The sequence below is a fragment of the Ranitomeya imitator genome, chromosome 5 (genome assembly GCF_032444005.1).
Source record: "Ranitomeya imitator isolate aRanImi1 chromosome 5, aRanImi1.pri, whole genome shotgun sequence".
NCBI classification, from domain to species: Eukaryota; Metazoa; Chordata; class Amphibia; order Anura; family Dendrobatidae; genus Ranitomeya; species Ranitomeya imitator.
The window spans coordinates 526056932-526129020 of record NC_091286.1 but is presented as its reverse complement, the minus strand read 5'-3'; the positions used below and the strand labels follow the sequence as shown (position 1 = coordinate 526129020).

Here is a 72089-nt window from a genome sequence, read left to right as displayed (position 1 = left end):
GGTGTACGGCAGAGCAAGAAGGGACAACAGGCCAAGGGATGATTCCACAGATTTATTATCAAGAACGCTGGAACAACACATGCAGGTAGATCTACAGAGTCCACAATTAGTCCAACGGAAGAGGTTCGGGGGCACCTCCCGATAATCCTTGTGCCAGCTAACAAAGCAATAGTCCACACAAGTCCAAGGGATCCCAAAACAATCTCACGAACGACGAGATATGTCCTCAGCTCAAGTCTCGCCCGTTCGCTTCCGCAGTCACAGCTGGACGTGGGGTCTTGCCTCAGCTAAGAATCCTCACTCCTTCTCCTTTTAGGATCAACTCACATCTGATCTCAAAATAAGAATGAATTGTCTGAGCTCCTGGGATCCGCCCATGAAGGGGGGTAGGGGTCACACCTTCTATTCAATGGTTGGGTCCACCAGAAGATTCTAGACTGGTGGGCTCCAAGTAGTCTATATAGTATGTACATTTGACTAGCCACCTGCTGTGAGGAAGAATGGCAATTCTTTCACTAGTGATGTTGACAAAGCTTAATTAGATTAGAGCTTAGGGCTGCAAGTATTGGGGGAAGGAGACATATTGTTACAGGTGAACTCCCAGCACAAGAAAATACATAAATTACAGCTAATAGAAACCAGAGAACAGTTACATACATCAAGTGGCATATTATTCAAATACAGGACAGGGCAAAAGTACATATCATGACAATCCCTTCCCCTCCCAATTTGTGTAAGTACTAGGGACCTCTACAGGTCGCTGGTTAAGTACACACAGGCAGAGCGTAACTTACATGTGGCTTCATGCAGCCATGAATTGGCATCGTAGCTCTCCCACATCATTGCCCAGGAGAACATCTGCAGGCAGACCACCCATCACCCCAACCACACATCGCCTGACCCCAAAACCAAAGTTCAGATCCACAGTGGCTGTGGGAATAGTCCTCCATTGTCCACCAGCCAGTTCAATGACAATCCCAGGTCCTCGATGGATTGCCTCAGGCCGAACCACTCGGGGATCAGCCAGTGTGAGGAAAGCCCCTGAGTCACAAAATCCAATAAGTCTCTGTCCATCCAGTACAACCTCCTGCAAGTGCTAACCTCGATGAGCAGAAGCCGTCATAGCTGCAGGTCGCACACCATAAACTCCTAGTGGTGCAACATGGGTGGGTGAGGCACAAGGCCAGTCCGCACGTAGTGGTGACACGTCGTCCTCCATGGCACTTGGCTGTACATAATTAATAATATGACTGGGTACAGGATTAATCCTCATTTGAACAGCTGGGCAGGAGGCTTGCAGATGCCCCGGCTGTCCACATCGATAGCATCTGTTCTGGGTCTCACTCCATCCAAGGCGTCCTCTTGGGCGAGGGGTAAGGGAACCTGGAGGCCGGCCCCCACCTAAAGGTGCTGTAGGGTTTTGAGGACGACTCCTCCATGGGCTGGCTGGGCATGAGGCCTGCAGATGCCCCGGATGCCCACAACCATAACACCTGCGCTCTGCTACTTCCTCTCCTCGTTGTATTCCAGAAAACGCAGTAGAAGCAACTGGAGGCACATTTACACGGGTATCAGCATGAGGTGGTGGCTTAGAGGAACGGGGAACAATGGGGACAGAAGAACAGGGGGCCACCGGTGTTGTGGAGCTGGTAGGCCTTTCTCCATCCTCCAACAGAACCCTCCACTGAGGCTTGATGGTGAGAGCCTCATCAGCTAGAGCTGCAGCTTCCTCCACAGTGGCTGGTCTCCTTTCACGCACCCATTCCCGGATCTCAGCATGGCACTTGAAGTAAAACTGCTCTTTTAGGATAACCTGGAGGAAGGTCTCACAGGTTAAGACCCCCTCTGCCTCCAGCCAGCGATGACATATCTGTTTGAGTCTGTGGGCATACATCTTGAAAGACACTTCCTCATCACAGGCTAAAGTACGGAACTGAGTCCTGTAAGTGTCTGGGGTAACAGCATAATGTTCTAGAATAGTCTGTTTAATCTCCGCATACTCACAGTTCCCCTGAGGGTCCATAGCTCTATAGGCTGCGGCAGCTCCACCCTCTAAGAGCCCCACCAGATGTCGGACTCGGTCCCTTTCCGGGACTTCCATTAATCGACACTGATGCTCAAAGTCCTGGAAGAAGCCCTCAATGTCGCCTGCAGCCTCATTAAAGGGCTTGAAGTCTTTGCGGGACACTCTGGGGAGTTCCCTCATGGTGGGTGCTGGGGTTAGAGTCTGTCTGGAGCTTCTAGCTGCTTCCAAAGCGATCTGCCTCTCCAGCAATGCCATCTCCTGAGCTCTGTCCTCGGCTCTGTGAATGGCCTCCCTCTCCCTCTCCTCGGCTCTGTGAATGGCCTCCCTCTCCCTCTCCTGAGCTCTGTGAATGGCCTCCCTCTTATAGTCTATGGTGGCCTCTTCTCCCAGCAATGCCAACTCCTCATACCACACAACCCACTGACTTTTTTGGGTATTTACCTCCGGCTGCCTTCTTTCCTCCATTTGCTGTGAGGATCCTTCCTCAGCGTCCTCTTGCAGGCGAACTCCTTCCAAAGCCTCAATTAGATGCTCCTTGGAGATTCCTTTAAAACGGACTCCTACTTCACGGGCCTTTGATTGTAGGCTCACCAAAGTCCAGTTCTTGTACTCTGAGGTGTTGGTTCCCGATGTTGGGCCATTATCCTCCATTCCTTCTGCTCTGATCCCTCTGCTGCCAACCAGTTTGTGACGGGGTGTACGGCAGAGCAAGAAGGGACAACAGGCCAAGGGATGATTCCACAGATTTATTATCAAGAACGCTGGAACAACACATGCATGCAGAGTCCACAATTAGTCCAACGGAACAGGTTCGGGGGCACCTCCCAATAATCCTTGTGCCAGCTAACAAAGCAATAGTCCACACAAGTCCAAGGGATCCCAAAACAATCTCACGAACGACAAGATATGTCCTCAGCTCAAGTCTCGCCCCGTTCGCTTCCGCAGTCACAGCTGGACGTGGGGTCTTGCCTCAGCTAAGAATCCCCACTCCTTCTCCTTTTAGGATCAACTCACATCTGATCTCAAAATAAGAATGGATTGTCTGAGCTCCTGGGATCCGCCCATGAAGGGGGGTAGGGGTCACACCTTCTATTCAATGGTTGGGTCCACCACAAGATTCTAGGCTGGTGGGCTCCAAGTAGTCTATATAGTATGTACATTTGACTAGCCACCTGCTGTGAGGAAGAATGGCTATTCTTTCACTAGTGATGTTGACAAAGCTTAATTACATTAGAGCTTAGGGCTGCAAGTATTGGGGGAAGGAGACATATTGTTACAGGTGAACTCCCAGCACAAGAAAATACATAAATTACAGCTAATAGAAACCAGAGAACAGTTACATACATCTAATGGCATATTATTCAAATACAGGACAGGGCAAAAGTACATATCATGACAGCTGGGCTGTATGTAATCACCCTGTGTGGTTCCTTGCTCCAGCTCATCGTGCTCTGCCAGCAATGCATTTTCTTTGATTGTGAGCAGAGAGTGTTTCAGAACACAGAGAAGCGGGATGGTGACACTAATTATGGTGTCATCGCCGCTCACCATCTTGGTGGAGTCCTCAAGGTTTTGGAGGATAGTACATATGTCTGACATCCATGTCCACTCCTGAGGTCTTATGTGTGTAGTCTGCACCGAATACCGACAGCCTTGTTGATGCTGGTAGTCAACAAATGCCGTCTTCTGCTCACCAATCCTTTCCAACATTTGTTGCGTAGAGTTCCAACATGTGGAGACATCACACACAAGTTAGTGAGCCAGAAGCTGCAAATGCTGCTGAAACACAGCAATGGCGGCGGAAGCTGTAGCTGACTTTCTAAAATGGGTGTCACGCACGCGCCCAGACTGGTTGGCGCGGGCATACGGGGGTGTGGCCCCACTGGACCACAGACCAAACTTCCCTGGAAGGGGCGTAACTAAGTAGCTTCCTAGGTGTTCGCTGGAGCCTCTGATGGTGAGGTCAGACTTGTGCAATAGGAAGCTATCAGGTGCCACTCCAGGGTGATGTCTGGCTGTGGCTGCTGATCCCACTAAGGAAAGGAGCGGGCATGGCTGGCACTCTGGCTGACAGGCGGGCATGGCTGGGACACAGGCAGGCAGACGGGTACAACAGAGACACTGGCGGGCAGGCGGACACGGCTGGCTCTCTGGTAGGCAGGCGGGTACGGCTGGAACATAGGAAGAACCGGTAGGGACTGGTCTGCAGGCAGGTATGTGAAACAGGTTGGAACCTGTTCAGACAGGAGGACTAAGTAACAAGTAGAGAAAGACCGCAAGAGCGGATGCAAAGCGAAAGCACAAGAGCTAGAACCAAGAACAGAAACGCAGGAGGCTGAGTACGAGTAGAAGGTGGAGCAAAGAGAAGAGAAGGAGAAGGCAGAGCCAAGGACGGAGCCGCAAGAGGCGGAGCCAAGGGCGGAGACGCTGGAGGCGGAGCCAAGAGCGGAGACGCTGGAGGCGGAGCCAAGAGCGGAGACGCTGGAGGCGGAGCCAAGAGCGGAGACGCTGGAGGCGGAGCCAAAAGCGGAGATGCTGGAGGTAACGCTAAGAGCGGAGATGCTGGAGGCGGAGCCAAGAGCGGAGACGGAGCCAAGTGCAGAAACACAGGAGGCGGAGCCAGATAGAACCGCAAAGAGCGGAGCCAGATAGAACCGCAAAGAGCGGAGCCACAGAGCAAAGCCAGAGAGTGCGAAGCAAGGTCTGAGTGCAGAGCTGAGAGCAAAGCCACAGAGTGTAAAGCAAGGTCAGAGAGCAGAGCAAAGTTACAGAGAGCAGAGCTGAGGGAGAAGGTGAGAGACACAGAAGCACAGGTTGTGGTAGAACTGAGCAAAGAGAAGCAGAGCCACAGACAGTGGCGATCAGAGCAGAAAAGGCAAACCAAGACAGATAAAAACAGACAGTGGAATAGGACTAGACTAAGACAGAGTCAGGAACAAGACAAGACACAGAGACATAGACACAAGCCAGGGTATGATGCCCCTCTGGGTGGCAGACATAGGCCAGGGTACGAAGCCCCGCTGGGTGGCTACACAAGACAGAGACCAGGGTACTAAGCCCCACTGGGTGGCTACACAGGACTAAGACCAGGGTACAACGCCCCCCTGGGTGGCAGACAAGAGAGAGTAAATGAGACAGGACCTGGCACCTCAGCAGCTAAGAACTGACTGAGGGAGTAAGTTGCACAGGCCCAGACCACAGGGTGGAGCTGCACTATATACAGGAGGCCTCTAGGTAATTGGTCAGGAACTGATTAGACAGATGCACCTGATTCCTATAAGAACCAGAGAGTTCAGGCGCCGGCCCCCTATACACATAGCCATGAAGCATGCACAGAGCAGACACAGAACATGGAGCTGGCATGAAACAGAAACCACATCATGGTCTGGAGCAGTGGGTAAGATTGTGTGAGAGATGTGAGGCCATGCCGTGATGCCAGCAGAGTTGTTACAATGGGCACACAGGCGGTGTACTTTGACAAGCAGATCCGGCAGCTCTGGGTAGATTTTGAGAAACCGCTGAACCACGAGGTTAAGCACACGGGCCAGGCATGGTACGTGCTTGATCTTGCTTCGCCTCAGAGCCACCACCAGGTTCTGGCCATTTTCAAACACGACCATGCCTGGCTGTAGGTTCAGCGGTGTCAGCCACAGATCTGCCTGCTCTTTCAGAGCTGTCCACAACTCTTCAGCATTGTGCGGTTTGTCACCTTGGCATATTAGCTTCAGCACCTCCTGTTGCCCCTTGGCTGAGGCAGTGCTGCAGTGTTTCCAGCTTGTGACTGATGTTGTCATTTCAGAGATGGAGGCTGAAGAGGAGGAGGTGCAGGAGCTGTAGATTGTGGGGGCTACTCTGATTGATCTAGCACCCGCAATCCTCAGCGTAGGGAAGACGTGTTCCATCCTAAGGTCCAACTGGGTTTTGGCTTCCACTATGTTAACCCAGTGTGCCTTCAGCGAGATGTACCATCCCTGCTCACAAGCACTTGTCCGTGTGTCCGTGGTTAGGTGGCCTTTCCCAGTAACTGCATTGTTGAGGGCACGGCTAATGTTGTGGGACACGTGCTTGTGTAATGCAGGGATGGCACACAGGCCCACAAAGTCTGGTGCTTTGCTACCATGTGCCTGATCATGCGGGTGGTGGTCAGGCTGGTAGTTTTGCTACCCTTGCTGATGCTGACCTGGCAGGTGGTGCAAATGGCTTTTTTGGGGTTATTGGCAGACTCTATAAAAATCAATCAGACTCTGGAAGACCTAACAGTTGTACTGGCAACTTTCGTCGTGTTGGTGTTATGAGGAGCGGTTTCCCGCCTTCTGTCTGCAACCACCACACTGCTTCTTCCTGCCTGTTGGTGTGCTACTCCTCCCTCCCCCTGTGTGCTGCTGTCCTTACTCTGCATGTCCTCCTGCCAGGTTGGGTCAGTTACTATATCATCCACCACCTCATCTTCCACTTCCACACCCTGGTTCTCCTCCTGACCTTCTGGCAATTGTGTCTCATCATTGTCCTCCTCTTGTGACACTTTCCCATCGTCACCTTCCTGTGACTGTGGCTGCTGAAATATTTGGGCTTAGCTACATGCGATCTCCTCTTGCCCCGCTTCAAGTGGACCGGGCTAGAGGCCTGAATCTGTAAATGGAACAGTGAACAACTCTTTGGAGTGTCCACGTGTGGGATCAGTTATCTTCGGGCCCTCGGCATGGTGGGAGGAAGGAGGATTAGGGTGAGTAATATGCGGTCCAGACTCACGGTTACTGAGACTTAACCATGTGGAAGACAGGGTGGTGGTGGCAAAGTGAGTGGAAGCATTATCCGCTATCCAACCAGCAACCATTTGACACTGCTCTGGGTTCAATAGTAGTGTGCTGTGGTCCCTTAGTAATTGGGACAGGAAGGTCGGGTGAGAAGATGTGGGTGTTTGTTTTGGCACAATTTCAGCTTGCCCATGGCCTCAGCCTCTGCATGCTCCATCACCATCATGTCCAGTTCCTTGTCCCTTGCCACGCGCCTTAACCATTTTAAATGGAGGACAATATTTTCCACGTTCACTACAAATGGCTAAATTTGGAGCGAACTTATATATGATCTGTGTGACGGACAAACCACAGTTTTAAATAGCTGGCATGTAGGTAACTATTTTTACCAGCAAACTGGTGGCAATAACTTTGCTAACACACTGTAACAAAATTTAAATGGAGGCCAGAAATAACAGAATTTTGAGAGCAATTATATGTGATCCGTGTAATGGACAAACGACAGTTTTGAATAGTTGGCCTGTAGGTAACTACTGTATTTTTACCAGCAAACTGGTGGCAATAACTTTGCTAGCACACTGCAACAAAATTTAAATGGATATATAAACTGGAGGAAGAAGGAGCATGCAATATAACTTTTTTTAATAAACAAGTGTCTTTATTAGTACAAAAAATGCTAAAAAGTAGTAATACAATCCAATGGTAGGTGTACCCAGTCAAGCACAGGAAAGGGGACCACCCCCCGTTACCCCCATACACATACATGAACCATAGCAAAGGGGGAACAGAAAAGACCCCCACATAAAAATCAGATGGTAAGTAAAACCTACATATCCCTAAGCCAGTGCAGTAGCCAAGTTATAGGCCATATTAGTAATGGTGTGTACTACATAGTGGCATAATAGGTCTCATAAGTAGGCTTACCAGGGGAGGGCACAGGAGGGGAGTCCTGCCGGAAAAGAAGAGCGCCACAAAAAAATTTAAATGGAGGCCAGAAGTGGCAGAATTTTGAGCGCAATTATATGTGATCCGTGTGACGGACAAACCACAGTTTTAAATAAATGGCCTGTAGGTGACAATTTTTACCAGCAAACTGGTGGCAATAACTTCACTAAGCATAATGCACTCCCCATATGCAAACTGTAAATAATTCTTGGAGCTTGCTTTTCTCTATGGTTGGCGGTCTTGCAGCACTAGGGACCCCCAAAGTCCTGAAAGCTGTGAGATTCCAGAGCAAAGTAATAGCTGTGACCTGTAACATCATCGTGATCTGATTGGATTCTGATGATGTTAACTCTGTGCTATTCAGAGTTGCTGGAGCCAAATTTGGAGTATGTGGACTACGGCAGAGCTTCGAGGGAACATTTTGGGCAATAAATTGGTGAACAAGGGACTGTCTCTTGTGTTTATTTCTGTATTTTAATGCTTTTTTGGGTATCCATTTCTGGACTACTTTGGATTCTGTGGATTACAGTGGACCTGCATGGGATTTTTTTTTATAAATTGGTGAATGTGGAATAGTGTGCGAGAGTCTTTATTCAAATAAAGTGTCTTTCCTGTGTGTGTTTTTATTTTTGATTACCGGATTAGTAAAGGGGATGTCTGACAGAGGGTGTAGTTTCCAAAATGGGGTCACTTGGGGGTGGTATATGTGGAATTGGCATGTGAGGGTCTCTTCAAATGTGACATGGCGTCTGCAATAATGATGAGCGAGTATACTTGTTGCTCGGGTTTTCCCGAGCACGCTCAGGTGGTCTCTGAGTATTTATGACTGCTCGGAGATTTAGTTTTTCTTGCCGCAGTTGGATGATTTACGGCTGCTAGCCAGCCTGAGTACATGTGGGGGTTACCTGGTTGCTAGGGAATCCCCATACGTAATCAAGCTGTCTAGTAGCCGCAAATCATCCAGCTGCGGCAAGGAAAACAACATCTCCGAGCAGTCATAAATACTCGGAGACCACCCGAGCGTGCTCTGGAAAACCCGAGCAGCGAGTATACTCGCTCATCACTAGTCTGCAACCTATTCCAGCTAAAATGGTGTCCCTTCCCTTCTGAGTCCTGCACCCAAACAGTTTTCCCCCACATACAGGGTATCAACACACTCAGGAGAAATTGCACAACATATTGTACTGTCCATTTCTCCTATTATTTGAACCCCCAAGTGCTTCACAGAAGTTTATAACGTAGAGCAATGAAAATAAAAAATCATATTTTTTCCACAAAAATAATCTTTTCGCCCCCAAATTTTTATTTTCACAAGGGTTATAAGAAAAATTAGACCACCAAAGATGTTATGCAATTTGTCCTGAGTACGTCGATACCCCATATGTGCATGGCAGAGCTTGGAAGGGAAGGAGCGCCGATTGACATTTTCAATGCAGAATTGGCTGGAATTGAGATCGGACGCCATGTCGCTTTTGGGGAGCCCCTGATGTGCCTAAACAGTGGAAACCCAACACAAGTGACACCATTTTGGAAACTAAACCCCTTAAGGAACTTATTTAGATGTATGGTGAGCACTTTGAACCCCCAAGTGCTTCACAGAAGTTTATAACGTAGAGCCGTGAAAATAAAAAATTGTATTTTTTCCACAAAAATTCTTTCTTAGCCCCCAATTTTCAATTTTGTTTATTTTCCAAGGGTAACAGGAGAAAGCGGACCCAAAAGTTGTTGTTCAATTTGTCCTGAGTACCCTAATGCACCACATGTGGGGGTATACCACTGTTTGGGCACACGGCAGATCTCAGAAGGGAGGGAGCACCATCTGACTTTTTGAATGCAAAATTGGCTGGAATCAATGATGGCACCATGTCATGTTTGGAGACCCCTTGATGTACCTAAACAGTAGACACCCCCCAATTCTAACTCCAACCCTAACCCCAACACACCCCTAACCCTAATCCAACCCTATCCATAATCCTAATGACAACCCTAACCACAACACACCCTGAACCCTAATCCCAAACCTAACCATAACCCTAATCACAAGCCTAACGCCAACACACCCCGAACCCTAATCCCAACCCTAACCCCTACACAGCCCTAACCCTAATCCCAACCCTAACCATAACCCTAATCCCAACCCTAACCATAACCCTAATCCCAACCCTAACCATAACCCTAATCCCAACCCTAATCAAAACCCTAACCCCAATACACCCCTAATCCCAACCCTAACCATAACCCTAATCCCAAACCTAACCCTAATCCTAATCTCAACCCTAACTCTAATCCAAACCCTAATCCCAACCCTAACCCTAATCTCAACTCTAACTCTAAGATTAGCCCCAACCCTAACCCTAACTTTAGCCCCAACCCTAACTTTAACCCAACTCACTTTAGCCCAACTATAACCCTAATTGGAAAATGGAAATAAATACATTTTATTTTATTATTTTTTCCTAACTAAGGGGTTTATAAAGGGTGGTTATTTACAATGTTTTTATTTTGATCACTGTGATCACTTTTGATCATTGGACTTTTTTTTTGCGGTCGTAACCCGGGGTCGGTAAAAACCGACCCAAACCATGTTCTTTGGAGTCTCAGCTACTCGCGGCAGCCGAGACCCCAAGATCTGCCACGTGCCGGTCGGCAGATCTCGGGGGGCGCACTGCACATGAGCCTGCCATTTTGTTTATGGGAGAAGATAGCGGCACCCATGAGGGGAAGCACGAGGGTCGAGGAGAACGGGGAGGTACCGGGGAGGGATTGGTGACCCTATTTCTCTGTCCTCTGTTGTGCGATCACATCGGAGGACAGAGAAATTAAATGGCACATCTGACTTTTTTTTGCAGTCGCCGATATACGGTTAATACCGGTGATCGCAACCCGGGGGTTAGTAAAAACCGATCCAAATCATGTTTTCTGGGGTCTCGGCTACCTCCGGCAGCTGAGAACTCTGAGAAAATCCGACTCTGGGGGGCTCCATGCACTTTGTGGTTTAAGTACCCTTAACTACTACCTTCCCCTCTGCCTTCAAACATGCCACCATCACACCCATCCACAAAAAAGCTAACCTTGACCCAACTGATATGCCCAACTATCGCCCCATATCACTGCTCCCGTTTGCTTCCAAACTCCTTGAGCAGCATGTCCATGCTCAACTTTCCTCCCACCTCTCATCTAACTCTCTCCTTAACAACCTCCAATCTGGCTTCTGCCCCCACCACTCCACCGAAACTGCTCTGACCAAAAATACTAATGACTTACTCACAGCCAAAGCTAACACAGTCGACCACTGCCTACTGCTACAGATTATTTCTTCCCTTGGCATCAAAGGCCTTGCCCTGTCCTGGATTGCCTCATACCTTTCCGACCGCACATTTAGCGTTTCCCACTCCCACACTACCTCCTCATCCCGCCCTCTCTCTGTTGGAGTCCCTCTAGGCTCTGTCCTAGGGCCCTTACTTTTTTCCATCTACAGGTCCTTCTCAAAAAATTAGCATATAGTGTTAAATTTCATTATTTACCATAATGTAATGATTACAATTAAACTTTCATATATTATAGATTCATTATCCACCAACTGAAATTTGTCACGTCTTTTATTGTTTTAATACTGATGATTTTGGCATACAACTCCTGATAACCCAAAAAACCTGTCTCAATAAATTAGCATATCAAGAAAAGGTTCTCTAAACGACCTATTACCCTAATCTTCTGAATCAACTAATTAACTCTAAACACATGCAAAAGATACCTGAGGCTTTTATAAACTCCCTGCCTGGTTCATTACTCAAAACCCCCATCATGGGTAAGACTAGCGACCTGACAGATGTCAAGAAGGCCATCATTGACACCCTCAAGCAAGAGGGTAAGACCCAGAAAGAAATTTCTCAACAAATAGGCTGTTCCCAGAGTGCTGTATCAAGGCACCTCAATGGTAAGTCTGTTGGAAGGAAACAATGTGGCAGAAAACGCTGTACAACGAGAAGAGGAGACCGGACCCTGAGGAAGATTGTGGAGAAAGACCGATTCCAGACCTTGGGGAACCTGAGGAAGCAGTGGACTGAGTCTGGTGTGGAAACATCCAGAGCCACCGTGCACAGGCGTGTGCAGGAAATGGGCTACAGGTGCCGAAATGGGCTACAGAGAAGCAGCACTGGACTGTTGCTAAGTGGTCCCAAGTACTTTTTTCTGATGAAAGCAAATTTTGCATGTCATTCGGAAATCTAGGTGCCAGAGTCTGGAGGAAGACTGGGGAGAAGGAAATGCCAAAATGCCTGAAGTCCAGTGTCAAGTACCCACAGTCAGTGATGGTGTGGGGTGCCATGTCAGCTGCTGGTGTTGGTCCACTGTGTTTCATCAAGGGCAGGGTCAATGCAGCTAGCTATCAGGAGATTTTGGAGCACTTCATGCTTCCATCGGCTGAAATGCTTTATGGAGATGAAGATTTCATTTTTCAGCACGACCTGGCACCTGCTCACAGTGCCAAAACCACTGGTAAATGGTTTACTGACCATGGTATTACTGTGCTCAATTGGCCTGCCAACTCTCCTGACCTGAACCCCATAGAGAATCTGTGGGATATTGTGAAGAGAAAGTTGAGAGACGCAAGACCCAACACTCTGGATGAGCTTAAGGCCGCTATTGAAGCATCCTGGGCCTCCATAACATCTCAGCAGTGTCACAGGCTGATTGCCTCCATGCCACGCCGCATTGAAGCAGTCATTTCTGCCAAAGGATTCCCGACCAAGTATTGAGTGCATAACTGAACATTATTATTTGATGGTTTTTTTGTTTGTTATTAAAAAACACTTTTATTTGATTGGATGGGTGAAATATGCTAATTTATTGAGACAGGTTTTTTGGGTTATCAGGAGTTGTATGCCAAAATCATCAGTATTAAAACAATAAAAGACGTGACAAATTTCAGTTGGTGGATAATGAATCTATAATATATGAAAGTTTAATTGTAATCATTACATTATGGTAAATAATGAAATTTAACACTATATGCTAATTTTTTGAGAAGGACCTGTATACCCCTGGCCTAGGAAAACTCATAAAGTCCCATGGCTTCCAGTACCACCTGTATGCAGATGCCACTCAGATCTACCTCTCTGGCCCAGACGTCACCTCTTTGCTGTCCAGAATCCCAGAGTGTCTATAAGCCATATCCTCCTTCTTCACCTCTCGATTCCTAAAACTCAATGTAGACAAAACCGAACTCATCATCTTTCCCCCATCTCGCATATCCCCCCTACCTGATCTATCTATTATGGTAAATGGCACCACGCTCTCTCCCGCACCTGAAATCCGCTGCCTCGGGGTAACTCTCGACTCTGCCCTGTCCTTCAAACCACACATCCAAACTCTTGCCACCTCCTGTCACCTCCAATTCAAAAATATTGCCAGAATCCATCCCGTCCCAACCCCATAATCTACTAAAACTCTTGTGCATGGCCTCATCATCTCCCGCCTCGATTACTGGCACTCCCTCCTCTGTGGCCTCCCCGTTAAAGGGACTCTGTCACCTGAATTTGGCGGGACTGGTTTTGGGTCATATGGGCGGAGTTTTCGGGAGTGTTTGATTCACCCTTTCCTTACCCGCTGGCTGCATGCTGGCTGCAATATTGGATTGAAGTTCATTCTCTGTCCTCCATAGTACACACCTGCACAAAGCAATCTTGCCTTGTGCAGGCGTGTACTATGGAGGACAGAGAATGAACTTCAATCCAATATTGCAGCCAGCATGCAGCCAGCGGGTAAGGAAAGGGTGAATCAAACACCCGAAAACTCCGCCCATATGACCCAAAACCAGTCCCGCCAAATTCAGGTGACAGGTTCCCTTTAACTACCTTGCACCACTCCAGTCTGTCCTCAAGCGTGACCGCTCATACAGTAGAAGGTGCGGCGAGGACAGGAAGCAGCGCCAGCCGGCGAGGGAGCCGGGTGAGTATTTTAAGAACAGCGGGCGGGCGCACAGGGGGTGGGAGGGGGGTGGGCACATGGATCTTTATTTTAAACACGAGAAACAAAAAAAAAAAAAAGGAATATTCATATCTTCTCTACAGCAAACGCTGCTGCAGGAAAGATATGAATGGCTGCTTCAGCACCAGATGCAGGGGACAACGCTAAACTTTAGTGCTGTCTCCTGCACGGTGCGTGTGGTACCCAGTGGGCACATGGGCGGCACACGTGTGCCGCCCGTGTGCCACACTGACGTGCCACAGAAAAGCACGGGCACAAGGACACGGATAATTCCGGTACCGGAATTATCTGGACGTGTGGGACTGCCCCAAGGAAACCTTTTTATGCAGCTGGATGATATTACCAATGATTAAAAAAAAGCATGAAAGTGGCAAAGTCAGTATATGGAAGAAAATTATCAGAAGAGGTAGCGTTAAAGACAAAGAATAGACAAGAACCAACCAAAGAAAGCAGTCAGTAGTAAGAATCAGAACACAAACCAAAGCCAGCAGACAGAACAGAATGGGACCAGAACTACCAAGAACAACAGACACCATAACAGTTGATCGGACATGCAGGGACCTAAGGCTATGGTGAGACTGCAATAAAAAAAGTTAAGATCTTTGAACGGTCTAGGTTGGTGTTTTATTGGAAAAGAGAATCAAAACTGAATTTTATAAAGTTTAAACGGAATCAGTTAACAGGTTTTTGCTTCCATTGAGAGCCGCATGGTGATGGGAAAGAGGCCCTGATTCCAGTGATGTATCACTTATTTTACTGGGTGCTGCAGTTTTGATTAAAAATGTCTTCCATGCTGCAGATCAAGCAGTTCTCTGATGCGGAGCTCTGTATAACACCGCCCACACCACTGATTGACAGCTTTCTGCATACGATGTGCATAAGAAGAAAGCTACCAATCAGAGCTGCATGAGAGCAGGCCAAGTAGTCCTCTAATGATAATCTCCTGCGGATAAAACAGTGATTTTAGAAAAGCTACAGCAAGCAGCCTGGAATCAGGGTCTTTGTATCTACATTATGCTGCTCTTAGCTTAGGTAGCAAAAGCCTGGTGACAGATTCCCTTTAGAGATCTTGACAATGATAAACCCTCAACACACTCTGGTCACACACTGGGTATAGAAAGTATTCAGACCCATTTACATTTTTTACTCTTTGTTTCATTGCAGCCACTTGGTAAATTCAAAAAAGTTCTTTTTTTTCTCATTAATGTATACTCTGCACCCCATCTTGACTGAAAAAAAAAACAGAAATGTAGACATTTTTGCAAATTTTTGAAAAAAGAAAAACTAAAATATCACATGGTCATAAGAATTCAGATATAGTAAAGAGAAAGCCAGCTCACCTAGTACTTGAAGTCCAGCTTGCACGGATCCAGGTGGATCCACACCAGATAATATACTCAGGCCGGGATCACACATGCGAGAAACACGTCCGTGTCTCGCCTGTGAAATCCAAGCTCTGGCGCCGGCACTCCAGAGTGGAGCGTGTAGCTCCATGTGTTGCTATGCGGCCGCACGCTCCGCTCCACCGTGCCGGCGCCAGAGCTTGGATTTCACATGCGAGACACAGACGTGTTTCTCGCATGTGTGATCCCAGCCTCAAGGAAAAAAAGGTTGTTGTTCCAGCGTCTGGTAAAATAGTTCTTTATTTTAAGTCCATTAAACAGTTACAAAAATTACAATTGTTGCATAGACAGGCTCCCTTGCCCTGTCTATGCATCCATTGTAATTTTTGTACATTTTTAATGGACTTAAAATAAAGAAAGAACTATTTTACCAGATGCTGGAACAATAACTTTTTTTTCCATAAGTACTCAGACCCTTTGCTCAGACACTCATATTTAAGTCACATGCTGTCCATTTCCTTGTGATCCTCCTTGAGATGGTTCTACTCCTTCATTCATTCATAAGACCTCACAGCTCACAGTGCATGTCAGACCAAATGAGAATCATGAGGTCAAAGGAACTGGCCAAGGAGTTCAGAGACAGAATTGTGGCAAGGCACAGATCTGGCCGAGGTTACAACAGAATTTCTGCAATACTCAAGGTTCTTAAGGGCACAGTGGCCTCCATAATACTTAATCGGAAGAAGTTTGGGACTACCAGAAGTCTTCCTACACCTGGCCATCCAGCCAAACTGAGCAATCGTGGGAGAAGAGCCTTGGTGAGAGAGCTAAAGAAGAAACACAAGATCACTGTGGCTGAGCTCGAGAGATGCAGTAGGGAGATGGGAGAGAGTTTCACATAGTCAACTATCACTGCAGCCCTCCATCAGTCTGGCCTTTATTGCAGAGGGGCCTGATGGAAGCCTCTCCTCAGCGCAAGACATTCGAAAGCCAGCATAGAGTTTGCTAAAAAACACATGAAGGACTCCCAGACTCAGACTATGAGAAATAAGATTCTCTGGTCTGATGAGACGAAGACAGACCATTTTGTTGATAATTATAAGCGGTATGTGTGGAGAAAACCAGGCACTGCTCATCACCTGCCTAATACAATCCCAACAGTGAAACATGGTGGTGGCAGCATCATGCTATTTGGGTGTTTTTCAGCTGCAGGGACAGGACGTCTGGTTGCCATTGAAGGAAATATAAATGCGGCAAAGTACAGAGATATCCTGGATGAAAACCTCTTCCAGAGTGCTCTGGACCTCAGACTTGGCCGAAGGTTCACCTTCCAACAAGACAATGACCCCAAGCACACAGCTAAAATAACAAAGGCGTGGCTTCATAACAACTCTGTGACCATTCCTGAGTGGCCCGGCCAGAGCTCTGACCTAAACCCAATTGAGCATCTCTGGAGAGACCTAAAAAATGGCTGTCCACCAACATTCACCATCCAATCTGACGGAACTGGAGAGGATCTGCAAGGAGGAATGGCAGAGGATTCCCAGGTGTGAAAAACTTGCTGCATCTTTCCCAAGAAGACTCATGGCTGTACTAGCTCAAAAGGTGCTTCTACTCAATACTGAGCAAAGGGTCTGAATACTTATGACCATGTGATATTTCAGTTTTTCTTTTGTAATAAATTTGCAAAAATTTCTACATTTTATGATTAAGACCTGTTCAGGTCGATACATGTTGATCTCTATGCCTTTTTTTTAAATCATGAGTGTATCCAAACTGCCTGACCTTTTTGTTACCTGTTTTTAATATGCAGAAATAAATAGGGGTTTTAAGAAACCTTGGATTTCCTGGGATCATTCATCCAAAGAGGCGCTGGATGTTAACTATTTGATACACATCAACTTTCACACAGTGGATCCGTGCAGCTTGGAGGACACGTTAACCAGAGGTGGAGCTGAGAATCTCATTTTATACATATAATTTTTAGGAAGATAGTACATAGCCGCTCTCTGTGCTGTACCCAACGCATGTTTTGCCGAAGCTTTTACCAGGGACCTAATGTTTGGCATTCATTATTTATTTTTTGACCTCTATTAATTTAATAATTTGAATTAATTAATGGCAATGATAGTGGTTCAAATCCATTGGACCCAGTAATCATTACTGAGGTTTTATTAAATTTATTCTGGCTGACACTTGCTTCTAGGTGTAATTCATGCATTACACTCATTGTATGACTAATTTTACCTAATGTGGCACTCCTTACCAAACGTCTCATCAGTATTTACACTTAAAACTCATTATTTATCTTACTTACTGTGTTAAAATTCTGATGAAATAATACCTAGTTAATTAATGTTTTTTTATGATTTACCGGTATTGTGGTATAAATTGGCTATAGTAGACACATTGATTATAAACTAAGCAGTTGCCCCTCTCTTGCTTCTTCCTTATTCCTGTTGAGTTTGTGTTTTGTTATCCTGCCTTTAAAATAAAAAAAATTAATAGAAATCAATAAATATTTCAAGTTTACTTGAAGTCGTATTTTATAGTTATAGATTGTACATTCTAAATGGTCACACGATATTAATTATTTTTGCTTTGCGTTAATCATTTGCTGTAAAAAGTTACACCCCTAGGAGGTCTTCTCAAGATTTGGATTGTTGTCCAAGATTTGGATTGTTGTCCGTCCATCTTGCCAGAAAATTAGGCGGCTAAGGCAAGTAAATTAGTAGTGCAATGCCACCTGCCATTTGTCCACTAGATGGCATCACTTCACTGATGTATAGAAAGAACACTTTCAATCTAAAAGTCACAAATATTTTCTTTTTATTTAACCGAAAACTTAAAATGAAAATATGAAGTGCAATTAATGTAAGAAAACCCATGTCCAACACCTACCTATAAGCTTTAATCAGAAAAAAAATGGATGCCAAGCAGACTCCTAGTCATTATCCTGTATTACGCAATTCTTTGTGTTATGTGATGTCATTTTTTTTTGGACTCAAGACGCACCTCATACACAATAGTTTAGTAAGTGTTAACATGCAGCTATTTTTACATACGTCTGTTGGAACAGTTTAACATGATATGGAAATAATACGATGTGATCGCAAATGGTTTTGTTTAAGCAAAAGATAAAACACACATTTATAAATAAATTAAAAAAAAAAAAATATATATATATATATATATATATATATATATATATATGTATTTACAGTGCCAGCAATATTTAGAAAGAGGATGCGATTAAATTTATCACTATATATATATCTAATATATAATTGCCTAGAATACTACTTCCTGCAATTTGTGCCAACTTCCGTGGCTTTGTCCGGAGCTAATGTCCGGAGCTAATGTCCGGAGCTAATGTCCGGAGCTAATGTGTGGAGCTAATGTCCGGAGCTAATGTCCGGAGCTAATGTCCGGAGCTAATGTCCGGAGCTAATGTGTGGAGCTAATGTCCGGAGCTAATGTCCGGAGCTAATGTCCGGAGCTAATGTCCGGAGCTAATGTCCGGAGCTAATGTCCGGAGCTAATGTCCGGAGATAAGTGACGTCAACAGTGTCCAGTGTCTGATTGGTTGCCGCCTGCTGCGAGCGACCAATCAGAAACGTGCCGTACTGTGACACACTCCGCCCGCCATTTTGGTGTGATTTTTGAATTTTTACCTCACAGCAAGTTTCTACTGCGTGGAGGCGGGCCCAGTGACGTTGCTCTTCAAGCTCCTGCCGAATTTCGTAAAAAAAATGATAATACCATTTACCAAAACTATATATATTTAGTTGTGAAGTGGTTCAGTGACATTTTCCCACCAATTTTGAACTTTTGTTTGGTGTTTTCTCCATATACTGCCTATTATTTTTGTTCTTTCTTACTATTATTTATTAATTGTATTATTCTTACATTTGAATAAATAAAGTATATATGGATTCTAGACTCCCGATTCTTTAGAATCGGGCTGCCATCTAGTATATATATAATCGCATCCTTTCCCTCTATATATATAGATATTGGGAGATTTAATCGCACCCTTTCTAGATATGGCTGGCACTGTAATCTGCTGCCTGCCGGGGATCTGATTTAAATAACTGGATGTGTATGTTGTGAGACAACCTCTTCAATTAGAAAAAAATAGAATATTACAAACTGGAAAACAAATTTTGATAAAGTAACTGCTGTCTTATATGTTTCCAGTATAGAGCGTTCCCTAGAGATGCCCTCTCTGTCGGTTATGGGATGTCTGAGTGACATCCCATAGACGTTGATCATGTGACCTATAGACCAGCTGTGCATCAGTATATTTAGCATATGTCATGTGAGGCCACTTCCATATTTGCTGTGGTCTGTGCTGGAGTAGCATGAAATGTTGTAATTTGCTGCCTATGGTGGAAATCTCCGCTGCCCATGGCTGCCCTGTGCCCACATCAGCCTCCCTGTACCAATCCTGTCAGCAGCTTTTGGATCACGCTGATATCTAGGTCACGCTCGCTGTAATCCAGGAACTGTGAGAGTGCGGCTGCAGAAGGGTTAACAGCGTGCATCTGCTCCAGATCCTGACATTTGCTATGATGGACGCATGCACACCAGGCTACAAGGTTACATTGTGTTAGCAGAGGGCTCTGACAGAATCAAAATGTCTGCCAGTCTGTCCTAAGCATGACCTTGTGAGATGAAACAGAATCCACTGCCTAGAAGAGGAGAGCAGTAAGGTTGCAGTCACACTAGCAGTATTTGGTCAGTATTTTACATCAGTATTTCTCAGCCAAAACCAGGAGTGGGTGATAAATGCAGAAGTGGTGCATATGTTTCTATTATACTTTTCCTCTAATTGTTCCACTCCTGGTTTTGGCTTACAAATACTGAGGTAAAATACTGACCAAATACTGCTAGTGTGACGGCTGCCTAACACAATCGTGTAGTGAGCGACGTGCTCGGTGCTCAGAGGCCTCAATATCCGCCAAATACCGGACCATCACTGGTCCCAGGACTAATAACCGGAGCAGCCGCGGAATCATTCGGAGATTTCTGAGCAGAAGAAAAAACCTTTCCACAGAGAGAATAATAGTGACCACTGGGCGATGCCAGGGATATGTGTAGATGGATGGGAGTGCTATGGATGATGGGAGTTGTTATTTTATCACTGGTGGGAGACCACTGTAATAATCGGGGGGAAGCCTTCTAAGATGATATGAAAACTCATCTTTTCCCATCCTAACAACACTCCTCTTCAGACTGTACGCCTCGATAACCCTAGAAGTTCCCTGTTGTCTGTCACATAAGAGCTAGAATTGCTCTGTTCAGCCTGAAGACGGTATTTTCGGTCAGATTGTGATCCAACAAAACATTGTATCGCACTCCAGACAATGTTATTCTATGGAGCCAATTTGCATCCGATATTTGGATCGCACTCTGCCATGCAAGTCAATGAGTCTTACTGCACTTGGATGACGTCTGAGTGCAGTCCGATTTTCATAGACTAACAGAATGGAGAAGATAGAGATTTTTTTTCCCCATCTCCTAATCTGAGAAAATCAGATCACACACCGATAAAACTGTTGATTAAACTCTGATCATAGTGTGATTAACACAACTGACCAAGCCTTAGCGATATCACTGCACAAACTGATACCATCAACTTACTGCACAATAGCTGACATTTTTCTCATTTACATTGATCGTTTATTGGTACAAATGCTAAAAACTGATTATACATGGAAATGAACAAGATGAGTTTCAAAATGCAAAGTTTTTAGTTTTGTCAGATTGTTTTTCAATTAAAATAGCAAACACAATGCTGCTGTGCACTGAGGGGTTTATCAGTCTAACTTTTTTTTTCATAAATGGGCCTAGAGTAGTGTAAAAAAAGCAAACAAAAAACCATTTTGCCATCCACTCCTCCCCCACCATGGGCCGGTACTGATACTGGAGGCTCCGTGCTTCTGGCAGGGACTGTATGTGACCACTGCAGCCGATCAGTGACCGTAGAAGGACCCCAATGATACGTATCTCCCTTATGTACTTGCGCTCATTGTTCTTTTGCGCTGCTCATCGCACACGCTCCGTCTCACCGCCTGGATGCAGATTGTCAGCCGTCAGTGATCTGTTGCAGAGTGGTAAGAAGTGTAGCTCCCGCTCTGATGGAGTAGTGAAGACTATGGCCAATCAGCAGCTACTGACTGTCTGCAGCAGTCATGTGATATTATGCCAGATGACCAGCAGCGGACACAGCGCTGATATCGGAGGAACAGCGACACTGCTAACCACTGAGCCACCCTGCTGCATAAATTAGGAATTACTGGTGACCACAGATAGCTTCTATTAGACACAGTATACGCAGAATTATTCTGAAATTAAACATGCCAGAAGACGGGAGCGTAGGGCAGCCGTGTACCGGACCCCTCATTAGCCTCAATCTCCCATTAATGATGGTTTCATTGGACTTCCTGTGGATTAGTTCTGCCGGGTAGCGCCATTATGGTAAATGTGCCCGGTGAGGTCACTGGTGGGAACACTCCAGATAATCAGGGAAGGGCTGGAGTGGACCGTGAAAAGCTTCATTCTAAATGGTGACCCATACTGGAAACCAGACAGACCTCAGAATTATCACTGGGCTCCCTGCGCTTCAGACTGCATCAGCGGCAACGCAACTGATCCATTCTGGTCATTAATAATAATAATTATATTCTGCAGCATTTTACATTTCAGATTCCATTTGTCTGTCCTCAAAAACAGAGCGAATGGAATTTCCTACCAGAAGTGTGACCGTGGCCTTATACGCATGGAATAAATGGCGCTATAATAATAATATTTATAAATGGTTGGTACTGTGGCCTTATACACATGGAATAAATGGCGATATAATAATAATATTTATAAATGGTTGGTACTGTGGCCTTATTAACATGGAATAAATGGCGATATAATAATAATATTTATAAATGGTTGGTACTGTGGCCTTATTAACATGGAATAAATGGCGATATAATAATAATATTTATAAATGGTTGGTACTGTGGCCTTATACACATGGAATAAATGGCGATATAATAATAATATTTATAAATGGTTGGTACTGTGGCCTTATACACATGGAATAAATGGCGCTATAATAATATTAATAAATGGTTGGTACCGTGGCCTTATACACATAGAATAAATGGCGATATAATAATAATATTTATAAATGGTTGGTACTGTGGCCTTATACACATGGAATAAATGGCGCTATAATAATATTAATAAATGGTTGGTACCGTGGCCTTATACACATAGAATAAATGGCGATATAATAGTAATATTTATAAATGGTTGGTACCGTGGCCTTATACACATAGAATAAATGGCGATATAATAATAATATTTATAAATGGTTGGTACTGTGGCCTTATACACATGGAATAAATGGCGCTATAATAATATTAATATATGGTTGGTACCGTGGCCTTATACACATGGAATAAATGGCGCTATAATAATATTAATATATGGTTGGTACCGTGGCCTTATACACATGGAATAAATGGCGCTATAATAATATTAATATATGGTTGGTACCGTGGCCTTATACACATGGAATAAATGGCGCTATAATAATATTAATATATGGTTGGTACTGTGGCCTTATACACATGGAATAAATGGCGCTATAATAATATTAATATATGGTTGGTACCGTGGCCTTATACACATGGAATAAATGGCGCTATAATAATATTAATATATGGTTGGTACCGTGGCCTTATACACATGGAATAAATGGCGCTATAATAATATTAATATATGGTTGGTACCGTGGCCTTATACACATGGAATAAATGGCGCTATAATAATATTAATATATGGTTGGTACCGTGGCCTTATACACATGGAATAAATGGCGCTATAATAATATTAATATATGGTTGGTACCGTGGCCTTATACACATAGAATAAATGGCGATATAATAATATTAATATATGGTTGGTACCGTGGCCTTATACACATGGAATAAATGGCGCTATAATAATATTTATAAATGGTTGGTACCGTGGCCTTATACACATGGAATAAATGGCGCTATAATAATATTAATATATGGTTGGTACCGTGGCCTTATACACATGGAATAAATGGCGCTATAATAATATTAATATATGGTTGGTACCGTGGCCTTATACACATGGAATAAATGGCGATATAATAATATTAATATATGGTTGGTACCGTGGCCTTATACACATGGAATAAATGGCGCTATAATAATATTAATATATGGTTGGTACCGTGGCCTTATACACATGGAATAAATGGCGCTATAATAATATTAATATATGGTTGGTACCGTGGCCTTATACACATGGAATAAATGGCGCTATAATAATATTAATATATGGTTGGTACCGTGGCCTTATACACATGGAATAAATGGCGCTATAATAATATTAATATATGGTTGGTACCGTGGCCTTATACACATAGAATAAATGGCGATATAATAATATTAATATATGGTTGGTACCGTGGCCTTATACACATGGAATAAATGGCGCTATAATAATATTTATAAATGGTTGGTACCGTGGCCTTATACACATGGAATAAATGGCGCTATAATAATATTAATATATGGTTGGTACCGTGGCCTTATACACATGGAATAAATGGCGCTATAATAATATTAATATATGGTTGGTACCGTGGCCCTTTGCTGCAGTCGTACAGAGGGGACGGCTGGGGCAATATGAGCTGCAGCAGCCGCGGCCCCATTTCCAGGAGGATGGCGGTGTGCACGCCGTATATACACAGAATTTGGGTTTTCTGTATTTCTGTACACTGGTCCATCCAATGTTACTGAAGCTGGAGCAGCATCAGAACAGCAGTGTAACCGATGGGGCAATGGCGGCCTTGGGATCCTTCTGTTCTCACCCGAAATCTGCAGCATTATACAACGTTTCTTGTCCCCTTTTTAATATTTCTTGAAAAAAAAAGATTTTGCCTGAGCTGCCACAATGTATATTAATAGGCTCTACTCTCAGTGCCACACACAAGCAGTGCCACCAATCCAGAGCCAGGTCACAAGCCCCCCATCTCCCAGGGTGGGGGGTGCCTGGTCCTCAGCAGTGGACCCTCCGTGCTGTGCCCACAGCGTGTGTCACCCGTGTACGTGCTGCTGTCATCAGAGCCTCCAAGGTCAGGAACACCCACTCTGCAGGCAGGGCTGTGGGTGGGGGGCGCTCTCGCACCTATGGGGGCTGCGGTGCGGGCTCAGATGCTCGGGGCTGCGCTGCTGAGCGGTGCAGGCTGCGGTGATCTCTCTGCCGCATTCATGCTGACGGCGCCCACAGCGGCTCTGGCACACGCAGGGCACCATGCCCCCGCAGCCGTTCTCCCGGGACGCGTCCTCCCTCCTGCGCTGGGACGAGGTGCCCGATGACTTCGTGGAGTGCTTCATCCTGTCCGGGTACCGGCGGCTGCACCTGACCGCGCAGGAGTGCCTGGCATCCATCTTCCAGCCCACCAACGAGACCCTGAACTTCTGGACGCACTTCATCCCGCTGGTGCTGTTCGCCAGCCGCTTCTACCAGGTGATCTTCCTGTCCGCGGAGCTGCCCTGGCACCACCCTGCGCTGCTGCCGCTCTGGTGCTACGCCTCGGGGGTGCTGCTGACATTTGCCATGAGCTGCACTGCCCATGTGTTCAGCTGCCGCTCCCTGCGCCTGCGTGCCGCCTTCTTCTTCCTGGACTATGCCTCCATCAGCTACTACGGCTTCGCCAGCACCCTGGCATACTCCTACTACCTGCTGCCCGGGCTGCGCCTGCTGGACCCGGCGGTGATGACCCCGTACCTGCAGAGCCTGGGCTGGCACTGGGTGGACTATGGCGTGCTGATGGGGCTGTACGGCCAGCTGGTGCTGCCGGTCGCCTTCCTGCTGGCAGTCACCTGTACGGTGGCATGCTGCAAGAGCAGATCCGAGGACTGCTCCTACCCCTTCGCCATCCGCACCTTTGTCTTCGCCATGCCCCTCAGCATGGCCTGCCCGGTGATGATCGAGAGCCTGCTGTTTGACCTGGGCAGGAGGAACCCCACTCTGTTCGTGCACTTCTACCGGAGGTACTTCTGGCTGCTGGTGGCCGCCTTCTTCAATGTCAGCAAGATCCCGGAGAGGATCCAGCCGGGGCTGTTTGACATCATCGGGCACAGCCACCAGCTCTTCCACATCTTCACCTTCCTCAGTATTTATGACCAGATGCACTATGTGGAGCAGGGGCTGGAGCGCTTCCTCCAGGCTCCTCACACCTCACCCACCTTCCAGGGGACAGTAGGGTACTTGGTGCTGCTCATCGTCTGCCTGGCCATGGTAATAAGGACCTATCTGAAGGGACTGTCCAGCCACAAGCAGGACTGATGAGCGCTGGATGCTGCCTGGGTGCAACCATGCTGGCAGCATCATCCAACCATCATCCAACTATCATCTAACCATCATCCAACCATCATCTAACCATCATCCAACCATCATCCAACCATGATCTAACCATCATCCAACCATCATCTAACCATCATCCAACTATCATCTAACCATCATCCAACCATCATCCAACTATCATCCAACCATCATCTAACCATCATCCAACCATCATCCAACTATCATCCAACCATCATCTAACCATCATCTAACCATCATCCAACCATCTTCTAACCATCACCCAACCATCATCTAACCATCATCTATCCATCCCAGACCTGCTGTCCGGGTCCATACTGTCACCTCCCAACACAGGGTCATCATGTGAAGGGATTGCGCCTTATACGTGCCTCTTACCTCCTGATGTCTCCTCCGGGCAGACTGTGAGCTTTCATAGATGGCACTAGGTTCCATGGGCAACCTTCTTATATTATAGAAAGTAGTAACATGATCTGGATAGGATAGAATTATAAAGGAAAATATAGCAATGGAACAATTGTTTGGACAATTCTTGACCAATAGTTGGACCTTGTGATAAGACACAAGAATAATTCCTAAAAAATCTATGTAACATTTCCAGCAGATGGATTTATAGCACTGGTCACCCGTTTCATGACCGGTTTATTTGTCTGCATGCCTGTGCCTAGTGATATCAGCTGCAGAGTTACAGCAGCTCCCCTCCTTTATTTCCAGTGCCCACCAGTCATGGTTGCAACCAGGCAGAGATGGTAACACTGAACCACTAGAAGATGCATTCACTCCCCTGCCAGGCACGCATCCAGTGGGAAACACCTCACCTACGCTGCTGGTTACCGCCACGCTTCATGGCGTCTCGTAGTGACCCCCGGAGTGCTGGAACATGGCACACAATGCTGCTAACATTCCTGTATACAGGCATATTCCTCTAATGTTCCCCAGTCCAGTATATGAGTGTGATACGCTGCTAACTATACAACTGTCCAGGTGACACCAGCACTACCTGAGATGTCCTTCTCCGGGGACCTTCACCGGTGGTCCCAGGGGCTCCTTGTGCTGTCCTCTAATGTGCCCTAGTCCAGTATATGAGTGTGATACGCTGCTAACTATACAACTAGCCAGGTGACACCAGCACTACCTGAGATGTCCTTCTCCGGGGACCTTCACCGGTGGTCCCAGGGGCTCCTTGTGCTGTCCTCTAATGTGCCCTAGTCCAGTATATGAGTGTGATACGCTGCTAACTATACAACTAGCCAGGTGACACCAGCACTACCTGAGATGTCCTCCGAGGACCTTCACCGGTGGTCTCAGGGGCTCCTTGTGCTGTCCTCTAATGTGCCCTAGTCCATTATATGAGTATGACACGCTGATAACTATACAACTAGCCAGGTGACACTAGCACTACCTGAGATGTCCTCTGAGGACCTTCACTGGTGGTCCCAGGGGCTCCTTGTGCTGTTCTCTAATGTGCCCCAGTCCATTATATGAGTGTGACACGCTGCTAACTATACAACTAGCTAGGTGACACCAACACCACCTGAGATGTCCTCTGAGGACTTTCACCGGTGGTCTCAGGGGCTCCTTGTGCTGTCCTCTAATGTGCCCTAGTCCATTATATGAGTATGACACGCTGCTAACTATACAACTAGCCAGGTGACACTAGCACTACCAGAGATGTCCTCTGAGGACCTTCACTGGTGGTCTCAGGGGCTCCTTGTGCTGTCCTCTAATGCAGTGTTCCCCAACTCCAGTCCTCAAGGCCCACCAACAGATCATGTTTTCAGGTTTTCCTTTGTTTTGCACAGGTAATGCAATTATCACCTGGGCAATACTAAGGAAATCCTGAAAACATGACCTGTTGGTGGGCCTTGAGGACTGGAGTTGGGGACCCCTGCTCTAATGTGCCCTAGTCCATTATATGAGTATGACACACTGCTAACTATACAACTAGCCAGGTGACACCAGCACTACCTGAGATGTCCTCTGAGAACCTTCACTGATGGTCCCAGGGGCTCCTTGTGTTGTCCTCTAATGTGCCCCAGTCCATTATATGAGTGTGACACGCTGCTAACTATACAACTAGCCAGGTGACACCAGCACTACCTGAGATGTCCTTCTCCGAGGACCTTCACCGGTGATCCCAGGGGCTCCTTGTGCTGTTCTCTAATGGGCCCCAGTCCATTATACGAGTGTGACACACTGCTAACTATACAACTAGCCATCTGACACCAACACTACCTGAGATGTCCTTTTCCAAGGACCCTCTCTGGTGGTCTCAGGGGCTCCTTGTGTTGTCCTCTAATGTGCTCCTTATGCCCAGCTCAGTATGATCGTAATGGTAGGGGTTCATTGATGTCATGTTAATCGGAGGTGTGTAGAGAAAAATAATCTGTAAAATAAAAATGGCTAGTTGGGTCCTCAGGGTATATGTGTGATGGGATCTTCTGTCACTAGTGACCTTACTGGGGTGCTTGGGCGTCTAATAGTTTTTCAGTGGATAGATAGCTGCATAACTGTCACCACAAAAATGCCGTCCATTCTGCACGCACCGTGTTATGGAGCGCGCGCGGGGGGGGGGGGGGGCTTGGGGGGCGGAACAGATCTATAGTTTTGGGAGAATAGATTCAGCATAACTTGTATTTTAATCATTACACTTGCACTTTCTGGGATTTTCGGTCCTATCAGTGACTGACAGCTGTGTCCGTGTACACACTTATACGGAGAGAGCTGTCAGTCACTGATAGCACCGCCCACTGGACCCAGAATCCCATTAACAGCAGAGGGTTAAATGAGTAAACACAGGTTATTACCCTGAATCTTCTCTTACATAACTATATAATAATGTGCTCAGCCCCCCCCCCCCCTCCCCGTTCTATAGCAGGGTGCCACATTTTCATGGTGACAAGTTCCCTTTAAATCGATGGTGGTTATATAAACCTCCCAGCCCCCCACCAATAGGACCTATTATGAGAATCCCCCTGATGGTAGCCCCCTCAGTGCGCCGCTCGCTCCTGCAGCCCGCCACCAGCTGAATGACTGGGATAAGTGCTTGTTCCTTCCAGGAGAGTGGATGCATCTTCCATCGCTATGTGCAATCCCTAAGGGGCATTATTAGGTTAATTAGGACATTAGTGCAATGAAATAACGGGACGCACACCAGTAACTTATTATTTATTGATTTGCTTTTCTTTCCTGCTGCTTGTGGAATGAGCTTTGTCTTTCTGGGGTCTTCTGCTCTGGGATCAGCTTCTCAATGGAAACTGTTTGGCAGCTGCCAACGTTCCCTATAGATCCCGAGCAGCGGCACCAGCCGAGACCTGAGGAGGCTGCAGTGATGCCTCAGGTTCTCATCATTCATAGAGGATGACCCTTCCTGGGCCCAATGTGAACCAACTGACTAACTGCTGCAGCGCTGGACAAAATGCCGCGTCTCGACCACTCGCAGATCTGCACAGAAACCTACGGTACATGCACTTAACACTTTCAGCACCAAAGGGCTGGGCTCCACAATGCAGTGCTTTCGCTGCCTCCATTGCAGCTGACACCCTCCTTATCTTATGATCTCACCCGCTTGGCCGTGCCTGCCTGTATTTGTGTGAACTTGGTATTTATTTTATATGTACATCATTTCCATCAATGCTACGAGACGGGAATTGAGTTTTTTCTCTTTTTAAAGGTGGATTTACGGTATACTTTAAGTCCAGCCAGCACATCAAGCGTTAAACAAGCCATCTTTTTCCCGATGCATGACCATATTGACAAAATAGACCACTAGTGTAACTAATTTGCAAGCACCTGACTTGGAATAATAATAAGTCAATTAATTTTTAATGTTGTGCTTTCTTTATTACTATGTTACATCGTCACCTGTCTCCCCAACAACTGCGATGGGATGTTTGGCATTTAGGACAAAGATAAAATATTGGCATTGCCCTTGAGCCTTGTGCACACAGAGAATGGAGAGATGCAGTATTTGTCAAAAAACTGTTCCCAGGTCTGGGTTACAGAATGATGCACAAGTGATAGGCGATGGATAACCTTTTTAAGGGGGGAGAAGATAATGAGCATATCCATACAGATTTAAAGACCCGAAACATGCCCTCAAATCTCCCCCGCTAAAAAAATATCAGGATTTGAGGGTAAGTAGCAGATCTTTAAATCAGCATTATCTGTCATGATTGTTCCTAGGTTTGCAATGTAAATGGTGAAATCTGCTGCAAAATCTGCTGCATCATCTCTTGCCACATGTTCCATGTCAGGTGACTCCGCAGTAGGGTGCACTTAAATGTAGTGGCAAATACTACATGCAGGAGGTGTGCCTCAGCGCCTTACTGCGCTCTCCCATTTAAAAACATGGATGCTCAGTTGAGCATGTATATGTACAATAGAACTGGAAGAAATACGGTAGCTGTCAGCAACAACTTAAATGGGGTTGTCCAGCCTCATATTACAAGTCTGCAGTTACTCAATGTGACTGCAGACTAGTGACTCCTCACCTAATGCACATTGCGCTCTGTGAGGATTCTCCGGGAATGGGTAGTCAAGTGACCGGAATAATGCGATTTGCGTTCTTTCAGCCACATTCCGAGTGGATATTTCCGGCCTCATTCAATACATTTGCATGGAGTGAAGTCACACCCATCTAGTCGGCACGTGACCTCATGCATGCAAATCACATTCTTGCAGTCACGAGCCAGGCGCCAGCACCGGAGAATCCTTACAGCGTGCAGAGTGAGGATTCACAAGCCTGCAGTCACAGATTGACTGCAGACTTGTAACCTCTTTAAAGCTCTCACAGACACTTTAGATTAACGTCAACCCAACAGTCTAATGTGTCTGGGAGTCACTGGACAGATGAATTCGGGGGATTTACAGGTGTTCGGCTTTGTGATAAAAGTCTGCAGTCAGTCTGTATAACTTGTGTGCGTGCTGTCAGGATTCACAAGTACTGTCAGTGAAAGCAGGCAGTCACGTGACCGCACGTATTCGATTTGCATACATGCGGTCACTTGCCTACTAGACAAGCTGGGCTTCTCTCAGTTTACTTGCATTGAGAAATACAGGCATGTCTAGTTGGATTGTGTCTAGAAATATGCAACTCACTTACTGTTGGTCATATGACCACCCATTCTCAACGTCAATGCCGGAGAATCCTGACAACAACACCCTCATAGAGAACAAAGAAGTGCTTGGCTTCAGAGTTTCCTCATACTTAAAGGGGTATTCCCATCTCCAATATCCTATCCCAATATGGAGTAGGTGTAATAATTATATTAGCAAATACATCAAATTATAAGTTTAGTTCTTCAGATTTGTTATCTGTCTTACCTCATGTAGGGCATTGCAGTAGCTTAGGTATCCATGGTTACGACCATTAAGTTCTAATTGTCATTGTATGAGTGATCAAAACCATGGATACCTAAGCTACTGCAATGAGCTACATGAAGTAAGAGTATTTGCTAATATTATTATTATTACACCTACTATATATTGAGCTAGGATATTGGAAATGGGAATACCCCTTTAAGTCTCAATTTTGTTTATATAACACTCGAACCTCTTATGAGCTAAATGTAGATCAGTATAAAACCATTTTGTGATCTGAGCTTAGTTCAGTAGAACAGTATGGGGTCTGAATGTTTTGACAGTTATACAGGCCCTAAAATAACTATATTACATCAGTGTGAAGCCTGAGGCCATAACTCGGGCACATGTTAGTGCCTGCATCACTGTCGCATTACCTGCACTACTCACAGTTCTGATAAACCGTGTAGAGGTCGCAGTCTTTATTCAACAGAATGGTGATCTAAAGACAGCTATTTGTGCTGCCTCTTCCATAATCCTGCAAGCTCAGCACCACCAAGTGTGTAGTTTTGTTTAATTGGGGAAGGGGAAATCTCATATGGAAGAAAGAGTTAGGCATACGGTAATAAAACACGTCCTATCTGTTTTTCCTCTTACATCTGCATTTATGTTAAAGTCTAGAGGACCACATAAATATGTAGCCAATGTCAGCCAATCCCGTTGAAGGCAGCAAGTGTAGCTGATTTTTTCTCTTTCGTGTCTAATAAGCTTTGACAGACCTGCAGAAGATTTTACTTTAATATTATGGTATCCATTAAATGTGTGATAGAGGCACGTGCCACCTCTGTGACACACATCTATTCCATAAAGCATGTCTCCGGATCTGCATCCCATCTACTGAGGTGGCCACACGTGCAACAGTGGGTGGATGTGGAGGTGGTCACACATGTTCATGGCTTTCTTCATTCTTTCCTTAGGTAGATAAAGGGATTCTCTAAGAATGTAATAAAATGGCCACTGTCATGTAATTCAAACTGCAGCATGGCCTTGTCATGTGTGAGGACAGACTGCAGTCTGAAGAAACACAGCTCCCGAGAAACCTGAATCTCAACAGATGACATACTGAACCTCTGTCAGCCAAGGAGAAGGGCTGCGACAGGAGAAGAAATAAATCTTTTCCTCGACTGACTGTGCATGGAGGTCTAAGCCTAGAGAAAAAATCCTTTGTGCTCAGTCATGTGAGGAGAAGATTTATTTCTTCTCCTGTCACCGCTCAGCTCGCTGAGGTATATATGCATACGATACAGCGCCTCTGTTGGTTGAGTCTCAGGAGCTGTGTTTCTTAAGACTGCAGCCTGTCCTGACTGATTTTTAGGAAACAGATGAAAAAACATCTATAGCCATTTCCTTGAGTCTGAAAGAACGGAATTAAGAGCAGCTCACACGTGTGCAGCTATTTTTCCTTTAATTTCCTGCCTGGATGCAGAAGAAATGGATCTATGTTTTGTGGATAATCTATGATACATTAATGGCATATTTGGGATTTGCCATGTAGTCCAATGTGCTTATACAAATGTTAGTGATCAGCTGTGTTAATAAGTTAGACCACTAAAGCACCACAAAATCTGGTCTTACCACCAGCAGTGGTTGTGAGTTACTGGAAGTAGAAGTTTTAAAGAATGTTTTTACAAATGCTTCTGTGGAAAACCTTATGCATTTTTAAAGGGAACCTGTCACCTCCCTCAGGCGGGTCTTTCCCCCTAATCAGACGCAGCACATCCGTCACTCCGGGCCTGTGCGCGCCGGGCGCTGCCTCCTCTTGCTTCCTTAGCGTCCCTGGCGCCTGTGCTGCAAGTTCGACGGGCTGCGCAACTGCGCATGCCCGGAAAAAAATACAGCGCAGGCGCCGGGGATGCTAATAAAGGAAGAGGAGGCGGCGCCCGGCGCGCACAGGCCCGGAGCGACGGATGTGCTGCGTCTGATTACGGGGAAAGACCTACCCCTGTGACGATTTCACGGTATGAGGGGCCACATTTTATAAGAGTTTATTTCAGCGTGTGCAGGGAGCATAACTAAAAGCCACCTTGTCATAATGCAGCATTAGTGCTGCACAAGTTGGCTCTTTTAAGTTACAAACGCCTGGGGGGGGCTGACAGGTTCCCTTTAAAAGAGAACCAGACAGCTGATTCTTACTGCCCAAACTATAATTTAGGGGAGAGGAGCCGCACACTATGGTCCACAGTGCCAGCGGCAGTGCTGGGACTTGATGCGAGAGACTCGCGCGAGTTTCTCGCATTGAACTCGCATGTGTGACCCCGGCCTTAGATGTCGGCTCTGTCTTTTCAGCCAGGTATAATTTAATCTGAAGCACTTCAGTATTTCAGAAAAACATAGTATGAAAAAGATGGGTGCAGACAATGCTGCTCGAGATGCTAGTCCAAGAAGCAGGTCACTCAAGGGACACGAAGAAGCCATGGGGGTCCGCCTTTTGGACTAGTCCCCCAAGCGGCATGGTCCACCGCTTGCTTTTCAGCCATCATGCTGCAAGTTCTCCTGAAAAACATTTAGTTTTCCATAAATCTTTGTGAGCACCAACTGTCATCTCCATAATGGGAAAGCGTGTGTTTCTCAGATAGGATACTGTGGGGAAAATAAGTATTTGATACACTGATACACTGTTGATTTTTGAACGTTTTCCCACCTACAAAGAATGGAGAGGTCTGTAATTTTTATCGTAGGTAAACTTCAACTGCGAGAGACAGAATCTGCAAATAAAAAACATAAAGTCACATTGTATGATTTTTAAATAATTGAATAGCATTTTTTAGCATAAAATAAATATTTGATCACCTATCAACCAGCAAGAATTTTGGCTCTCACAGGCCTGTTAGTTTTTCTTTAAGAAGCCCTCCTACTGTGCCCTCATTACCTGTATTAATTGTACCTGTTTGAACTTGTTACCTGTATAAAAGACACCTATCCACACAATCAATCACACTCCAACCTCTCTACCATGGCCAAAACCAAAGAGCCCTCTAAGGACATCAGGGACAAAATTGTAGAGCTGCACAAGGCTGGGATGGACTGCTGGACAATAGGAAAGCAGATTTTTGAGAAGGCAACAACTGTTGGCACAATTATTAGCAAATGGAAGAAACACTGTCAATCTTCCTCATTCTGGGGCTCCGTGCAAGATCTTGCTGCATGGGGTAAAGATGATTCTGAGAAAGGTTATTAATCAGCCCAGAACTTCACGGGAGGCCCTGGTCAATGACCTGAAGAGAACTAGGACCACAGTCTCAAACATTATCGTTAGTAGGAAACTCGGCCATCTTGGATTAAAATCCTGTAGGGCACGCAAGGTCCCCCTGGTCATGCCAGCACATATCTAGGCCATTTGAAGTTCCCTAATGACCATCTGCATAATCCAGAGAAGGCTTGTGAGAAAGTCCTGTGGTCAGATGAGACCAAAATATAATTTTTTGATATCAACTCCACTCACTGTGTTTGAAGGAGGAAGAAGGATGAGTACAACCCCAAGAACACCATTCCAACCAAGAAGCATGGTAGGGGAAACATCATACTTTGGGGGTGCTTTTCTGCAATGGGGTCAGGATGACTGCACCGTATTTAAGGGTGGATGGGGTCATGTATCCCGACATTTTGGTCAACAACCTCTTTCCTTCAGTAAGAGCATTGAAGATGAGTCATGGCTGGGTCTTTCAGCAAGACAATCACCTGAAACACACAGCCAGGGCAACTAAGGAGTGGCTCCGTAATTAGCATTTCAAGGTCCTGGAGTGTCCTAGCCAGTCTCCAGACCTCACCCCAATAGAAAATTTGTGTAGGGAGCTGAAACTGAATGTTGCCAAGCGACCGCTCAAAAACCTAAAAGATCTGGAGAAGATCTGTATGGAGGAATGGGCCAAAATCCCTGCTGCCATGTGTGCAAACTTGGTCAAGAGCTACAGGAAACATCTGACCTCTGTAAATGCAAACAAAGGTGTCTGTACCAAATGTTAAGTTCTGTTTTTCTTTTGTATCATATACTTATTTCATGCAATAAAATGCAAATTAATTATATAGAAATCATACAATGTGATTTTTTGGATTTTTAGTTTTACATTCTGTCTCTTACAACTAATGTGTATGTACGATAAAAATTACAAACCTCTCCTTTGTAGGTGGGAAAACTTGCGAAATCGGCAGTGTCTCAAATATTTATTTTCCTCTCTGTACATTACAAAGTTTCTTATTTTCACTTGTACTATCAATTTATGGAAAACTAAAATTGAAATGACGGTTGCTATTTTCCCACAATTCTGTTACTAGGGCAAATTTCTGATAACAAGGGCGTGCTACAGTTTTTAAGATCGTCAGTATGCCCTCAGAATCCCACAGCTTTTCTCTGCATTGTAAACAGGATTACTAACAATCCCATTCACCATAATGTCACATCTACCCCTTGTGACAAATTACTGCAGCAAACAAAATGCAAAAGAAATCCGCATGAGAATACATCTATAAATACAACCGATCAGCGATCTAGCAGTTGTAAATGCCATTTGTTCCCTTTTCCTGTGTATTTTGCTCTTTACATGAACTAACAGAATTAGTGCACACACTGCATGCACGGTCCACAAATCACTGGCTGTGTGCAGCTTACTGACAGTGTCAGTGCCATGCGGTGAAAAAATAGACAACCAACAGATTAAAAGGCATTTTAGGACACTGGGTTATTAACAGGGATTTTGGCAGTGCCCTGTAACGTCAATCGTTAAGCTCGCCGAGTGGGAGCTGGGCTGGTGCTGAACGTTCGCGCTGCCAGTCTAGAACTGCAGATAAAATGATGGAATATTCCCAGCACCGCAGTGCTTTACTGTACAGCACACGGGCTCGCTGCGTGCTCCTATCCTGAAGGAACAGCAGCTCCTATTATAGGTGGCACAGGAGCAGATTTCTGCTGACCTCCAAATGTGTACGGACTGCAGAAAGCAGATCAATACGAGCTAGTGCAAATTCTCCCGATGCCTGAGCAAAGCAGGGTCAGCTGGTTACAGTGACCCAAACCTAGAGTTTATCCAAATATTCAGGGTACGTTATACAGCATATCACGAATAGATTATAGTGTTGGCGTAAAAAGGGCAAGAATCTGGGTCAGTTGAAAGGTTGAAATGTTGACTACTCACAGTAGTCAACATCTGGAGACCTTCTCTTCATAGCTGGTTGCTAGATGTAATGCTAAAGAACCAGCTACATGCCACACATCATGAGCCCCTGGGCAACATGCTACAGGTTGGGAACCCGTCGTTAAGCTATGCCCCCTTTCCAAAGGAGGCGCAAAAGCACATAATAAATAGGTCTAAAAATTAACACATTTTTGTACACAATGTTAAGTCAAACACAATATAAGTGCAAACAAATTACCGTAGCAAATTGCATAAAAAAGCAAAAAGGTACAAAATATAAAGGCTCTAATACCTTCTAGACATGTATTGGAAGTCAGTGGTTATCCTGTAATTATCATAAGGTTTGAAACTCTGGGTCACATCTACTAATTCTATTTATTATATACTGTAGACAGTGTAAACCTAGACTAGGTAGTCACATTGGCTCATGCTGGACATTAAATTTGGCACGTATTAAGATTCTTTGCCTTAACTTTTTACTGCGGCTTGGCTGACTTACTTTTAGGCCACGGTCGGTCACATATTCAGTATTTGGTCAGTATTTTCTGTCAGTATTTGTATGCCAAAATCAGGAGTGGAACAAACAGAGGAAAAGTACACTGCTCAAAAAAATAAAGGAAAAACTGAAATCCCACATCCTAGATATCACTGAATGGAATATTCCACTTGTAAATCTTTATTCATTACATAGTGGAATGTGTTCAGAACAATAAAACCTAAAAATGATCAACGCAAATCGCAACTAATATCCCACGGAGGTCTGGAGTTGGAATGATGCTCAAAATCAAAGTGGAAAATGAAATTACAGGCTGATCCAACTTCAGTGGAAATGCCTCAAGATAAGGAAATGATGCTCAGTAGTGTCTGTGGCCTCCATGTGCCTGTATGACCTCCCTACAATGTCTGGGCATGCTCCTGATGAGGTTGGCGGATGGTCTCTTGAGGGATCTGCTCCCAGACCTGGACAAAAGTATCCGCCAACTCCTGGACAGTCTGTGGTGTAACGTGACATTGGTAGGATGGTGCAAGACTTGATGTCCCAGAAGTGTTCAATCGGATTCAGGTCTGGGGAACAAGTGGGCCAGTCCATAGCTTCAATGCCTTCATCTTGCAAGAACTCCTGACACACTCCAGCCACATGAGGTCTGGCATTGTCCTTCATTAGGAAGAAACCAGGGCCAACCACAGCAGCATATGGTCTCACAAGGGGTCTGAGGATCTCATCTTGGTACCTAATGGCAGTCAGGCTACCTCTGGCGAGCACATGGAGGGCTGTGCGACCCTCCAAAGAAATGCGACCCCACACCATTACTGACCCACTGCCAAACCGGTCATGCTGAAGGATGTTGCAGGCAGTAGATCGCTCTCCACGGGATCTCCAGACTGTCACGTTCTCAGTGTGAACCTGCTTTCATCTGTGAAGAGCACAGGGCGCCAGTGGCGAATTTGACAATCCTGGTGTTCTGTGGCAAATACCAAGAGTCCTGCACGTTGTTGGGCTGTGAGCCCAACCCCCGTCTGGGGACGTCAGGCATTCAGACCATCCTCATGGTGTCGGTTTCTAACCGTTAGTGCAGACACATCCACATTTGTGGCCTGCTTGAGGTCATTTTGCAGGGCTCTGGCAGTGCTCCTCCTGTTCCTCGTACAAAGGCTGAGGTGGCGGTCCTTCTGTTGGGTTGTTGCCCTCCTAATGCCCCCTCCACGTCTCCTGGTGTACTGGCCTATCTCCTGGTAGCGCCTCCAGCCTCTGACCACTACGCTGACAGACACAGCAAACCTTGCCACAGCTCGCAATGATGTGCCATCCTGGATGACCTGCACTACCTGAGCCATTTGTGTGGGTTGTAGAGTCCGTCTCATGCTACCACGAGTGTGAAAGCACAACCAACACTCAAAAGTGACCAAAACATCAGCCAAAAAGCATTGGTACTGAGATGTGGTCTGTGGTCCCCACCTGCAGAACCACTTACTTTATTGAGTGTGTCTTGATAATTGCCAATAATTTCCATCTGTTGTCTATTCCATTTGCACAACAGCATGTGAAATTGATTGTCAAACAGTGTTGCTTCCTAAGTGGACACATTTGATTTCACAGAAGTTTGATTTACTTGGAGTTATATTCTGTTGTTTTTAAGTGTTCCCTTTATTTTTTTGAGCAGTATATAATAGAAACTCGTCACCACTTCTGCATTTATCACCCACTCCTGGTTTTGGATTACAAATACTGATGTGAAATACTGACCAAATACTGAATGTGTGAACGTGAACTTAGTCCCATTCTTGCACCAAAAGTTTGATGCATAAGAGTATATCTTAAGCCACACTACTTTTTGGGAAGCTATGCCTTGTTTGGCTAGAAGTAAAAAGTGTCTTAGCCCCTTAATGACCGCCAATACGTCTTTTTACGGACCTGAGATATGAGACTAGCATCTCCATACAGGTAACAATCCAGTAGCTGTCGGCTGTACACTATAGCTGACAACTTGCTGCATCAGCCACGTAAGCACCGTCCATATATGTTTAATCCCTTAGATGCTGCTGTCAATAGGGACTACATCATATAAATGGTTAACAGCGTGTGTGGGCTTCCTAGTTATCCCCATCAGCACCCTGAGATCATGATTGTATGGTCCTGATGTTTGCCATGGCAATTCACTACTAAATAATGGCCTTAGAATCTGCTGCCTATAGTAACCTGTTCAGAAGTTAGCGACATTTAGGTGGTAAAAATACACTTTTTCATTCCTGTTATGTCACTTTGTATTAATTTCTGAAAATCACCTGAAGGGTTAATAAACTGACAGCAGTTTTCAATATGTCAAGGGGTGTTTTTGAATGGTATCACTTTTTTTTGGGTTTCCAATATATAGGACCCCCAAAGTCACTTCAAACCTGGATAGGTGTCGGAAATATTAATTTTGTAAATTTCCTTGGAAAAAGGAAAAATTTCTGCTACAATTTTAAACCTTCTAAAAGGCTAACAAAATAAAATAACATTTTACAAATGGTGCTGATGTAAAGCAGACATGAGGGAAATTATATTTATTAGTGTTTTTCTGTGGTATGAATATCTGGATTAAAGGGATAATCATTCAAAGTGTGAAAATTCCTAATTTTTTTTCATTTTTGTAAAAGTTCTGATATTTTTTATAAATAAACACAAAACATATCAACCTAAATTTACCATTATCATAAAGTATAATGTGTCACGAAAAAACAGTCTTCAAATCAATGGGATATGTTGAAGCATTCCAGAGTTATTACCACATAAAGGGACACTGGTCAGATTTAAAAATTTTGGCCTGGTCACTAAGAGGTTAAAGCCTAATAATTGTGGTGTCCTGCATGACCCCATGATTATGTGTCCGTTTAAGAAAATCTGCTCCATTGTACTTAGTGATGAGCGAGTATACTCGTTACTCGAGATTTCCCCAGCATGCTCGGGTGGTCTTCGAGTATTTCGGCGTGCTCGGAGATTTAGTTTATGTCAATGCAACTGCATGATTTGCGGCTGATAGACAGCTTCAATACATGTGGGGATTGCCTGCTTAAACTAAATCTCCGAGCACGCCGAAATACTCAAAGACCACCCGAGCATGCTCGGGAAACCTCGAGTAACGAGTGTACTCACTCATCACTAATTATACTACTTGCTCCATCCTGATTGCCTGACTAGTCTCTATAGATTTAAGGTTGTGAAGAAACGGGGTCAGTGGGTGCTCTCGTCCGCTGGCCGGGCTGTCTTTAGCAAGACTGCATGGACCACGGCTCATACCACTGAAACGCGCTATCTCCCAGTGGGCAATACACTACACAGACAACGCAGGGTTAAGGTAAAACAGTGTGGCAATACTTTATTGACCCACAGCACACAATAGCAAACAGAACAATCCCAACATGGCTGGAATTGCTTGATTACATGGGCGCATATAAAAGATCACTGCGTCTCCACGTATTTCCAGTTTGACATGATGTCAGAGCTCCCAGGGTCGCTACTTCATCTGTGGATGTACGCACAGAGAAGAGGTAACGACAAGCATTGGGATATGACCAAGAACTGTCCATAGAGTCCATACAAGGTCCAAAGCCAGTTGACACTAGAGTCAGAGCTCCCAGGGTCGCTACTCCATCTGTGGATGCACACACAGAGAAGGGGTAACGACAAGTATAGGGAGATGACCAAGAACTGTCCATAGAGTCCATACAAGGTCCAAAGCCAGTTGACATGATGTCAGAGCTCCCAGGGTCACTACTCCATCTGTGGATACACGCAAAGAGAAGGGGCAACGACAAGCATAGGGAGATGACCAAGAACTGTCGATAGAGTCCATACAAGGTCCAAAGCCAGTTGACACGAGAGTCACCACCTGGCTTATCTGACCATCTCCATGGAACCAGGCGACCAGCGGGTCCCAAACCTGGCTTTCTCCAAAAATATCCATGGTTCAGAGATGGTCACTGGATCAGATCTGTGTCCTTCCAACCGGAGCCGAAAACCCCTAGGTTGTTTCCTATAGAATCATAGATCAGTGTCCCTCGTGATGGTGCCATGATGAATTGGCTGCAGTCCGTTCTCTTGTCTGTTGGGGTGGTTTGCAGAATGTCTGGCTGGTAGCTCTGTGTTACTTCAGTCTCCCAGGATGTGATCTCTGAGTCTTTTTATACTGAAGTTATGTAAGCTATTTTTTGAATTACCCAGGGTCCTTCAGTCCAACATCAAGATAAGGTAATCAATGGTGATGGGATTAAAGGGAACCTGTCACCTGAATTTGGCGGGACCGGTTTTCGGTCATATGGGTGGAGTTTTCAGGTGTTTGATTCACCCTTTCCTTACCCGCTGGCTGCATGCTGGCCGCAATATTGGATTGAAGTTCATTCTAGGTCCTCCGCAGTACACGCCTGTGCAAGGCAAGATTGCCTTGCGCAGGCGTGTACTACGGAGGACAGAAATCCTCAGAAATCTTATGCGGACCAATGAAACGAGGCTTAAACTTAGGAGAGGAAACCTTCATAGGAACATAACGAGACGACAACCAAACCAAATCCCCAACACGAAGTCGGGGACCCACACAGCGCCGGCGGTTAGCGAAACATTGAGCCTTCTCCTGGGACAATGTCAAATTGTCCACCACATGAGTCCAAATCTGCTGCAACCTATCCACCACAGTATCTACACCAGGACAGTCCGAAGACTCAACCTGCCCTGAAGAGAAACGAGGATGGAAACCAGAATTGCCGAAAAACGGCGAAACCAAAGTAGCCGAGCTGGCCCGATTATTAAGGGCGAACTCAGCCAAAGGCAAAAAGGGCACCCAATCATCCTGATCAGCAGAAACAAAGCATCTCAGATATGTTTCCAAAGTCTGATTAGTTCGTTCGGTTTGGCCATTTGTCTGAGGATGGAAAGCCGAGGAAAAAGACAAATCAATGCCCATCCTAGCACAAAAGGCTCGCCAAAACCTCGAAACAAACTGGAAACCTCTGTCCGAAACGATGTTCTCCGGAATGCCATGTAAACGAACCACATGCTAGAAAAACAATGGCACCAAATCAGAGGAGGAAGGCAATTTAGACAAGGGTACCAAATGGACCATCTTAGAGAAGCGATCACAAACCACCCAAATGACCGACATCTTTTGAGAGACAGGGAGATCCGAAATAAAATCCATAGAGATATGCGTCCAGGGCCTTTTCGGGACCGGCAAGGGCAAAAGCAACCCACTGGCACGAGAACAGCAGGGCTTAGCCTGAGCACAAGTCCCACAGGACTGCACAAAAGAACGCACATCCCGCGACAAAGACGGTCACCAAAAGGATCTAGCCACCAAATCTCTGATACGAAAGATTCCAGGATGACCGGCAACACCGAACAATGTACCTCAGAGATAACTCTACTAGTCCATTTATCAGGGACAAACAGTTTCTCCGCTGGGCAACGGTCAGGTCTATCAGCCTGAAATTTTTGCAGCACCCACCGCAAATCAGGGGAGATGGCAGACAAAATTACCCCCTCTTTGAGAATACCCGCCGGCTCAGGAACACCCGGAGAGTCGGGCACAAAACTCCTTGACAGGGCATCAGCCTTCATATTCTTAGAGCCTGGAAGGTACGAAACCACAAAATCAAAACGGGAGAAAAATAGCAACCAACGAGCCTGTCTAGGATTCAACCGTTTGGCAGACTCGAGATAAGTCAAATTCTTGTGATCCGTCAAGACCACCACAAGGTAGCTAGAAGGAATACAGAGCGCACACAGGGTCTTATCCGAGATAAAGGGAATATTCGTGAGAGATAATATAAATTCACTCACCTATTATGGTTGTGTAAGACACAACCACTGCACTTAGCATTGGCGGCTGCTGCAAGCCCCGATGTGATGATCCTTGGCTAGATGAAGAGAATGGGGCATCAGACTGCGCTGCTCGCCTGTCAGGATAATGTACCAGAGAAGTCCAAATAGAAGTAGTAGAGAATAGACTTTATTTCTACGCGTTTCGTGGTGATCACACCACTTCCTCAGGACAGTCTATACACATACACATACAGGGTCTTGTATTTATAGAAAAGGAAGGCACATGGAGACGCCTTTCAAAGGAAGAAAAAAAAAAAAAACACAAACAAAAAACACCACACCCAGTGGGTGGGGAATCTGACTTAAAACACATATTCAAACATATATGTACATCATAAAACACACGAAACAATCATAAAATATAATTGAGTAAAGCACTTAAAACCATTGCTCATACATGTAAAAATCTAAATACAAAAAAGCACATTAAAAAGAATAACTTTTACAAGCTGGGCGAGTGCTAGAACCTACAGTGTTAAAACATTTATTCTTTGTCAGGACCCTGCTACTGATGTTTGAACCATTGAGCCATGGGTGGATTTGATTGGATTACTCTGTTTGGTGGTAATTTCACAAGAGTCTGTGAAATCAAAGAGATAACAGTGGAAAGACAAAAAAAAAAAAAAAGAAAAAGAGAATCCCTGGGAATTATTCTTTATTTTTATTCTTTTCCCTTTCAGTTGAACAAATCAGTTGTTTCGTTGAGTCCATGGGGATTTATGGTGTTCAGCTTGTGAATCCAGAAGATCTCTTTTCTGTTGAGAGTCTGGACTCGATTAGAATTATCAAGGGGGACATGGTCAATAGGGATCACCCTGAAGGATATCCTTTTGTTGTGATACATTGCATAATGCCTGGAAAGGCCATGCTGTAAAAATCCTTCTTTTATATTATACCTGTGCGAGTTTATTCTTTTATGCAGCTGTTGCGTTGTCCTGCCCACATATAATTTCTTACATTCGCATATAATGACATAGATGACAAAACTGGATTGGCAAGTCAAATGGTATTTGATTTGAAACTCATCTGAATTTCCACTGTCTGATGAAAAAGTTTTTGCATCATGAATGATGCTTGAGCAACACAGGCATCTCGGGACGCCACATCTATAGGAGCCTTGTCTGGGCTTTTTTGTAGAGGGATTGAGATCCTCTTTTTTCTTTAGGCCGGCTTCACACTTGCGAGTTTTACGGACGTAAGAGCGCAGAAACTACGTCCGTAAAACTCGCAAAAAATACGGCACAATTATTCTCTATGCCCCTGCTCCTATCTGCCGTATTTTACTGATCAGTATTATACGGCTTTCTACGGCCGTACAAAATCGCAGCATGCTGCGTTTGTCACCGTACTGCGCAAGAAATACGCCAATGAAAGTCTATGGAAGCGTGAAAAATACGGATTTCACACGGACAAGCAGTGTGACTTGCGAGAAATACGCAGCGCCGTTAGAGAGAAAAGCCGGTAATTCAGTGCGGTGTACAGTAAAATCACACTGACAGCTTACAGTCCAATAGGTAGAATAAATGTGTACACATAGAATAGGTATATATATATATATATATGTCAGTGAGACACATATACAGTGGGGCAAAAAAGTATTTAGTCAGTCAGCAATAGTGCAAGTTCCACCACTTAAAAAGATGAGAGGCGTCTGTAATTTACATCATAGGTAGACCTCAACTATGGGAGACAAACTGAGAAAAAAAATCCAGAAAATCACATTGTCTGTTTTTTTAACATTTTATTTGCATATTATGGTGGAAAATAAGTATTTGGTCAGAAACAAAATTTCATCTCAATACTTTGTAATATATCCTTTGTTGGCAATGACAGAGGTCAAACGTTTTCTGTAAGTCTTCACAAGGTTGCCACACACTGTTGTTGGTATGTTGGCCCATTCCTCCATGCAGATCTCCTCTAGAGCAGTGATGTTTTTGGCTTTTCGCTTGGCAACACGGACTTTCAACTCCCTCCAAAGGTTTTCTTTAGGGTTGAGATCTGGAGACTGGCTAGGCCACTCCAGGACCTTGAAATGCTTCTTACGAAGCCACTTCTTCGTTGCCCTGGCGGTGTGCTTTGGATCATTGTCATGTTGAAAGACCCAGCCACGTTTCATCTTCAATGCCCTTGCTGATGGAAGGAGGTTTGCACTCAAAATCTCACGATACATGGCCCCATTCATTCTTTAAAGTACCCGGATCAGTCGTCCTGGCCCCTTTGCAGAGAAACAGCCCCAAAGCATGATGTTTCCACCACCATGCTTTACAGTAGGTATGGTGTTTGATGGATGCAACTCAGTATTCTTTTTCCTCCAAACACGACAAGTTGTGTTTCTACCAAACAGTTCCAGTTTGTTTTCATCAGACCATAGGACATTCTCCCAAAACTCCTCTGGATCATCCAAATGCTCTCTAGCAAACTTCAGATGGGCCCGGACATGTACTGGCTTAAGCAGTGGGACACGTCTGGCACTGCAGGATCTGAGTCCATGGTGGCGTAGTGTGTTACTTATGGTAGGCCTAGTTACATTGGTCCCAGCTCTCTGCAGTTCATTCACTAGGTCCCCCCGCGTGGTTCTGGGATTTTTGCTCACCGTTCTTGTGATCATTCTGACCCCACGGGGTGGGATTTTGCGTGGAGCCCCAGATCGAGGGAGATTATCAGTGGTCTTGTATGTCTTCCATTTTCTAATTATTGCTCCCACTGTTGATTTCTTCACTCCAAGCTGGTTGGCTATTGCAGATTCAGTCTTCCCAGCCTGGTGCAGGGCTACAATTTTGTTTCTGGTGTCCTTTGACAGCTCTTTGGTCTTCACCATAGTGGAGTTTGGAGTCAGACTGTTTGAGGGTGTGCACAGGTGTCTTTTTATACTGATAACAAGTTTAAACAGGTGCCATTACTACAGGTAATGAGTGGAGGAAAGAGGAGACTCTTAAAGAAGAAGTTACACGTCTGTGAGAGCCAGAAATCTTGATTGTTTGTTTCTGACCAAATACTTATTTTCCACCATAATATGCAAAAAAAATGATAAAAAAACAGACAATGTGATTTTCTGGATTTTTTTTTTCTCAGTTTGTCTCCCATAGTTGAGGTCTACCTATGATGTAAATTACAGACGCCTCTCATCTTTTTAAGTGGTGGAACTTGCACTATTGCTGACTGACTAAATACTTTTTTGCCCCACTGTATGTATATATATTAATATTTATTCCAGCGCTATACAGCTTGAAAGCCGGTAATTCAATTACCGGCTTTTTCTTTCTCCTTCCTAAAACCCGACATGATTTGAGACATGGTTTACATACAGTAAACCATGTCTTCTCTCCATTTTTTTTGCAGATTCCACACTACTAATGTCAGTAGTGTGTATCTGCAAAATTTGGCCGTTCTAGCTCTTAAAATAAAGGGTTAAATGGCGGAAAAAATTGGCGTGGGCTCCCGCGCAATTTTCTCCTCCAGAGTAGTAAAGCCAGTGACTGAGGGCAGATATTAATAGCCTGGAGAGGGTCCATGGTTATTGGCCCCCCCTGGCTAAAAATATCTGCCCCCAGCCACCCCAGAAAAGGCACATCTGGAAGATGCGCCTATTCTGGCACTTGGCCACTCTCTTCCCATTCCCGTGTAGCGGTGGGATATGGGGTAATGAAGGGTTAATGCCACCTTGCTATTGTAAGGTGACATTAAGCCTAATTAATAATGGAGAGGCGTCAATTATGACACCTATCCATTATTAATCCAATTGAATGAAAGGGTTAAATAAAACACAAACACATTATTTAAAATTATTTTAATGAAATAAAAACAATGGTTGTTGGAGTATTTTATTCTACGCCCAATCCAATCACTGAAGACCCTCGTTCTGTGAAAGAAAAAACATAATAAACCAACAATATACTTACCCTCCGCAGATCTGTAACGTCCAACGATGTAAATCCTTCTGAAGGAGTTAAAACATTTTGCAGCAAGGAGCTTTGCTAATGCAGGCTGCTCCTCGCTGCAAAACCCCGGGGAATGAGTCTAAATATAGATCAATGAGCTATATTTAGCTTCATTTGCGGTGAGGCGCCCTCTGCTGGCTGTTTATAGATCGTGGGAACTTGCCTAGAAAGCCTGGGAGCTTTCTAGGAAATTTCCCACGATCTATGAACATCCAGCAGAGGGCGCCTCACCGCAAATGAAGCTAAATATAGCTCATTGATCTATATTTAGACTCATTCCCCGGGGTTTTGCAGCGAGGAGCAGCCTGCATTAGCAAAGCTCCTTGCTGCAAAATGTTTTAACCCCTTCAGAAGGATTTACATCGTTGGACGTTACAGATCTGCGGAGGGTAAGTATATTGTTGGTTTATTATGTTTTTTCTTTCACAGAACGAGGGTCTTCAGTGATTGGATTGGGCGTAGAATAAAATACTCCAACAACCATTGTTTTTATTTCATTAAAATAATTTTAAATAATGTGTTTGTGTTTTATTTAACCCTTTCATTCAATTGGATTAATAATGGATAGGTGTCATAATTGACGCCTCTCCATTATTAATTAGGCTTAATGTCACCTTACAATAGCAAGGTGGCATTAACCCTTCATTACCCCATATCCCACCGCTACACGGGAATGGGAAGAGAGTGGCCAAGTGCCAGAATAGGCGCATCTTCCAGATGTGCCTTTTCTGAGGTGGCTGGGGGCAGATATTTTTAGCCAGGGGGGGGCCAATAACCATGGACCCTCTCCAGGCTATTAATATCTGCCCTCAGTCACTGGCTTTACTACTCTGGTGGAGAAAATTGTGCGGGAGCCCACGCCAATTTTTTCCGCCATTTAACCCTTTATTTTAAGAGCTAGAACGGCCAAATTTTGCAGATACACACTACTGACATTAGTAGTGTGGAATCTGCAAAAAAAATGGAGAGAAAACATGGTTTACTGTATGTAAACCATGTCTCAAATCATGTCGGGTTTAAAGAAGGAGAAAGAAAAAGCCGGTAATTGAATTACCGGCTTTCAAGCTGTATAGCGCTGGAATAAATATTAATATATATACATATATGTGTCTAATGACATATATATATATATATATATATATATATATATATATATATATATATAGACAGTATATATATATATTTTTTTCTTTTTGGGACACATGGATCATTTCTATAGCGGTATGTTGGTTTTGCAAGCCTGCGAGAAAACCACGCAGTACGGATGCCATACGGATTACATACGGAGGATGCCATGCGCAAAAAACGCTGACACACCCTGCCTACGGAGGAGCTACGGACCACTATTTTCGGGACATTTCAGCGTATTACGGCCGTAATATACGGACCGTATTTTCATACGCTGAGTGTGAAGCTGGCCTTAGCCGGCTGGGGGCCAACATGTTTTTCAATGTTGGGGCCCTTCGAAACGTTATCAGAGGATTGCTGGGAAGAAGCTTCCCCAATATGGGATCATTAAGAAGTATGCCCCAATGTTTTTCCAGAACCAGGTGAATTCTCTTGTTCTGGGCTGAAAAAGTGGTAATAAAATTGAAGCTGAACTTAGTATCAGATGCAGATTTTTTTGTTTTTATATTAGAGATTAAGTCTATCTGTTCTATTTTTTTGCTTTCAGAGAAGGCTCTATGGATCAATTTTTTGGGGTAACTTCTCTCAAGAAATCTATGTGATAAAAGTTTTGATTGGTTAATGAAATCTATATCCATACTCCAGTTCCTCTTGATTCTTTTATATTGGTTGAGTGGAATATTCCTCAACCATTTGGTGTAGTGTCCACTTTGATAATGGACATAACTGTTCGCATCCACAGGTTTGAAGTAGGTTCTTGTATGAATTTTTATATGGCCATGAAAAAAAGTGAGGTCAAGGAAGTCAACCGTGTCAGGGTTTACTACAGGGGTGAAACCCAAACCCCAGGTGTTGTCTTCAATGCTCCTGAGGAATGACCCCACATCATTGTTTGAATTATCATAAATAAAGAATAAATCATCTATGTAACGTTTGTAAATGATGATGTTGGGTGCATGTATACTGCTGTATATGAAAATGGACTCGAAGATGGCCATAAACAAATTTGCATAAGTTGGCGCCACCTTCGAGCCCATTGCGGTCCCAAGTATCTGATGGTATAGAGTATCTTGAAAGGTAAAAAAATTATTATGGAGTATGAAGTGCATGCTTTCATATAAAAAATCTTTTTGTCTAGGTGTCAAACGTGGATCAATGTCTATGAAGGTTTTAAAACACACCAGTCCCAAATCATGTGGGATGCTGGAATAGAGGGCGGACACATCCATGGAAATAAAAACAAAAGTGTTCTTCCATGGGATGTCCTTTGTGAGTCGGATTAGATGACTGGAATCCCTCAAATAACTGTGTAGCTGGTCTACATGTGTGTGCATCACTACATCCACATAATTTGCAAGGTTTGATGTCAGGGACCCTATCCCTGAAATTATGGGTCTCCCAGGGGGCCTTTTAGCATCCTTGTGGATTTTCGGAAGGTGATAGAAAAAAGCAATCGGTGGATTGACAACTCTTAAAAAATTTTTCTCTGATTTATTCAGAATGCTCTGTCTATCAGCTTTTGATATCAAAGCGTTATAAGAAATAACTGCATTGTTATATTGAGTGTTATCAACCTTATTGTAAGTCTTGGGGTCAGATAATAGTCTAAATGCTTCTGCTAGATAATCCCCCCGGTCCTGTACTACTATTCCTCCCCCCTTGTCTGCCATGCGGATGACAAGGTCTGGATTGCTCTTTATGGATTTTAATGCCTCTTTTTCTTTTGAGGTGAGATTGGATTCCCCCTTGCTATGTGTCAAAATTATTTTGTCCAGGTCGTTTGAAACAAGATCAGAGAACGTTTTCAGATGGTGGCCCTGACTTTGGATCACCACTGAATCACCTGACATCAATGAGAATACACACAAGGGAGATGAACTAATTACAAACAAACCAAAGGCTGTTACAATCCCCACAGAACAGGTCCCAGAGATCAATCCAATCCACACTGGGGAGTGCAAACATGATAACAATGGAACAAAAGAAAAAACCCTGTTTGACACTTCAGTCAATTTGAGGGCTATCATTGAGCAGATAGAAAAAATAAAAAAAGATAGGAAATTGGCCACATCCCAAAATTTTTTGTCTGATAATGAAAGTATTGACCAGACAAAAACGTCGCCTGATAAAGGGAATACTGATCAGGTGGAGATTAATCTCCTTGATCAGGCGACGTTTTTGTCTGGTCAATACTTTCATTATCAGACAAAAAATTTTGGGATGTGGCCAATTTCCTATCTTTTTTTATTTTTTCTATCTGCTCAATGATAGCCCTCAAATTGACTGAAGTGTCAAACAGGGTTTTTTCTTTTGTTCCATTGTTATCATGTTTGCACTCCCCAGTGTGGATTGGATTGATCTCTGGGACCTGTTCTGTGGGGATTGTAACAGCCTTTGGTTTGTTTGTAATTAGTTCATCTCCCTTGTGTGTATTCTCATTGATGTCAGGTGATTCAGTGGTGATCCAAAGTCAGGGCCACCATCTGAAAACTTTCTCTGATCTTGTTTCAAACGACCTGGACAAAATAATTTTGACACATAGCAAGGGGGAATCCAATCTCACCTCAAAAGAAAAAGAGGCATTATAATCCATAAAGAGCAATCCAGACCTTGTCATCCGCATGGCAGACAAGGGGGGAGGAATAGTAGTACAGGACCGGGGGGATTATCTAGCAGAAGCATTTAGACTATTATCTGACCCCAAGACTTAAGGTACCGTCACACTTAGCGACGCTGCAGCGATACCGACAACGATCCGGATCGCTGCAGCGTCGCTGTTTGGTCGCTGGAGAGCTGTCACACAGACCGCTCTCCAGCGACCAACGATCCCGAGGTCCCCGGTAACCAGGGTAAACATCGGGTAACTAAGCGCAGGGCCGCGCTTAGTTACCCGCTGTTTACCCTGGTTACCAGCGTAAAAAAACAAACAGTACATACTTACATTCAGCTGTCTGTCCCTTGCCGTCTGGTTCCTGCACTGACTGCTGGCCGCAAAGTGAAAGTGAAAGCACAGCACAGCGGTGAGTCACACAGCGGTGACTCACCGCTGTGGCTGTGCTCTGCTTTCACTACGGCCAGCAGTCAAGGCAGGAACCAGACGGCAAGGGACAGACAGCTGAATGTAAGTATGTACTGTTTGTTTTTTTACGCTGGTAACCAGGGTAAACAGCGGGTTACTAAGCGCGGCCCTGCGCTTAGTTACCCGATGTTTACCCTGGTTACCAGTGAAGACATCGCTGAATCGGTGTCACACACGCCGATTCAGCGATGTCTGCGGGGAGTCCAGCGACGAAATAAAGTTCTGGACTTTCTTCCCCGACCAGCGATCTCCCAGCAGGGGCCTGATCGCTGCTGCCTGTCACACTGGACGATATCGCTAGCGAGGACGCTGCAACGTCACGGATCGCTAGCGATATCGTCTAGTGTGACAGTACCTTTACAATAAGGTTGATAACACTCAATATAACAATGCAGTTATTTCTTATAACGCTTTGATATCAAAAGCTGATAGACAGAGCATTCTGAATAAATCAGAGAAAAATTTTTTAAGAGTTGTCAATCCACCGATTGCTTTTTTCTATCACCTTCCGAAAATCCACAAGGATGCTAAAAGGCCCCCTGGGAGACCCATAATTTCAGGGATAGGGTCCCTGACATCAAACCTTGCAAATTATGTGGATGTAGTGATGCACACACATGTAGACCAGCTACACAGTTATTTGAGGGATTCCAGTCATCTAATCCGACTCACAAAGGACATCCCATGGAAGAACACTTTTGTTTTTATTTCCATGGATGTGTCCGCCCTCTATTCCAGCATCCCACATGATTTGGGACTGGTGTGTTTTAAAACCTTCATAGACATTGATCCACGTTTGACACCTAGACAAAAAGATTTTTTATATGAAAGCATGCACTTCATACTCCATAATAATTTTTTTACCTTTCAAGATACTCTATACCATCAGATACTTGGGACCGCAATGGGCTCGAAGGTGGCGCCAACTTATGCAAATTTGTTTATGGCCATCTTCGAGTCCATTTTCATATACAGCAGTATACATGCACCCAACATCATCATTTACAAACGTTACATAGATGATTTATTCTTTATTTATGATAATTCAAACAATGATGTGGGGTCATTCCTCAGGAGCATTGAAGACAACACCTGGGGTTTGGGTTTCACCCCTGTAGTAAACCCTGACACGGTTGACTTCCTTGACCTCACTTTTTTTCATGACCATATAAAAATTCATACAAGAACCTACTTCAAACCTGTGGATGCGAACAGTTATGTCCATTATCAAAGTGGACACTACACCAAATGGTTGAGGAATATTCCACTCAACCAATATAAAAGAATCAAGAGGAACTGCAGTATGGATATAGATTTCATTAACCAATCAAAACTTTTATCACATAGATTTCTTGAGAGAAGTTACCCCAAAAAATTGATCCATAGAGCCTTCTCTGAAAGCAAAAAAATAGAACAGATAGACTTAATCTCTAATATAAAAACAAAAAAATCTGCATCTGATACTAAGTTCAGCTTCAATTTTATTACCACTTTTTCAGCCCAGAACAAGAGAATTCGCCTGGTTCTGGAAAAACATTGGGGCATACTTCTTAATGATCCCATATTGGGGAAGCTTCTTCCCAGCAATCCTCTGATAACGTTTCGAAGGGCCCCAACATTGAAAAACATGTTGGCCCCCAGCCGGCTAAAGAAAAAAGAGGATCTCAATCCCTCTACAAAAAAGCCCAGACAAGGCTCCTATAGATGTGGCGTCCCGAGCTGCCTGTGTTGCTCAAGCATCATTCATGATGCAAAAACTTTTTCATCAGACAGTGGAAATTCAGATGAGTTTCAAATCAAATACCATTTGACTTGCCAATCCAGTTTTGTCATCTATGTCATTATATGCGAATGTAAGAAATTATATGTGGGCAGGACAACGCAACAGCTGCATAAAAGAATAAACTCGCACAGGTATAATATAAAAGAAGGATTTTTACAGCATGGCCTTTCCAGGCATTATGCAATGTATCACAACAAAAGGATATCCTTCAGGGTGATCCCTATTGACCATGTCCCCCTTGATAATTCTAATCGAGTCCAGACTCTCAACAGAAAAGAGATCTTCTGGATTCACAAGCTGAACACCATAAATCCCCATGGACTCAACGAAACAACTGATTTGTTCAACTGAAAGGGAAAAGAATAAAAATAAGGAATAATTCCCAGGGATTCTCTTTTTTTTTTTTGTCTTTCCACTGTTATCTCTTTGATTTCACAGACTCTTGTGAAATTACCACCAAACAGAATAATTCAATCAAATCCACCCATGGCTCAATGGTTCAAACATCAGTAGCAGGGTCCTGACAAAGAATAAATGTTTTAACACTGTAGGTTCTAGCACTCGCCCAGCTTGTAAAAGTTATTCTTTTTAATGTGTTTTTTTGTATTTAGATTTTTACATGTATGAGCAATGGTTTTAAGTGCTTTACTCAATTATATTTTATGATTGTTTCGTGTGTTTTATGATGTACATATATGTTTGAATATGTGTTTTAAGTCAGATTCCCCACCCACTGGGTGTGGTGTTTTTTGTTTGTGTTTTTTTTTTTTTTTTTCTTCCTTTGAAAGGTGTCTCCATGTGCCTTCCTTTGCTATAAATACAAGACCCTGTATGTGTATGTGTATAGACTGTCCTGAGGAAGTGGTGTGATCACCACGAAACGCGTAGAAATAAAGTCTATACTCTACTACTTCTATTTGGACTTCTCTGGTACATTATCCTGACAGGCGAGCAGCGCAGTCTGATGCCCCATTCTCTTCATCTAGCCAAGGGTCAAGACCACCACGCGATGCTTGGCTCCTTCAAGCCAATGACGCCACTCCTCGAATGCCCACTTCATGGCCAACATAACTCTTGATTGCCAACATCATAATTGCGCTCAGCAGGCGAAAACTTTCTAGAAAAGAAGGCACATGGTTTCATCACCGAGCCATCAGAACTTCTCTGCGACAAAACAGCCCCTGCTCCAATCTCAGAAGCATCAACCTCGACCTGAAACGGAAGCGAAACATCTGGCTGGCACAACACAGGGGCAGAAGAGAAACGACGCTTCAACTCCTGAAAAGCGTCCACAGCCGCAGAAGACCAATTGACCACATCAGCACCCTTCTTGGTCAAATCAGTCAACGGTTTAGCAACACTAGAAAAATTACTGATGAAGCGACGATAAAAATTAGCAAAGCCCAGGAACTTTTGCAGACTCTTCACAGATGTCGGCTGAGTCCAATCATAAATGGCCTGGACTTTAACAGGGTCCATCTCGATAGTAGAAGGGGAAAAAAATGAAACCCAAAAATGAAACCTTCTGAACTCCAAAGAGACACTTTGACCCCTTCACAAACAAAGAATTTGCACGAAGGACCTGGAACACCATTCTGACCTGCTTCACGTGAGACTCCCAATCATCCGAGAAGACCAAAATATCATCCAAATATACAATCAGGAATTTATCCAGGTACTCTCGGAAGATGTCATGCATAAAGGACTGAAATACTGATGGAGCATTGGAAAGCCCGAATGGCATAACCAGGTACTCAAAATGGCCCTCGGGCGTATTAAATGCTGTTTTTGATTCATCGCCCTGTTTAATACGCACAAGATTATACGTACCACGAAGATCTATCTTGGTGAACCAACTAGCCCCCTTAATCCGAGCAAATAAATCCGACAGCAGCGGCAAAGGGTACTGAAATTTGACTGTGATCTTATTAAGAAGGCGGTAATCAATACAAGGTCTCAAAGAACCATCCTTCTTGGCCACAAAAAAGAACCCTGCTCCCAATGGTGACGACGACGGGCGAATATGACCCTTCTCCAAGGATTCCTTTACATAACTCCGCATAGCGGCGTGCTCTGGCACAGATAAATTGAACAGTCGGCCCTTAGGAAACTTACTACCAGGAATCAAATCGATAGCACAATCGCAATCCCTATGAGGAGGTAGGGCACTGGATTTGGGCTCATCAAATACATCCCGGTAATCCGACAAAAGCTCCGGGACTTCAGAAGGGGTGGATGACGAAATAGACAAAAATGGAACATCACCATGTACCCCCTGACAACCCCAGCTGGACACAGACATAGATTTCCAATCCAATACTGGATTATGGACCTGTAGCCATGGCAACCCCAAAACGACCACATCATGCAGATTATGCAACACCAAAAAGCGAATATCCTCCTGATGTGCAGGAGCCATGCACATGGTCAATTGGGTCCAGTACTGAGGCTTATTCTTGGCCAAAGGCGTAGCATCAATTCCTCTCAATGGAATAGGATACTGCAAGGGCTCCAAGAAAAAACCACAGCGCCTAGCAAACTCCAAGTCCATCAAATTCAGGGCAGCGCCTGAATCCACAAATGCCATAACAGAATAGGATGACAAAGAGCAAATCAGAGTAACGGACAAAAGAAATTTCGACTGTACCGTACCAATGGTAGCAGACCTAGCGAAACGCTTAGTGCGCTTAGGACAATCGGAGATAGCATGAGTGGAATCACCACAGTAAAAAACAGCCCATTCCGACGTCTGTGTTCTTGCCGTTCAGCTCTGGTCAAAGTCCTATCACATTGCATAGGCTCAGGTCTATGCTCAGATAATACCGCCAAATGGTGCACAGCTTTACGCTCACGCAAGTGTCGATCGATCTGAATGGCCAAAGACATAGACTCATTCAGACCAGCAGGCATGGGAAATCCCACCATGACATCCTTAAGGGCTTCAGAGAGACCCTTTCTGAAAATTGCTGCCAGGGCACATTCATTCCACTGAGTGAGTACAGACCACTTCCTAAACTTCTGACTATATATTTTTACCTCATCCTGACCCTGACACAGAGCCAGCAAGATTTTCTCTGCCTGATCCACTGAATTAGGTTCATCATAAGGCAATCCGAGTGCCAGAAAAAATGCATCAACATCACGCAATGCCGGATCTCCTGGCGCAAGGGAAAATGCCCAGTCTTGAGGGTCGCCACGTAACAAAGAAATAATGATTTTCACTTGTTGAACAGGGTCACCTGAGGAGCGAGGTTTCAAAGCAAGAAACAATTTACAATTATTTTTGAAATTCAGAAACTTAGATCTATCCCCAAAAAACAAATCAGGAATTGGAATCCTAGGCTCTAACATCGGATTCTGAACCACAAAATCTTGAATGTTTTGTACCCTTGCAGTGAGATTATCCATACAAGAGGACAGACCTTGAATGTCCATATCTACACCTGTATCCTGAACCACCCAGAGGTAAAGGGGAAAAGAGAGACAAAACAAACTGCAAAGAAAAAAAAATGGTCTCAGAACTTCTCTTATCCCTCTATTGAGATGCATTAATACTTTTGGCACCCTGTACTGTTATGACCTGGTGGTAAGGACAATAATGGACCTGGTGGTTAAGAGCACACGGAATGACCTGATAGTTACTAATAATATAAGACGAGCTCTGAGACGTGGGAACTCTGCTGACCGCAATCCCTAATCCTATCACACACACTAGAAATAGCCGTGGATTGCTCCTAACGCTCCCTATGCAACTCGACACAGCCTAAGAAACTAGCTAGCCCTAGAGATAGAAAAATAAAGCCTACCTTGCCTCAGAGAAATTCCCCAAAGGAAAAGGCAGCCCCCCACATATAATGACTGTGAGTAAAGATGAAAATTACAAACACAGAGATGAAATAGATTTAGCAAAGTGAGGCCCGACTTACTGAACAGACAGAGGATAGGAAAGGTAACTTTGCGGTCAGCACAAAAACCTACAAAAAGACCACGCAGAGGGCGCAAAAAGACCCTCCGCACCGACTCACGGTGCGGAGGCGCTCCCTCTGCGTCCCAGAGCTTCCAGCAAGCAAGACAAAAATCAAAATAACAAGCTGGACAGAAAAATAGCAAACCAGAGAAAAACAAGCAGGAACTTAGCTTCTGCTGGGAAGACAGGTCACAAGAACGATCCAGGAGAGAACTAGACCAATACTGGAACATTGACAGGTGGCATGGAGCAATGATCTAAGTGGAGTTAAATAGAGCAGCCAGCTAACGAATTAACCTCTTCACCTGTGGAAGGAAACTCAGAAGCCGCAGCTCCACTCACAACCACCAGAGGAAGCCCATGGACAGAACCAGCCGAAGTACCATTCATGACCACAGGAGGGAGCTTGACAACAGAATTCACAACAGTACCCCCCCCTTGAGGAGGGGTCACCGAACCCTCACCAGAGCCCCCAGGCCGACCAGGACAAGCCAAATGAAAGGCACGAACCAGATCGGCAGCATGAACATCGGAGGCAAAGACCCAGGAATTATCTTCCTGACCATAACCCTTCCACTTGACCAGGTCCTGGAGTTTCCGTCTCGAAATATGAGAATCCAAAATCTTCTCCACCACATACTCCAACTCCCCCTCAACCAACACCAGGGCAGGAGGATCAACGGATGGAACCACAGGCGCCACGTATCTCCGCAACAATGACCTATGGAATACATTATGGATGGCAAAAGAAGCTGGAAGGGTCAAACGAAATGACACAGGATTGAGAACCTCAGAAATCTTATACGGACCAATGAAACGAGGCTTAAACTTAGGAGAGGAAACCTTCATAGGAACATAACGAGACGACAACCAAACCAAATCCCCAACACGAAGTCGGGGACCCACACAGCGCCGGCGGTTAGCGAAACATTGAGCCTTCTCCTGGGACAATGTCAAATTGTCCACCACATGAGTCCAAATCTGCTGCAACCTATCCACCACAGTATCTACACCAGGACAGTCCGAAGACTCAACCTGCCCTGAAGAGAAACGAGGATGGAAACCAGAATTGCAGAAAAACGGCGAAACCAAAGTAGCCGAGCTGGCCCGATTATTAAGGGCGAACTCAGCCAAAGGCAAAAAGGACACCCAATCATCCTGATCAGCAGAAACAAAGCATCTCAGATATGTTTCCAAAGTCTGATTAGTTCGTTCGGTTTGGCCATTTGTCTGAGGATGGAAAGCCGAGGAAAAAGACAAATCAATGCCCATCCTAGCACAAAAGGCTCGCCAAAACCTCGAAACAAACTGGAAACCTCTGTCCGAAACGATGTTCTCCGGAATGCCATGTAAACGAACCACATGCTGGAAAAACAATGGCACCAAATCAGAGGAGGAAGGCAATTTAGACAAGGGTACCAAATGGACCATCTTAGAGAAGCGATCACAAACCACCCAAATGACCGACATCTTTTGAGAGACAGGGAGATCCGAAATAAAATCCATAGAGATATGCGTCCAGGGCCTCTTCGGGACCGGCAAGGGCAAAAGCAACCCACTGGCACGAGAACAGCAGGGCTTAGCCCGAGCACAAGTCCCACAGGACTGCACAAAAGAACGCACATCCCGCGACAAAGACGGTCACCAAAAGGATCTAGCCACCAAATCTCTGATACGAAAGATTCCAGGATGACCGGCCAACACCGAACAATGAACCTCAGAGATAACTCTACTAGTCCATTTATCAGGGACAAACAGTTTCTCCGCTGGGCAACGGTCAGGTCTATCAGCCTGAAATTTTTGCAGCACCCACCGCAAATCAGGGGAGATGGCAGACAAAATTAGCCCCTCTTTGAGAATACCCGCCGGCTCAGGAACACCCGGAGAGTCGGGCACAAAACTCCTTGACAGGGCATCAGCCTTCATATTCTTAGAGCCTGGAAGGTACGAAACCACAAAATCAAAACGGGAGAAAAATAGCGACCAACGAGCCTGTCTAGGATTCAACCGTTTGGCAGACTCGAGATAAGTCAAATTCTTGTGATCCGTCAAGACCACCACGCGATGCTTGGCTCCTTCAAGCCAATGACGCCACTCCTCGAATGCCCACTTCATGGCCAACATAACTCTTGATTGCCAACATCATAATTGCGCTCAGCAGGCGAAAACTTTCTAGAAAAGAAGGCACATGGTTTCATCACCGAGCCATCAGAACTTCTCTGCGACAAAACAGCCCCTGCTCCAATCTCAGAAGCATCAACCTCGACCTGAAACGGAAGCGAAACATCTGGCTGGCACAACACAGGGGCAGAAGAGAAACGACGCTTCAACTCCTGAAAAGCGTCCACAGCCGCAGAAGACCAATTGACCACATCAGCACCCTTCTTGGTCAAATCAGTCAACGGTTTAGCAACACTAGAAAAATTACTGATGAAGCGACGATAAAAATTAGCAAAGCCCAGGAACTTTTGCAGACTCTTCACAGATGTCGGCTGAGTCCAATCATAAATGGCCTGGACTTTAACAGGGTCCATCTCGATAGTAGAAGGGGAAAAAATGAAACCCAAAAATGAAACCTTCTGAACTCCAAAGAGACACTTTGACCCCTTCACAAACAAAGAATTTGCACGAAGGACCTGGAACACCATTCTGACCTGCTTCACGTGAGACTCCCAATCATCCGAGAAGACCAAAATATCATCCAAATATACAATCAGGAATTTATCCAGGTACTCTCGGAAGATGTCATGCATAAAGGACTGAAATACTGATGGAGCATTGGAAAGCCCGAATGGCATAACCAGGTACTCAAAATGGCCCTCGGGCGTATTAAATGCTGTTTTTGATTCATCGCCCTGTTTAATACGCACAAGATTATACGCACCACGAAGATCTATCTTGGTGAACCAACTAGCCCCCTTAATCCGAGCAAATAAATCGGACAGCAGCGGCAAAGGGTACTGAAATTTGACTGTGATCTTATTAAGAAGGCGGTAATCAATACAAGGTCTCAAAGAACCATCCTTCTTGGTCACAAAAAAGAACCCTGCTCCCAATGGTGACGACGACGGGCGAATATGACCCTTCTCCAAGGATTCCTTTACATAACTCCGCATAGCGGCGTGCTCTGGCACAGATAAATTGAACAGTCGGCCCTTAGGAAACTTACTACCAGGAATCAAATCGATAGCACAATCGCAATCCCTATGAGGAGGTAGGGCACTGGATTTGGGCTCATCAAATACATCCCGGTAATCCGACAAAAGCTCCGGGACTTCAGAAGGGGTGGATGACGAAATAGACAAAAATGGAACATCACCATGTACCCCCTGACAACCCCAGCTGGACACAGACATAGATTTCCAATCCAATACTGGATTATGGACCTGTAGCCATGGCAACCCCAAAACGATCACATCATGCAGATTATGCAACACCAAAAAGCGAATATCCTCCTGATGTGCAGGAGCCATGCACATGGTCAATTGGGTCCAGTATTGAGGCTTATTCTTGGCCAAAGGCGTAGCATCAATTCCTCTCAATGGAATAGGAAACTGCAAGGGCTCCAAGAAAAAACCACAGCGCCTAGCAAACTCCAAGTCCATCAAATTCAGGGCAGCGCCTGAATCCACAAATGCCATAACAGAATAGGATGACAAAGAGCAAATCAGAGTAACGGACAAAAGAAATTTCGACTGTACCGTACCAATGGTAGCAGACCTAGCGAAACGCTTAGTGCGCTTAGGACAATCGGAGATAGCTAGAGTGGAATCACCACAGTAAAAACACAGCCCATTCCGACGTCTGTGTTCTTGCCGTTCAGCTCTGGTCAAAGTCCTATCACATTGCATAGGCTCAGGTCTATGATCAGATAATACCGCCAAATGGTGCACAGCTTTACGCTCACGCAAGCGTCGATCGATCTGAATGGCCAAAGACATAGACTCATTCAGACCAGCAGGCATGGGAAATCCCACCATGACATCCTTAAGGGCTTCAGAGAGACCCTTTCTGAAAATTGCTGCCAGGGCACATTCATTCCACTGAGTGAGTACAGACCACTTCCTAAACTTCTGACAATATATTTCTACCTCATCCTGACCCTGACACAGAGCCAGCAAGATTTTCTCTGCCTGATCCACTGAATTAGGTTCATCATAAGGCAATCCGAGTGCCAGAAAAAACGCATCAGCATCACGCAATGCCGGATCTCCTGGCGCAAGGGAAAATGCCCAGTCTTGAGGGTCGCCACGTAACAAAGAAATAATGATTTTCACTTGTTGAACGGGGTCACCTGAGGAGCGAGGTTTCAAAGCAAGAAACAATTTACAATTATTTTTGAAATTCAGAAACTTAGATCTATCCCCAAAAAACAAACCAGGAATTGGAATCCTAGGCTCTAACATCGGATTCTGAACCACAAAATCTTGAATGTTTTGTACCCTTGCAGTGAGATTATCCATACAAGAGGACAGACCTTGAATGTCCATATCTACACCTGTATCCTGAACCACCCAGAGGTAAAGGGGAAAAGAGAGACAAAACAAACTGCAAAGAAAAAAAAATGGTCTCAGAACTTCTCTTATCCCTCTATTGAGATGCATTAATACTTTTGGCCACCTGTACTGTTATGACCTGGTGGTAAGGACAATAATGGACCTGGTGGTTAAGAGCACACGGAATGACCTGATAGTTACTAATAATATAAGACGAGCTCTGAGACGTGGGAACTCTGCTGACCGCAATCCCTAATCCTATCACACACACTAGAAATAGCCGTGGATTGCTCCTAACGCTCCCTATGCAACTCGACACAGCCTAAGAAACTAGCTAGCCCTAGAGATAGAAAAATAAAGCCTACCTTGCCTCAGAGAAATTCCCCAAAGGAAAAGGCAGCCCCCCACATATAATGACTGTGAGTAAAGATGAAAATTACAAACACAGAGATGAAATAGATTTAGCAAAGTGAGGCCCGACTTACTGAACAGACAGAGGATAGGAAAGGTAACTTTGCGGTCAGCACAAAAACCTACAAAAAGACCACGCAGAGGGCGCAAAAAGATCCTCCGCACCGACTCACGGTGCGGAGGCGCTCCCTCTGCGTCCCAGAGCTTCCAGCAAGCAAGACAAAAATCAAAATAACAAGCTGGACAGAAAAATAGCAAACCAGAGAAAAACAAGCAGGAACTTAGCTTCTGCTGGGAAGACAGGTCACAAGAACGATCCAGGAGAGAACTAGACCAATACTGGAACATTGACAGGTGGCATGGAGCAATGATCTAAGTGGAGTTAAATAGAGCAGCCAGCTAACGAATTAACCTCTTCACCTGTGGAAGGAAACTCAGAAGCCGCAGCTCCACTCACAACCACCAGAGGAAGCCCATGGACAGAACCAGCCGAAGTACCATTCATGACCACAGGAGGGAGCTTGACAACAGAATTCACAACAAATCCCACACTTGTTTTTTGATTGGCTTTTTTGCAAGGTTCACTAAATGCTAAAACTGACCTGCCATTATGATTCTCCAGGTCATTATGAGTTCATAGACACCAAACATGTCCAGGTTTTCTTTTATCTAAATGGTGTAAAAAAATTTGCTAAAAAAAACCCAAACAAATTGCGCAATTTTCCGAGACCCGTAGCGTCTCCATTTTTTGTGATCTTGGGTTGGGTGCAGGCTTATTTTTTGCTTGCCGAGCTTAATGATACGACTTTTGTGCAGATAGATTCTTGGTCACTTGATCACCTTCACTGTTCTTTTTCAGAAATGCAGCAATGGCCTTAGATATTTGTTTTGGATCATTGTCATTTTGGAAAAGTGCATGTCTCCCAAGGACGCAAACTGATGGTAGAATCTTCTCTTTTAATATAGAGCAGTAATTCATGATACTATGAATGAAATGTAGGTCCCCCACATCAGTAGCTCTCATGCAGCCCCATGTAAGGTCACTGCCACCACTGTATAACTGAAGGCACCATGAATTTTTCTTTGTACTCCTCACGTTTGCAACACGGTACAGTTTGGAGGCCATCAATTCCAACAACATTTCTTTTTGGTCTCCTTACTTCAGAGTTTAGGCTACGTTCACATTTGCGTCGTGCGCTGTTGCGTCGGAGACGCAACGCACAACGCAAACAAAAACGCAACAAAACGCACGCTAAAACGTAGCGTTTTGCGACGCATGCGTCCTTTTTTGCCGAATTTTTGCCACAAAAAAAATGCAACTTGCTGCGTTTTCTGCGCCCTACGCTTGCGGCAAAAAAAACGCATGCGTCGCAAAACGCAGCATAACGCATGTCTATGTGCCCCCCATGTTAAATATAGGGGCGCATGACACATGCGACGTCGCGGCTGCGCCCGACGCAGCCCAGCAGAACGCAAATGTGAACGTAGCCTAGAGGAGTCCAATTGTCTTCATTCTTTTCAGCAATGGCCCTGACAACTTGTAGGAATACTTTTATGTGCTTGAGCTTTAGGAGAGGCTTCATCCGTGCATGACACCAATGCATGCCATTCCTCTGCAGTGTACGCCATATATTGTCACGGGAAACATTCATGCTGGTTTGGATTTCTAAGTCAGTAACCTTGAAAGTCTCTGTGCTCTAGGGATTGATACCCTGCCTCTTGTAGCTTGTCCTGGCAGAGAGGGCACGCTCCTCGCCTCTGCCTGCGGACCTCCGTTTGGCCACCTTTTTCTACATCTTCACTGCTCTGCACATGGCAATGTCTCAGAAGCACCCCCCCCCCTCTCAGGGATTGTGCACACTTCCTGTAAGGGATTGGGTAAAATGGTGGATGCAGTTTTTCCAAGCAGAGAAATCAGCCCTCACCATAGCTGGCAATACATATATAAGTGTATCACACATGCAGGCATCTTGTGGTGCTACCGATACGGGCGCCACATTCCCCCCTAATGAAGAGTAGCACGTTCTCAGGCACAGCACCACAGGGACCCCAGCACCACGGACCCGCATCTTACATAAGGACCGTATCCCCTTCCCGTGCCTTTCCAGACTCTTGCAAATAGCTCTCCTTAGGAGCCCATACAAAATAGCTTTCTACTGCGGTTTTCTCTTCCTCTCATTAATTCTACTGTAAGCGAGGTTTGATAAAGACCCACCATGGGGTCGAAACGTTACCTCGACATCCTTACATTTTTGTGGTGACACCAATAAATTTTGCTAATGATATGCATTTGAAAATCCATACCTTGAGTGCAGCGGTTTTTCTCAAATGAGCTGTTTTCATGGTGTACGGTGGTCAAGAAATGGACATTCCTCTTGTCATTGTACTTGACCTTCAGCAAGTTGTCGCTGCATCAGGCTCTGTTGTTGATTTTTCTTAGCAGTTGCCCAATTAGCGGCTTAGGGAGGCCTCTCTGATTTTTTCGCACTGTGCCGCATGCAATTGTAATTCTGACAGAGAGGGACTTGAAGAATGGGATGCTGGTGTAAAAGTTTTCAATGTAGGGGTGATAACCTTTATCTAGCAGTGGGTGCAGCAATTCCCACACAATTTTCCCACTCACACCCAGGACAGGGGGACATTCAGGGGAATCAATTTGGGTGTCCTTCCCCTCGTAGACCCTACATCTGTGGGTGTACCCTCTTACTAGGCAGATATTGTCGGAATTTTAGCCTCCCTTTGAAATTAACCAGAGATTCATCTATACAGATGTCCCTTTCGCAGTTGTACGCTTCAGCAAATTTTCAGCTGAAGTGATCAACTACTGGATGAATTTTGTATAGACGATCAAAGTTAGGATTGTCTTGGGGAGGACACTGGGCATTATCACCATAATAGAAACAAATTATGGTCTGAATATATTGTTTATGGTATATGCATGTTTTTGCCCAAAGAAGGAGCTTGATAAACTCCGAAACGGATAGCAAATACGTATTTTTAAAGCCACAATTTGATTCTCACTATGACTTAATGATCCTAGGCAGTGCTAATTTTTCACCATCCTAATCCCCTATTATCTAGCAATGTCCTTCAGACAGGTCAAGCATGGACACCTTGTCACCATCTTCTCTCTATTGCAGTACTGTGTCTCCAGCAGTGCAGGCATTGTAAGAATATGCAGTAGCACCATCTACATATAGGGCGAGTCTTTGCATTGATGAATACAGCAATGTTTTCAGAATATACCACAGTGGCAATGAAACTGGAGGTACATCTCCTCCTTCTCTCCATGATCTTCTTGCCTGTGTGACTCTAGCACGCATGGTACAGAAGCATTTTGGGAATTGCCGAGCGGTGGATAGTTAACACAGAGCAAGCAAAATACGATCCACTGTACTTGAATCACCAATCAAATTAATTGCAAGCGCATGGGAACTTCTAGGAGCTGTGGTTCCCTGTTTTAAACTAAAATTCACAGGACAAAATAAACGGAACTGCCTAATGTGCTGTTTGAAGGAAGATGAATGGATTGTAGAAGGATAGAGATGAGCGGGTTGATCCGCAGAGGATTGCATTTCAGTCGAATTTCCTGAAATTTGCAGTTCCAAGCAAATTTGAATACTTTGAGAAAAAAAAAAGGTTCCCCAACATCATTTGCCACAATACTGAAGCATCAGTGAACAGGATAATGCAAGTGGGCTTCACCATAATGCAAAGCACCTATGACTACGCATCCCAGTTTGTAAATCGCATTTTCATCCCTTGTACAGTAGGCAGTAAATCACTGCTTCACCGGGGATCTTGGGTTCCCAAAGGAGCACAGCCGTGCACAGGATTGTTAGTATGTATGACAGAGATGTATTTAATCTCCAGATTCACTGGGCCAGCAGAATAGCGATATCATATTGAAATGAGATGTTTCTTTCTCTTCTCTTTCTGTCCACCTTCTCTTTTCACGTCCAGTGCTGAAATCTGTTTGAATTTATTCACTGCAAATCAAATTTTGGGGGATAATTTGGCAAAGCCGGCAAATTCAAATTTCCACATATTCACTTAGCCGTGTAGAAGTTGAATCAAAATGCATAGGAAGGTTATTTGTGCATAGAGCACTTTGTGCTTTGGGCAAAAATATTGATTGTAGGATAACCCCTTTAACTGCACCCACCGATTTCACCAGGACCAGCCAATAATCTAATGTGTATGCATTTTGTTCACACGAGAGGCAAGATCTTGCAAGAGATACCTAGAAACTGTTTTCTTCTCTCTCCACATACAATCCCATACAGAACACATACACTCTCAGCAGAGCATGTATGTGGGGTTGGTATTGATAGTTTATTGGCAGAAGAGTATTCACCAGACATGAACAATATCTAATGTGCATGGCCAACCTTAGAAGAATCCATCAGAATAATGGATAATATTTATTCCTACCTTGATCCCTGAAGATAATGGTACAAACATCATGTGAAGAATGACAAAGTGACATGTACTCACTGTAATCCAGTGCTTTCGCTTGTAGGGAATTGGAAACAGAGTCACAGGTGTCCAATAAAAACTAAATAATCCCCTCAATCCCAAGATAAAGAACATGTTTCAGCTCGAGAGTGAGATCAACTGAAATTTATAACAATTCCCATGTGAGACCGCACTATTCTCATTTCCGGTAGAAGTGGTCCTAGCGGACTTCTTTTATGATCTCCTTTAAGTAAAATGACCTTAAAGACAAGATAACTTGCTTAAATTGTGTTCTTTTTTATCAAATACATCCTAAAAATGTTTCTAGTCTGCTCTTATATTTTTCTATTACCTTTCTACCTTAGCATAGGTTTATATTCATCGCAGTCATGTGTGAATTCAATGACTGTTGATTTTCCAACCACATCTGCTTGAAGTTAACATAGGGAAGCTGCAGATTTCTTCCCGGATGGTATAAATTCATCAGACCTGATTAACTTAGAAATAATCACGTATTCCCCATTTACTTTGCTTCTGTAATTTGCCTTTTATGTTCTTTTTTTATTACGAAGACACTTAATGAAATAACATTATCTGTTAGAGAATTAAATGCTTGGCAGAATGTAAGCTGTTAAGTGTATTAATACTAACCTAACCTCACATTAACAATACATCACTCTTATACTTTCGAAAAGGCTTTATTATATTTTAAAGAAAATTGCTGTGGCATTTTAACACCAAACTTCACAAAAAGTAAAATAAAAAGGCTCATCAGTTTAGTAGTCTGGTGGCTTTATGTCAAGAATACAATGTGATTTTACAGATATATATCACCGTTCAGTATTGAGCCTGTAGATTCTCCTTTTATGTATGTTTGTAAAGGTCTTCAGATCCCCAAAATTCCTTGTGATGTAATAGAGTAAGTACTAAAATGACAAGACAGGTTGCAGCTGCTTCTTCTCTCTCCCTGTTTCTGTGAAACTACATGCTGTGGGAAGGGAGTGCGAGGAGAATTGAAAAGGTTGTCTGGTCCAAATTGAAAAGTCTGCAGTCACTATGGGCGACTGCAGACTTATGAATCCCCCCAGCGCGCACATCGCCTCTAGTTGACCATGCCCACTGAACTGCCGCATCACTTGTCAGGGCACGGCCTCACGCCATACAAGTGTATGGAGTGAGGACACGATGAATAGATGGGCTCTGGCCGGTAGTATGTATAAGTCATACATACCCTCCGGTGTTGTGAATTCTGTGGCAGAGTTCACTCCTGTGGTCACAAGTGGTACTTCGGCTGATTCTCTCTGGGATCTTCCGTTTGTGGAGGAAAGTGGTACTGCAGCTTCTGAGTTTCCTCCCTCAGGTGATCTGGTGAGCTCGTTAGCTTCTTCTCTACTTAACTCCACCTGATGCTTTGATCTATGCTTCCTGTCAATGTTTCAGTGTGGGACTTGTTTTTTCCCTGGATCATTCCTGTGGCCTGCTGCTCTGCAAAGCTAAGTTTTGCTTATGTTATTTTGTTGCTATTTTTCTGTCCAGCTTGCTTAATTGGTTTTTCTCGCCTGCTGGAAGCTCTGAGACGCAGAGGGACCACCTCCGTACCGTTAGTCGGTGCGGAGGGTCTTTTTGTCCCCTCTGCGTGGTTTTTTATAGGTTTTTGTGCTGACCGCAAAGTTATCTTCTCTATCCTCGTTCTGTTCAGCTAGTCGGGCCTCACTTTGCTAAATCTGATTCATCTCTATGTTTGTGTTTTCATCTTACTCACAGTCATTATATGTGGGGGGCTGCCTTTTCCTTTGGGGAATTTCTCTGAGGCAAGGTAGGCTTTTTTTTCTATCTTCAGGATTAGCTAGTTTCTCAGGTTGTGACGAGGCGCCTAGGTTCTGGTCAGGAGCGCTCCACGGCTACCTTTAGTTGTGGTTTGATAGGCTTAGGGATTGCGGTCTGCAGAGTTCCCACGTCTCAGAGCTCGTTCTATTATTTTGGGTTATTGTCAGTTCACTGTATGTGCTCTGACCTCCATGTCCATTGTGATTCTGAATTGCCTTTCATAACACTCCGGTCCCTGCTTAGAAGCTGGCGAATCACCCTGTCACTACAGAGATAAGTCATAGATTGACTGCAGACTTATCTATTTGCAGCGGACAATCCGTTCAAGAAGATTCTTGATTGACGCAGAACATCACAGGATGTGTGAGTCTCAGGAACATATACCAAAGTAATGGTAAATATAGTGCTAAGAAGATTTTGACCACTTATTAGGACATGCAAGGAAAAGTGAATTAATGTGTTCTACAAAATATTGTATTTAAGGAGTTTCTTGCTATCATTTTTTTCCTTCTCCAAGTATGCTCTGGTGAAAAATAACATTCAATCACTGAGGTCAGTGGTCATGTGGTGTCTACCTCTGCATTACCAATGAGCCCATTGGATGCAGCAGTCACATGCTGGAGACATGGCATCACCGCTACAGCTTGTATGAGCTCTCAGTTTACCTTTCATGATTGCATTACAGAGGATTTTACCCAAGGTACAAACTAATGGTAATACTCAAGAACAGTAATTACACTTTCCTGGAAAACTTTTAAATAAGCTACTCAGTTATATGGAGAGATTCAACCAATATGTATGTGTCAGATAACTAGATGAATAAATAATATCTCGCTAAACAGCTATATTAACATAAAGAAATGAATGAGAAAGGGATGTTTGAAATAGGAGCAAAAAGGGCACTTGTGCCAATGAGAGTGAGATAGATGGTTGTATTAGTACTTTCTACCTGTCCAAATAGGACAGTAAAAATGTGCATTAGGTATGTAATGTTAGTAATAGTCCCGAGACCCTGGATGCTGGCAAGTAGCAGACTTAGTTGTCCAGAATGTAGCAACCTTGCTTCTATACATTGTGAACAAAATAATAAAAATGGTAAAAGAGTCATATTATGTGCAGGGGTCAAATCCTCATCGTACAAGGGAAGATAGGAGTGTGTCGGTGTTTTCTGCGCTTATTAAAGAACAGGCAGTGTAGCATTACGAGGAAAAAAACTTCGTTCCAGCTCCAAAATGTAAAATATCGATCCTTTATTAATCCATTATAAAAACATAGGCTGAGTAACTCTCCATAGCACAGTAGGAAATGAGCAACGCGTTTCCATCTTTACAGATCTTTGTCAGAGTCTCTGACAAAGATCTGTAAAGATCGAAACGCGTTGCTCGAGTCCTGCCATGCCAGAGTCCTGCCATGTCTAATGGCCAAAACCTACAGTTGAAACCAGAAGTTTACATACACTATATAAAAAGACACATATGCATGTTTTTCTCAATATCTGACATGATATCAGAATAAACCTATACCGTTTTAGGTCAATTAGGATTACCATAATTATTAATATTTGCCAAATGCCAGAATAACAAGAGAGATAATGTTTTAAGTCATTTTTATTACTTACTGCAAAGTAAAAAATTTACATACACTAAGATTACTATGCATTTAACCCCCTAATTTTTACAATTCTGACCACTGTTACTTTATGAGGTTATATCTCTGGAACCCTTCAACGGATTCCACTGATTCTGAGAAAGTTTTTTCATGACATATTGTACTTCATGATCTTGGTAAAATTTCTTTGATATGACTTTCGTTTATTTTGGAAAAAAATGGAAATTTGGCAAAAAAATTTAAAATTTTGCAATTTTCAAACTAATAATTTTTGTGCTCTTAAATCAGTCATCACACAAAATAGTTAATAAATAACATTTCCCACATGTCTACTTAACATCAGCATAACTTTGCAAACATTTTTTTTATTGGAACATTAAAAGGGTTAAAAGTTGACCAGAGATTTCTCATTTTTCCAACAAAATTTACAAAACCATATTTTTTACCATCTTACATTTGAATTGAGTTTGGGGGGTCAATATGACAGAAAATACCCAAAAGTGACACCATTCTATAAACTGCACCCCTCAAGGTGCTCAAAACCACATTAAAAAAAGTTTATTAACCCTTCAGGTTCTTCACGAGAACTAAAGCAACGTGAACGGAAAAAAATGAACATTTTACTTTGCACCCAAACTTTTTTTATTTTCACAAGGGAATCAGGAGAAAATGGACCACAAAATTTGCAGTGTAATTTTTCCTGAGTACGGGATACCTCGTATGTGGGGGAAAGCCACTGTTTGGGCGCATGGCAGGGCTCACAAGGGAGGAAGAACTGTTTGACTTTTTGAACGCTAAATTGCCTGGAATCAATGGCAGGCGCCATGTCACGTTTGGAGACCCCCTGATGTACCTAAACAGTGGAACCCCCCAATTCTAATTCCAAGCCTAACACAACCCTAACCCCAACACACCCCTAACTCTATTCCCAAACCTAACCGTAATCCCAACCCTAACCACAGCCATAACCCTAATAACACCACCCTAACCCCAACACAACCATAACCCCAACCATAATCCCAACATAGCCCTAACCACAACCCTAACCCTAGCTCAACCCTAACCCTAGTTCTAACCCTAGCCTCAACCCTAACCCTAGCCCAACCCTAACCACAGCTCTAATCCTAACCCTAGCCCCAACTCTAACCACAGCCCAACCCTAACCTTAGCTCTAATCCTAACCCTAGCTCCAACCCTAACCCTTACAGCAAAGAATGAAAAAAATAAATTTTTTTAAATTTTATTATTTTTACCTAACTAAGAAGGTGATAAAGGTAGTTTGATTTGCTATTTTTTTACTTTGATCACTGTGATAGGGTCTATCACAGTGATCAAAATGAACCAATAGGAAAAATCTATTGTTTCCGTGTACCGGCCAGCAGATCTCGGCAAGCGCCTGCCATTTTCTTCCAGGAAGAAGACGCGGAGGGAGATGGAGCAGGAGAATTTGCCTCAATACAATCGTCATGTTTGTGCAGTTCCTCTGGATATGGGTAAATTGACCTTAAGGTATTTTAAGTAACCATGATTGTAAGTGGCAGCTCGTTATGGGTATGAAGGTGTTTGAATTCACATCTTTTCAAAAAAATTTTGTGATTAAATTGGTTTAGTCCACACCTATAGTTAAATCCAGAAAATGGACATTTGAATAGCTGGTAGTGGAAGTAAACTGCAGGCCATAATCATTTAGGTTTAATCCCTGAAATGACCCTGAATAATAGATCATTTTGGGAACCTTCCTATATAAAGACATCATCAACAAAGCGATGCCACAAAACCAGGCCAGCACACAATTGCCCACATGTATATGTAGATGGTTCTTCCCACTTCCCCACATATAAATTAGCATAGCTGGGAGGGAATTGAGTTCCCATGGCTATCCCCCATGTTTGAAGGTAGAAGAGGCCATTATACACAAAATAATTGTTGCTTAAGATGAATTGGATACTGTAAGTGCCAAATTTTACCTGAGTATTTGCCTTTTTGTTGTAAAAAATGGTCTGCCGCCTTACACCCTTTTTTGTGGTCAATAACAGTATACAAGGATGTAATATGCAATGTACCAAGGATGTTGTTTTTCGAAGCTATGGACTCCGATATTTGTAGCATGTTCAGTGTGTCATGCAAGTAAGCTGGAAGTTGGGAAACACATTCTTGTAGATGTAGGTCTATGTACTTGGACAGATTTGGCATCAGACAATTGATGACTGAAATGATCGATCTTCCTTGTGCATGATTCAGATCTTTGTGAATTTGGGGGATGTGATAGAAATAAGCTATGCTGGGAGTTTTATTTAGAACTAGCTGAAGAGCCCGGCGTTGCCCGGGCATAGTAACAAACTGTGGTTAGTTATAACAAATTATAATGATTATATTGCACATAAAAACATTTCACATCTTATATTCAACACTACAGATTCGTAACACAAATTAACTAAATGATTACCCAAATATTGATAGTATTTTATTTTCAACTCGTTCAAGAGCCTTTTGGTAAACATTTTTGGTTTTTCCTTCTAGTGCAAAGATGAACAGATTTTCCACATCATCCTATCAGCCAGAGCCACCGGACTACTACCCCTAATATCCCAATCATCCCATCAGCCAGAGCCACTGGACTACTACCACTAATATCTCACATCATCCCATCAGCCAGAGCCACCGGAATACTACCCCTAATATCCCACATCATCCTGTCAGAGCCACCAGATTACTACCCCTGATATCTCACATCATCCCATCAGCCAGAGCCACTGGACTGCTTCCCCTAATATCCCAATTATCTCATCAGCCAGAGCCACCAGACTACTACCCCTAATATCCCACATCATCCTGTCAGCCAGAGCCACCGGACTACTACCCCTAATATTCCACATTATCCCGTCAGAGCCACCAGATTACTACCCCTAATATCCCACATATTCCCGTCAGTTAGAGCCACCAGACTACGACCCCTAATATCCCACATCATCCCATCAGCCAGAGCCACCAGACTACTACCTCTAATATTCCACATCATCCCGTCAGCCAGAGCCACCAGACGACTACCCCTAATATCCCACATC

The 72089-nt window shown here is 44.3% G+C and overlaps 1 protein-coding gene across 1 annotated transcript; it reads left to right on the top strand.

Annotated features, from left to right (window-relative positions):
- The first annotated feature begins 24314 nt into the window (after positions 1–24314).
- Positions 24315–29378, top strand: PAQR9 (progestin and adipoQ receptor family member 9). Its single transcript, XM_069727569.1, has one exon. The coding sequence runs from the start codon at positions 24411–24413 to the stop codon at positions 25446–25448; it is 1038 nt and encodes a 345-aa protein (XP_069583670.1). The 5' UTR covers positions 24315–24410; the 3' UTR covers positions 25449–29378.
- Positions 29379–72089: the final 42711 nt, after the last annotated feature.

Coding starts and splice junctions, on each gene's coding strand:
- PAQR9 (XM_069727569.1), top strand. CDS start 24,411: ATGCCCCCGCAGCCGTTCTCCCGGGACGCGTCCTCCCTCCTGCGCTGG.